This window comes from Diplotaxodon limnothrissa, linkage group LG22, assembly GCF_057381915.1.
Source record: "Diplotaxodon limnothrissa isolate DT_005_m linkage group LG22, D_limnothrissa_male_GT1.1, whole genome shotgun sequence".
NCBI lineage: Eukaryota > Metazoa > Chordata > Actinopteri > Cichliformes > Cichlidae > Diplotaxodon > Diplotaxodon limnothrissa.
Window position 1 is genome coordinate 23734565 of NC_140616.1, and position 72089 is coordinate 23806653.

At 40.5% G+C, this 72089-nt stretch overlaps 3 protein-coding genes across 3 annotated transcripts; 2 read left to right on the top strand and 1 right to left on the bottom strand.

Moving 5' to 3' along the window:
• Nucleotides 1-10391: 10391 nt before the first annotated feature.
• Nucleotides 10392-30824, top strand: angpt2b (angiopoietin 2b). Its single transcript, XM_085346047.1, has 9 exons — nucleotides 10392-10709; nucleotides 17041-17196; nucleotides 17878-17999; nucleotides 19923-20155; nucleotides 20398-20522; nucleotides 23605-23706; nucleotides 27199-27365; nucleotides 30270-30400; nucleotides 30664-30824. Exons 1-9 carry the CDS (start codon nucleotides 10392-10394, stop codon nucleotides 30822-30824), a joined length of 1515 nt encoding a protein of 504 aa, XP_085202173.1.
• A 9368-nt stretch (nucleotides 30825-40192) lies between these two features.
• Nucleotides 40193-47218, top strand: LOC146609968 (uncharacterized). The gene is made up of 10 exons (XM_085346156.1): nucleotides 40193-40216; nucleotides 41885-42201; nucleotides 43262-43474; nucleotides 43810-43945; nucleotides 44418-44956; nucleotides 45496-45812; nucleotides 45933-46114; nucleotides 46222-46394; nucleotides 46613-46827; nucleotides 46962-47218. Exons 1-10 carry the CDS (start codon nucleotides 40193-40195, stop codon nucleotides 47216-47218), a joined length of 2373 nt encoding a protein of 790 aa, XP_085202282.1.
• A 905-nt stretch (nucleotides 47219-48123) lies between these two features.
• Nucleotides 48124-49379, bottom strand: LOC146609969 (uncharacterized). Its single transcript, XM_085346157.1, has 2 exons — nucleotides 49057-49379; nucleotides 48124-48892 (listed from the first exon to the last, which is right to left on the bottom strand). The coding sequence occupies exons 1-2, from the start codon at nucleotides 49377-49379 to the stop codon at nucleotides 48124-48126; spliced, it is 1092 nt and encodes a 363-aa protein (XP_085202283.1).
• Between the last annotated feature and the right edge of the window lie 22710 nt (nucleotides 49380-72089).

Here is a 72089-nt window from a genome sequence, read left to right on the forward strand (position 1 = left end):
GAGCTGCAAAAAAAAAAAAAAAAAAAATCCAAAAGACCACATCATCTGCAAGGTCCTGAGACCACCCTCCACCCCTTGACTGTGTCAGATGTTATGTCCTTAAAAGTTATGAAAAGAATCATAGACAAAGGGCAGCCCTGATTGAGTCCAAATCCCACCTGGAATGAGTCTCACTTAGTGTCAGGAATGTTCTCACTGCTTTTGTGCAGGAACCGGGGAGCCTGCAGGCCTAATACCCCACACTCCCAAAGCACTCCCCACAGGACGCTCTAAGGAATGCAGTTGAATGTCTACTCCAGGTCCAGAAAAAACATATAGACTGGTTAGACAAACTTCCACTCAACCTTGAATATGCTGAGGAGGATAAGGAGCGAGTCCAGTGTTCAGCAACCAGGACAATCTGGATTGTTCTTCACTAATCTCCTCTCCTCCCCAGTACCCTGGAACAGAACTTCACAAGGAGGCCAAGAAGTCTGATCCACATGAGGTTTAAAGCCCCACAACATCCAAAGAATTATAGAACTCAGGGTAAACCTCACCCACCACAGGGGGCCCAGCTACCACCACCATTTTTTAAACTACATTGTTGACCAAAATTCAAATTCAGCTATCTACACTGAAAAGGTTTTGTAGTCTAGGATTATGCTTAATCCATGTCTGGGAAACTAAGCCTTAATGTTTTCTCAGTATCTGGATGCATTCACTGAGACTTGCTCATCTCACTTATCACAGGCTCAAGTCTTTTTCTTGACTTTCTAAAAGTTTATTTACAAGTGTCATGAACTGGCTTAAAATAGGGAGAGGCCATCACACATGGACATTTCAGTTTATATTCCATGTGAACTTGTGGAAATAGAAACTATTCAAAATGTGTTTATTATGTAGAGGTCTTTGCTTTTCTCCTTATTTTAACAGAAGTACCATCATTATATCTGTTACACTGTGTGACATGTTAACTCTGTAGTGATGCTATGTAGGGTGGAAAAAACATGGTGTACAGCTTTTGTCCTATGCATTCGCCCATGAATGAGGGAGTTCAAAGCTTCCTCTTATTTACAGTGAAATGTATTTGGGCAACATGAGAGTGTGAGACAGAGAGAGAAAAAGTGGACGTGTCAAGCTAAAAACATGAGAGTTGGAAACCCTGACATAAGGCAGCACTGCCAAGCTAAAACCATCTGGGCACGGTGCCACGACTAGCTTTATCTGAATTTACTCTCCTTTTCATCTTACACTTCTGAGTGAAAATTCTAATTTCTGATTAACATTTAACACAGATGTGAAGTTCATCATCTTTTCCAGCTTAGCGATGCTGTTTAAGAAGTTCTGCTAAAATGGGATTAGCTTAACAGGTAGCTTTAGGCTAACTAGCACATTAGCTTTTAATTAACTCTTAATCACATATCTTAACGTCACAGAGGTGTGGTCACACTCTGTTGGTATTTTTTTTTTTTTTTTGGCATATTTCACCCCTTCCCATCTATTATGTGTAAGATAAGCAAATAAAGCTGTAGCTCACTGTGACAAGCTAACACACATCTAAAGTCCTCTGAAAAGGAAGCTAATGAACTCCAATTAGCGAACCCGTTACCGCCTCCATAGCCAGACACTGAAAGCATTTACTCTGTATGCACATGCTCAGACATACACACATAGATATGTGCATACTCACACACAAAGCACCCCCCAGATTAAAAAGCATAAAGTTGAAAAGTGGACCCGGGTGCACAGTGTCAGGTAAAGGAAACAGACTACTGAGAGTGTGCAAGGTCAGAAGTCATACTGCATGTGTTCCACGTGAAATCTAATGTAAGTACAGGCACGCAAAGCCATATGTAGGGCATGCTGGACTGTTGACATGTTCTTGATACTCAACACACAACACAGTCAATCCTGAGAAAAGCAGCTGCTTTCAATATGTGTTTCATCTATAAACTGCTTTGCATTACCTAATCTCGCTGCAAAACAAGAGAGGTGCCTCCCAATCACACACACACACACACACACACACACACACACACACACACACACACACACACACTACCTCGCTCACACACTGCAGTTAGAAGCCTCTAGAGCAGGATCATGTGTGAAGCCACTGAAGGCTTGTCTAACCAGAGACAGTGAATGGAAACAGACCAGTTAAAGGTGACAGTAAACTTGATGAAAGAAATAATTTTTATTATTATTTAATATGTGCATTAGCTCATTCATTGCCATTGTCACATCCTTGCCAAGATTCACAAACCGATTCTGTAAAGATTTTTGCACAGGTCATCAATGGGCAGGAAGCAGCAGTGGTTAAAAACAGACCGCATCACGCTATTCATCTGCCCGTTTCTCGAAGTAATTGCGTGTTTTACAAGAGACAGCTTGCTACAAAAATGCTCTCTGGGCTGTGCATCAGGCATCGTTCTCATAACAGACTGCGTGTGTCACAGGTGAATCGAAATGCAATGTACATTAAGAAATTTATAAAAGGCAGAGCTGCAGGAGAGCCAAGTCGGGATGTTTTTGATTAGGAGAGAAGTGGTTCGCAAGCAAAGGATGGACAAGGAAGTTCAATGAGAGACATACGTGGATCTGGACATGCTTTGCCTAATGTTCCTGTTTTTACGAGCGCTGTTAAATTGTCTGTGTAGACTATTTGGCAGGTTTGAACACAGACTGAGCACCGCATTCTCACAACTCTTTACCTGTATGTGTTAAGATTTAGAGTTAAAGGGAGAAATTGCTCATTTGTCAACACCTTTTTTTTTAATCTCCATAAGCCATGATCAGTTACAGAAAACTGTTTGTCTTTCTTTCTTTTTTTTTCTTCTTTTTTTTAAAATTGCAGTATGGTTGAGTTTTATTGTCAATAATAGATTGTTTTTTGGGGTTTTTGGCAAGTGTAAGAATTTCCTCTTTGGAATAGCCTATTTGCTTTGATAGGCAAGTGAGCAGAGGTAAAAACTCTCGTATCGAGAAAGAGGAACACCGACCGCTCTATTTGTTTAGTCTCCATGGAAATGAAGGCATATCATTGTGTACACAATCAAAGGGTCCACGGGTGAATCACTCTCTATGGCATTTGGCTTTCTATTCAGTCTCCGGCTCTGAATGTGGAGCTGTGTTTTTGCTGGACCTAACAGTTTGTGATTATGTCATCTTCAAGCACCTTTACAACGAGGGATTTGAACCACAAACGAATGAATACATAAGGAGTTTTTAAAATTTTAGCCGCACAGCATATGTTAAATGAGCGCTGAGCAGAAAGACCTTTCTCACTCTTTGGCTTGTCAGATGTGGTTCATTTGAGTTCACATTACTTCCAGTTTAAATTAGCTGAGCTAAACTTTGTTTTCTCTTCAGAGCAGTTCCCCTGGGCTTGCTGTTGCCTGGTTGCCTTGTTCTCCCAGAAACAGCACGACGGGAGACAGCAAAGCTATGCTACCATCGTCATCACTGTTTAACTTGCTTTAAATACCTGCTTTAGGTGCTTTTTAAAATGTGTCACATTTAACAAACAAATCTGTGGACATCTCTGAGTGACAGCTGGTGTAGAGGATGGTGTTTTTGCAGTAAAAATTATTTTAGAAGAATATATATTTAAAGGGAATCTGGTGCAGTTCTGCTCTTGCTCTCTGGTCCTTCCATCCTGCCCAGATGGAAGGTTTAGATTGCTGTGTGGAGTGATGGGGCCCACAGCGCAAAGCTGTACCATGGGGCAGATAACTCCCCACTGCTCCACTAGAATAACAAAATGGAAGTGAATGGCCATAAGTTTTCAGCAAGTTGGGATTCGGTGAAATAATCTAAAATTAATTTACATTTTTTTTCCTTGTGAATGTAATTTAACCAAAAATAAATACATTTAAAAAATGGTCGCTTGACATTTCTGTCACTTTCACCCGGGGGACAGGACATGGTGATGAGTGGGGCAGATTAGGAAAAAACCCAGCAGCTAGACCCAGATCAGGGAGGAGGGGACGCTGAATGTGACCTTCAAATCCAGCAGGCGGATTGATTCAGGTCCTTTGGGGAGCAGTGGGAAATACCTCGGCCTGACAGGAGACACTGAACTAAGCAACCAGGGCTCCCTTGGGAGAGCACTCGACTATAGGATCCCATGAATTCCAGACTCTGGGAAATTTCTTTCCACACCAAAACTTTGTTTGATAAAACAGAAAATGTGAGAATGTGTGACATTTCAGTATGAACAATATCTAAAAAATATTGCTGTACGGTGACTGATCAAAGGAGATATGCACTTGTGCTGTGTATGTACTGTGATCGGATGAGGGACAAGGCTACATGACTTTTATGATTTAATTGAAATTCACTGTACTGCTATTTCTTTTAAATATTTCGTTTTGGCCTTTTGAGCATCATAAAGGGAAGTACCCGCCATTATATATGCAAAATTGAAGACATCTTTATGCCATTTGACAGACTTGTTCCTGTTTGACTCAGAAGTGGTGGTCCATTACGACCATTTAAACATTAATGGGACACTATTAAATTAATAAAATAATCTGATCGACTTCGCATTGCTTTGTTTAATAAACGTAAAAAAACATGCAGAAAAAACAACACTGCTCCTAAGCTCATTAATGAACTTAAAAGTTTGACAGTGAAAGTATTATTTCTTGTGTTTTATTTTGATAGTGTTTCCTATCCTCCTAGTGGAGCAAACCTGAGATTGGAGTTTGCATCAGCAGAATTGATGTCTGCAGGGAGAAAGATAGATATGGAGTATCCAAACAGTGGATGCATTCTGCATTATGACCACTTATAATTATTGCTCGTTAAGAGCATTTAAAATCTATGAATAATTTAAAAGACTTAAGCTAGCTTTTGGCTAAAGAGTTCCAAATTTAGCTTGCGTTGGCATTTGATTCAAATAGTCTTTTAGTTTCACAGCACCTACTATTTTATCATTCTATAAGAGGCAATGTTGTTTCTTCTGATTTCACTGGTTATATTTAAAAGTAGGAAGACATCTTTTCAGCCATTCTTTCCGATACATCCAAACAATCTAGATTTACGAAAAGCGTGACACTCCAGAGGGAAAAGTATGCAAATCTGATTTTGGAGCAAACCATTTCTTTAAGTCTTCCAATTGTATCTGATTTCACAGATAAAATTAAGTGTGATAATATTAGCGTTATAGAAATGGATGTAAGGTTGGATGTAGGTTTATAAGCAGTTATTTATTTTATGAAAGAACACTGGACCGCGTTCAAACTCCTCTCAACGCACAGCAACAGTCACTTTTCACTTCGACTCATATCCAGTTGCTTAACTGAAAGCAGACTCTGTTAAATGTTACATATTAAATATTTACTTTCATGCTGTCATTGAACACTGGAACCGGTCAGATGATACATGGAGTATTTGTCGACATTCAACAGACCTGAAGCAGCACGATTGTTTAAGCCATCTCCATAAATAATCATATTGATGTATTTCTCTTTGGCGTGACCCTCTTAGATTGCAGCCTGGTTCATTGCTGTTCATTCGGTCCCATCTCCTGCCAAAAAGATCTAATCCCGTCTTTCTCTTCGGCCTGTCTTTATATGAAAAAATACGTGCAATAAAATGTGGGCTCTTTTTTTATTCTCCAGAAAGAGGCCACAGGGGGGAACAAGGTTCTGAGTTCTCCCTCTGGATATTGTGGTATCATTGAGTTTGCACGAGATCACTACTCTGCTACGTCTTGTTACCCAGTACACTTGCTATATCACCTCATAGAAGATCGGTCTCACATGTAAAATGTTTAACACATAAAAACCAGTATCTGTGCCTCAGTGGGAAAACTGAGAACCAAAACAAAACTCTTGAATCCATGTTCTTTGATTTATGCAATTAAAGCAACAATTGACTGTTCTCCATAGCAAGAAGCAAAAACGACAGTAGTTGGAAATCATTTAATAAGACACGAGTCAGTCTGATGTATGTCTCACTGATGTCTACAGAGAACGAGGCCGCACTGAATCAAACAAAACCAAAGCAATAGTCTGAGGCTGAAGTAAATATTTTTTGTCTTGTTTTCTGAAGATTTCACACTGACTCAGCTCAGCATCACTCAGATGGGTATGAGCTGGTGTGCAGATCCGAGTCACTGGTATGCTGAGTGATGTGGCCGCACACTGAGCTTTAAAGCTGCTGGGTCATTAAACGTCCACACAACAGCAGCGGAGTGGAATGTGCGACATGTTAAGGGTCCAGAGTCTAAAACACTGGAAAATTATATATGAGATTGAGACGTTCATACTGTACACTGGCTGTCTTAATGCAATAGAAAAAAAAGACCCAAATCTGTGAATTAGGAAGTCAAGTATGAGTCTCTCACTCTTTGGGAGTATTGATCACAGGAAGCAAACTAGAAGCCTTCAAGTCGGATGTGTGACGGGCCAACTTCCTTTCCTCTTATCCTTTGAGAATGATGTTTTCAGCTTGTTTGAGTCAGTAGTGCTTGATCACTGTCACAGTAGAGTATTGGGAAGGAACAAAAAAAGGATGTGTTGAAAGTGAGCATGGTGCCCTGTGGTGTATTCACCCATTCAAGCTATGATTAAGTGGATCATATGTGCTGTAGTGTGGACTGAATCTTTCACAGTGCAGCAGGAGATAAGGCAGAGGGGGCATTTGTGACACATCAGAGAATAGCAGTAATATGAACGAAACATAATTGTGTAGATGGGGAAATGGAAATGGATGGAGAGGCAGGTTTGGTGAGAGAGGTCTGGCTGCGCTGTGGGGACACTTCCGGAACAGGCACTGCTGTGAGGACAGGAAATAACACACACAGATTTGTCCCTGCTTGCCATAATAGGAATGGACATGGCGGGCTTATGCATGTTTTACCAAAATATGACAAACTTAAACAACACAGCAGTGTGTATGTGCCTTGACACTTAAGGTATAAGCCTATGCATTTCTTTTGGTGAGATTTCCTGTCCTCGTAGTAAAAAAAACCTGAGGGTGGAGCTTGCCTCAGTAGCGTCCCTGGAGTGGAGTGTCTGCAGGCAGAAAGATAGATATGGAGTATTCAAACAGTGGAGGCAATATACATTATGACCACTTACCATTATTACTCGGTTGGAGCAATAAAAATCTATGAATAATTTAAGAGTTGTGAGTGCTTCTTCTAAAGCTTTTGAATGAAGAGACCTTTATGTTTATTTTAGCTTGTGTTGTCATTTGGTCAAAATTGTTATTAAATTTTAGATTATTATTGTGTTATTATATTATTGTTCTCCAAGATGCAGTACCTTTACTCCTTATTCCACTGCTGCAATGCATACAAGGGCTTTTTTCTTAGCATGGAGACTGTATAAAAACATATATAGCTACTGTCATAGCATCCATTGGTTACTGATACCATACACTGGTACTGTTGTAAAAGGCCCTGAGATAATCTTTTTGGCTAGTCTCATCTGATCTCATCAAATGTGTCCAGCCAGTTGTGGATCTGATTGCCAAATTAATACTATGTGATGGTGCCAGATTCTCAATCACTTGTATACCATATTTATTGTCGTATGTCTGTGAAGGTTCTCAGTCATCCAGGTCATTGTAGTCAAAGGAGCTTACAAAGAAAAGCGTCTGGAGTTCTTTAAGTTGCTTGAAGATGTTTCACCTCTCGGATGAGTATTTATTGTCCCTTTTCTTCTCATGGTTACCATAATTTACTAAATGCACATCAGGTAGTCTTTAGTAAGGTTTATAACTGAACCTTTAACGCATTAGCAAAGTGTTTACTCAGGCCGTTGGTCACAGTAGCAGAAGGATAACTTATTTCCAACAAACATCTATACAACCACATTAACCAGAGGAGTTTTCACTAGTGAGTATTGGAGTAGCCTTCAAAATATGTCAAGTCAAGTTGGCTTTATTGTCACTTCAACCATATACAGTAAGTACACAGTGAAGCGAAACAACGTTCCTCCAGGACCAAGGTGCTACATGCAACATAAATTTACAACATAAATTAACAGAAAACACTAAACTAGCTAACTAAGAGGCCTGGTTAGCTGGCTAGCAAAGACAAGACAGACTGACCTAACATAAATTACAACATAAATTAACTAATGATAAATGATAAATAAATAAATTAATGTCAATGCATCCATCCATCCATTTTCTCCTCCACTGACAGCACTTGCAGGCCAGCAAAGATGAGATCCTGAAATCACCAACGAGGAAGACTTTAGCCATTTGGATACCCCTAGAATTTATTTAAAAATTACGAACAGAATCTGTGACAAAAGTCAACCCTGGAAAATTTAGACACCCACTTGGATTGAGTTCAACTGATTGCCAGCAATGTGGACTAAGCTCTCACTCTGGTTGTATGGGATTTGTAACAAAGGGTCAGCTATCTCATTCCTCCTGAGCACCTCCAACAGGTACCACATGAGGGAAATGTTGGAATGCCTTCTCCAAGTCCACAAAGCACATGTAGACTGATTGGGGAAACTCCCACAAACCCTATATAGAGCTGATCCAATCTTCCGAAAGAATGAAACCGGCATTGTTCCTCCTGAATCTTAGGTTCAACCAATGGATGGGTTTTCCTCTCCAGTGCCTGGTTGTAGACCTTCACAGACAGGCTGATTCATCCACCTCAAGGGCTCTGCCACCAAGGAGCTCTTCAATTACCTAAGTGACCTCACCACTGGTGATAGGCGAATCATTGCCCAGATTCTTTCTTCCTTCACTCAAGATGGCTGCCTCTGCCTAAGCCTGGTTCTGCCAGAGGGTTTCTTCTGTTGAAAGGGAGTTTTTCCTTCCCACTCTTGCCAAAGTGCTTGTTCGTATGGGGTCATCTGATTGTGAAGGTTTTCTCTGTTCTCTCTGTATTATTGTAAGAGATTAACCTTACAGTATAAGTCTTGAGGCACTATACAGAGTGAGCAGAGCATCGCTTTTGCTTCAAGGTGGACCAAAAATCTTGTTCTGTGACCTCACTGAATTCTTCCCACACCCATGTTTTTGCTTCAACTACTTCCGGAGCCACACTTCTCTTGGGCTGCCGCTACCTTTCAGCTGTCTCAGGAGTCCCACAGGCTAAACAAGCCCGACAGAACTCCTTAGAGCGATGGATCCCTTCATCTCCCGTGTCCTCCATCTGGTTCAGGGATTACCACCATGGCAGGTAGCAACCACCTTGAAGCTCCAACTCCATGTCAATACCTCAACAATACAGGTGCAAAAGGACAATGAAGTCCACAGGTGGGACACCCTCCAGTACACCTGGAAGAGAAAATGTCCAAAATGTTCTCTTCTTCTTTTGATTATGCATGTTTACAGCAGAGCCATAGTAATAGGCTTGTTTCTGCTAGTTTCATTTAGATTGTAAATAATCTAAATGAAAGACTGAGCAAATATCAGTTTAGCCAACAACTGAAGGCAAAACAGGCATCGTACTGCAGGGTTTGAAAACACCAAACTAGTATTAATCAGTACTGCAACATAACAAACGTGATTCCTAATCAAAAGATAAGAATTTGACATAGTCAGTTTTTTTGTATCGTTTCAGGTAAACATGTTCTTTACCAAATAATAATTGACATGCCAGTAAAACGGTTTTAAATTAAAAAGACACAGGAAGTGGAGAGAAGGAAAGAGAGAATGAGAAGGAGCAAAAGGTTTTCAAAGAGAGTTCCTAGTTTTTGGCTCTTGTGGTGAGCTGTGTGTAATTTTTGCAGCTTCCTCTTCTAACCCCCCTGCAAACAGGAGTAGCGCAAGAGGGAGGGAGAAAGTAAAAGAGGGAAGGGTGGTTGACTGATTATGTGCTCAAGAGGTGTGTGTGGTGAGGTACACAGCTCTCTCTCTCTACTGCTTTAAGAGCTTTACCGCTTCAGCCAACATCCTGAAGCAGGCCTCTCTTCACTCCTCTCCCCTCTCTCATCCAGACCAATGTATGGACTCCAGGAGCTTGAGTAGACGGCAGTGAGGAAAGCAACTTTTCAAAAGAGAGATAAACGGTGGGAGGGAAGTCTGCTGTTGGCTTCCTGGGCTGAGCTGCATGTGCTGGCTGGCCGGGAGTTGGAGTTACAATAGGAAACAATTGCCTTTTTTCCTGTGTGTGTGTGTTTTTGTATCCACCCCTCACAAAGAACAGCTGGACTACGAACTGGACTGGAGAAAGACTTCTGGATGCAGCAGCAAAGTGGAGGATCAGCCAAAAGAGGACAAGTGAAAGTGATAAAACAGAGGCTGGAGCAGCAGGAGTTGGACTGAGAATACAGGAAGAAGACAGAGGCAGAGCATTCAGGGACAGAAAAATATAGAAAGGGCAAAAGGAGAAATTGAGCTCACTCCCTTGCCAGTTCTCCCAGGTGTGGTGGAACCTTCTTCCATCTCTCTTCTCCCATCCCTTTACCTCTCTTGACCCTGACATGGGCCGCCTGCTGGCCCTGACCTTCACCTACCTGGCCTATGTGCTGGCCATCGCGATTGCCTCAGAGCGCCAGCAGCACCGTGTGCAGCACGGCCCCTGCAGCTACACTTTCATCCTCCCTGAGGTGGAACACTGCCATCCCTTAAAGGACTTCCAGGTCACAAATATCCTGCAAAGGGACTCCCCACCTGAGGCCGAGCCCGATACAAGCCAAACCAAGGAGAGCAAGGCCCAAAAGGAGAGGCCTTCCTGGCAAGAGAGGAAGCTGCAGAGTCTGGAGAGTGCCATGGAGAATAACACTCAGTGGCTGCAGAAGGTAAGGTTTCTGAACTGTTGACTAAGGCGACCACTTCCTCCTGCCATACCGTGTTCTTCTTGTCTTTTTTTGCAATGTCGCTTTCAGCTCGCAGATCTTCAAACTAAATGCTGTAGAAGCACCGGATGTCCACAGAGTGCTCCATCCGATAACATCTGTTGACAAGCCCTCATTATTGATAAGTTCACTGCTTAGCTGGGATTTCCTGGATGCTTGCTGTATGGATATCTGGCTCCATGACAATACCTAGTGTATGAGTGTGTGTCTGAATTTAAGACCACTGGGATGTCAGAACTCCCTGTTGCATGCAAGTGGAAGAAGAATGGATAAAAAAAAAGTTTTATAATATCATGCCAAATATGTCTCACATGGTTAAACCTTCTAAATGAGTGTTTTCGCCCCCACGAGCAACAAGTATACAAAACTTCTACTCTTGACTCATGTTTTAGTGGATTTATGAGCCAAAGTCAACTCAAATGCTCTCTGTACCAAACCCAATGTACATAAAAACAGTATCATCCTTTCTCAGTAAGATGGTGTTGGACACATTTTGTCCTCATTGGATTGTTAGCCTTTGTAGCTCCGGTTGACTCAGATTATGACTGAGTAAAATGAAATGATGTAATGTAAAATGGCTTCACAGTGGAGTTTCCATTCCTAAGGTTATCTGGGCAGGGAATCAGTGTTGGGCCATTGTTTTGGACAGACTGACTGAGTGACTGACAGGTCACCCCTCTCCACCCATCTGTCTATTCTCGTCTCCATCTCCGCCAGTATATTTATGGTATGCGTTAATCCCCAGTTTGATTATAAGAATTTGTGTTGGGTGTTTAGACTGGCCGACTGAGTGCAAACACATATCTGAGGATATGAAAATGTGGTTTTGTGAATGCCAAAATGTTTCCTCCGTTGCTGTCACTTCACCCTTCCCACCATATACACTCATTTTTAATTCTTTCCTTTCCCTCCTGACAATTCTTTTCCATCCAACTTTGTCATTTCTATCCGCATCTCTGATGTGATGAATGTGTCTCATCGATCATGAGCTCTCAAAACCTTCTCCCATTCTGCTCACGTTCACCTGAAATGGAATCGAAACACACACATAAAAGCACACACTGATATACCCCTGTGTATTCGCTCTGCGTGATACTCCATCTATGAACTGGAGTCACGCCTTCCATAGGAAGCATCTCGTGGGGTCATATTATAAATATATACGTGTGTGTTTGAAATATGGAAAAAGGAAGAAAAAAACACTTTGTCCTCACGCATATCGTTTACAAAGCTCGAGCTGAACTGTAGAATTTAAATCTTCACATGCTGCTCTCATCTTGGACTCATCTTGGACTCTAACTTTCCACTTTCTCCACCAGAGATGTGATATAAGCGGCTATAAACAAAAAGCAGTAAAACAGTCCCACAACATGTACAGAAAAGCCTCTGCTGACACACATCGCGCTCCGTTGCCAACATCCTCCACATAACGTCTGGAATGAAACTAAACGATCCAACATTTCAACAAGTAACCCCCAGCAGACTAAACTGATGCATAAATGATCAAACTGTAGGTGGGATTTCAACAAAAACACAGCATTACTCTAGAGAGACCTTTCTTTTCAATTGCACAAGGGTACGCTGAACTTTGACCCCAGATGGCAAAGCTTTTTCAGCACCTTGTGAGGCTCATTAAGCCTATCTGCATTCTGCAGGTTTTGGAGGAACGTGGTGGTATGGATCTGGAAGAGCTTCAGGCACATGTATGAGTGTGTGTCGGTGTTTCTGTGAAACCTACGATCTCCCTCAAAGCTCCCCTGGGATGCTACGACCCTTACTGTGAGCTTTCTACCAAAACCCTATGAAAGAAAACACACACCCACGCATACAGATTTAGGAGCACACACACACACATACTAATCCACCATGTTCCACAGAGTAAACTCTGAGTGAAGTCCAACAGGACTGTATTAATGCTCCAGATTCCTCCTGGTGTTTCCAAGAAGAAACTGGTGTTTGTTTTCTTTTGGAACAACCCCCAACATAGTATGTTTCAGAGGCTGTGGTTATTATGCTAATGCAGAAATATTGCACAGATCAAGGTAGCTAGCTGACCACTGGTGACCTGATATTTTGGCTGCTCAATATTTCATTAAACCAAAGTATTTCTACCACATTACTTACATCACTCGATTGGGCTCCATTAACTTTCATAGACTTACACACATTTTTCCTTCGTAAGTGGTCTGATTCTGACTGCTGAATTATTAAATCTTAAGTGCTCATCTCAATTACAAAGACACAGTTTCACTTATGCTGCAGTTTTGTTTAGTTGAGTTTTTCTTTTTCTTTACCACAGTCTGTGGGTGTCTTGGCAGTCCTCACAGCAATAAATAAAGTGACACCGAGACAAGAATAAAATTCTGCCCTCATGCTACTGGCTGTGTTGGTGCTTTGAGCTAAATTGTAATGTCAGGACCCCAGCTGTCCGATTTATCCAGTAATAGATCCAGACATTGCAGTCAAAACTACAAAGGTTAGTGTTGTCATGGTGTTAAAGGACAATTCAGGGTATCTCCGAAGTTACTGGGATGCATTTTTGGACTTTCTAAAAATATACCTATCCCTAAAAAAATATTGCATTAGCTAACATCTGGTAGCATGCTTCTGTTCTTGGTACCAGACCCATCATTAGAAAAACATAAATACGAGCATAAGATGGAGAGATGAACATCACCCTGCAGCAGATAATAATGCAGATATCAGTGACAACAGATACACCACAGGTTAAGCGAAACACAGGATGAAGGGTGGAGCTGATGTAGAGGTGGGTTGCAAAGTGGCTTGGAGTTGTCCCGCAGCTGGAGATAAACAGATCTGCTGGGACCTCAGTTGAACTAATGCTGTTTAACATTGCTGCCAGTCCATCTATTAACTACTAAGATGTGAATAACATGATGAAAAATCAAAAAGTCTGGATTCATCAGGTGGGTGTGTCTGTTTTTTTCCTGACAAGCAGGAACTGCCAACCCCAGGTGAAAAACAAAATCAGCAGCCACATTGATTTATATTCTTTGTCGTTGCCCTGTTCAACCTACAGAACATGGTGTCAACCAGAGGCAAATCTTTTAACAGACTTTGCTGCTGTGAAAACAGGTCGCAGTGTGAAATGCATCTAGAGTTTTTTGTACACTGCACAGCTTAAACAGACTCTCTGTCTCTTCCATTGCATAGAGGTGGTGGCAGAAAAAATCTGTATGATTAAAGAGCAAGTCACAAAAGTTTCACACAGAAGTTTCTCTAGATTTCTGCTTTTGCACTGTCAAATCACTATTTCCATTCTCGCAGTCGTACCCATCCTGTTGCGCCTCCGTCTATCATGGTCATTTGCCAAAACAACGTGCACACATGTTTCCCCTCCCTTCTGCAATTGTAACCAAGAACAAGCGCGTCCATTTGCTCAGTAATTAAGATATCAGGGAAGTCCTATGATTTTCTCAGCACCGATCCCTTCTCTCTTTCGTATATACACAATAAAACGGAATTATGTTACATCCCAAAAGCAATTTATCTGGCTGCATAGTGCAGCGAGCGACAGCAACAGCGAGCGAGCATTTGGCAGAAGGGGGATGGAGTACATCAAGACTTCTGAATTGAGCTCTGGAAGAAAGGATGTAATAGGAACACTTTGGACAGGCAGGCCGATAGCAGCCCTGAATGCATAAGGCTGATTACGATGCAGGGATCTTTGGTTCTTCTTTGGAGTCTGCTTTAATCCGCTTGGTAATCTCTTCATAACCTTCATTATGAACGGATTTCCCCCCCCCGCAGTCTCAGTTGTCCTAAAATAGTAAAATATGAGGGAGGGATTTACAGAGAAAGATTGAAGGGAGACACTTTAAAAGAATGGGAAAGTTCAAGAGACAAAGAGAAAGATTACTAGCAAGCAAACAGTTTGAGTGCAGATTCATCTCTATTATCCCACTTAAGTTAGTATTTTTTAAACTTAATAGAAAGAATTATAATGACCCCATTCCTCCACATATTTTTTTAGGCGAAGAAACAAACAAGCAAACAAATAAACCACCAAACAAACAATTGTCTGGTTTGAATTTCCTTCGATTTTTGTGGATAGCCACTCATTAGCTGGATAATTTTGAGTGCTTTCTCCTCAGAGACTTAATTTTCCACTTGTGTGGTTTAATGAGTACAGTCTGATCTTTTCTCCCCAGAAAAATCATAAATATTAATGTTCTCGAGTTCGATATTCTACTCTGCTTTATTGCAAAAGGCACAGGCCATTGCCCGTTAAACGTCAAACAAAACTGTATCATTCACAGTAGAAAAAGTGAAATTGGACTTCCTGATGCCGTTTTCTCAAACAGACCACATTAATAAGAAAATCTATTTATTGGAACAAGATGGATGTCATCCTATTTTTACTCCCGGTGTAACATATGATGGGTTTTAGCCAATGCTTCTCTCTCGGTGCTTGTGATTGATTACAGAGTTTAGGTGACTATCCCTGAAGTCCTGCTCATGAATATCTTGATGTCAAACTCCCAGTATATGCTTTCGCTTCTCTTTCTGCATACCCACTGAAATGCCTATATATTCCATCATTTTATGAATGTTAGGTGATTGGCCTGAGGTAAACCTGTAGATGGATGGATAGATGAGTGGAAATACACTGCAAATGCCCCGGGGATACTAAATTCTGTGACTCCATCACAGTGTCTGAAAAGATTGAGGTAAAAAAAAAAGGGCACACGACTTCAAGGTTCAGTCTTTCATACTGCATCAATGTCCTAGTGAATACATAAAGCACATTGCCTGCTAAAATCAAGCAGCAATCCCTTGGGGCTGAAAAATGAATTGTCAAAAAACTGCAGTTCCCCTAGTGGCCATTTGAGGCCAGCTTCAAGTAAATCAGTAAGCCCTCATAGACCTTTGTGTTAAAATGCTCAACTTTAGCCACTAAAATAACCTTTTACAGCCTGGCAGTAAATACAGTGCTCATCTGAACACAGATCCTGCCCCAGGGCCGTACAGCTATCTATTTCCTTATGCGGTCGATCATTATCTCTCTACTATTAATAACACAAAGAAGTGAAAGATTTCTTCCAAATCTCTCAACAAAGTCATCCACTAGTGTCCTGCACTCCTCCTCCTGCTCATCACTTAATGACTTAGAGTTGTACTGAAAGTCTGAGGTGTACAAGATGAACAGGAATGGAGACAGCAGCAGAAGTGATCCTTCTTACTATTTAGATGGGAGTAAACCCTCTGCAGTATGTGGATGATTGTATTTAGATTTGTTCTGTATGTAACTGTGGAAGGCCAAGAGAAGTTATTCCATGCATTTTCAATAGGACCAAAACTAGTCTCTCCAGTACTTCTGTTGCATACAATATGAGAGCAACTGCTCGATAGTCTTTATGCTCTGATAGTGTTGACGTCTCTGGTGCAGGAACCAGACAGGATGTTTGCTATCTACTCCTTCTTCAAAATGGCGTCATAAATGGCGTTAGGATCACAGACACAAGGCAAGCACCAGGAGGAGGCCAGGAGTCTTAGTTAAGTAGGGGGAGGAAGGGGAAGAAGAGGAGAAAGGAAAAAAAAATCAGTAAAGGTAGTGAGTGTGTGTGGAGGGCTGTGAACTAAACCTGCAAATGAGGTAAAAAGGTTTACCTCATTTGCCCTCTCCAGGTTGCTCACTGGTTGTCTGTCTGTCACCTTAAAACCAGTGATTTGTTTTTCATTCTTCTCATTCTGCTCAACTTTAACCTCCAGCTTCCTCCTGTAGGAATCCTTGCATTTCCTCAGCTTCACTGTTAGGTCCCTCTGAACTCTCCTCAGTTCCTTCCCGTCCCCACGTTTAAAGTCTTTCTTATTATTATTCAGGAGCCTTTTCAGGCTACTAGTGATCTGAGGATTATTGTTCGCAACTGCATGGATTGGATTTTTGCAAGGCCTACATTAAGTGTTGTGACTGTTGATTGACCGATGTGCCATACACACAGCTTCCTATGCTATTTACTGACCACAGCTGCCAACAAAGGCAGCTGTAGCTGGTAGTCAACTACTGTCTGAGAGTCTTCACCTCTGTCGTTTCCAATCACTTTGCTCACAACTTAGCACTCGACTCCCTCTGGTCTAAATGTGGTGGTTCTGACTCCATAAAATTAAAATGCTAATACTGAGGCTTCACAATTTCCACAAACGAATGGGTGACTTCATGGTGGCCACCTCCATCCTTCATATGCAGTGCATGGATAAAATCTGATTATTACCAACACAGAATGAGAAAATTATCAGCCTGTTCTCCCCACAGCTGGAGAACTTCATCAACGAGAATGTGCGCTCCGGGGTGGAGGAAATAAAGAGAACTGCGGTACACACCCAGACAGCTGCCATGCTCGAGATGGGAACCAACCTCCTCAGCCAATCAGCAGAGCAGACTCGTAAACTGACAGATGTTGAGACCCAGGTAAGCCTATCAGCAAAGACCAGAGCGAACCTATTTGCAGCCAGTCCAAATGAAAAACTGTGGGGGCCACACCCATGCAAAAACAAATGATGTCACTTGGGAAACGCTCGGTGAACAGCTAATTAAATGTAAATCAGATGTAACCCGCTGAGAAGCCATGCCCAAAGGTGGCGGGAAATGCTCTAAAACAGCTGGTATTTGGTCCTGCAGGCTCTTGATTGACACAGTGAGTCGAGCTTTGCGTCTGACAACAAGCCAATTAAAACACAAAGCTTGGTAGCACAACACAGATGTGTCTTCAATTATGCCACAGATTTTGTTATTACAGACCAGGCTGTTTTTGGTCCCGTTGCTTTCTTTCTCTCTTATCAAAGCTTATATAAAATTTGCAACCTGTGCAAATAATCCGAGCAGCTTTGTTCAAGTTTTTGTTTTAACCGCGACTTCAAAACATGTCACAGGTGCACATGAGATCATCCTTGCTTAAGTTTTGATTATAAGATCAAAGAAGGCAATTTCACGAGCTTTGTGATGGACAGTTTATCCCCAAGGGTCCTTTTTATGAATTCCCGGCGAGCGCCCTTTATTTTTCCACTCCACATCTCTCACCGTTCTCATTCAATCTTCTTTAATGTGTGATAGATTTTTTTTCTTGCTTATTGTTTTTTTATCAATCTATAGGTGTTAAACCAGACAAGCCGCCTGGAGATTCAGCTACTTGAGTACTCACTCTTCACTAACCGGCTGGAGAAACATATACTTCTGCAGACTCAAGAGATCTCTCGCCTCAGTGATAAAAACAGGTGAGAACACATACACACACACACTTCTCAAAAGACATTAGAGCACATTTTAGAGCACTTGAAAATGCTTCATCAGTAAAACCCTCCCTAAAACTCTACGTGCGATAATGAGTTTTTCTTTGATTTTTTTAAAAATCTGTCTGTAAGACTTGGTTCGTGCTATTTTCCTCATCGGTTTTTCCTTTGCTAATGAAATAAGATGAAACATAAAAAAGCAAATACTCCTTTGAAAAAGAATGCTTTCTCAGGAAAAGGCCACTTCATGGGTATTTTGAAAGGGAGACTATAAAAGCCCCGCAGAGATTAATGCACTGTATATGCACATGCATAAACTGGCCCTTCCCATACTGCAACTGCAAAGAAATATGTTGAATGAGCTCATCAATTGTGAACTAGAGGGCAATTAGACATAATGCGCATTGTATAAGCGTGTGTGTTTGTGTGTGTTTGCTAGTAAATGGGCAGTGCAGTTAGGAGGGGTTTCCCTTTCTTCTCTCTAGGAACACAGGGTCAAGTAAAGGCCAGGAGGTTAAGGGCTGGGCTCTGGGTGGATTGAAAGGGAGCCAGTTTTCTTTCTTTCTTTCTATCCGCTTGTTTATCATTCCATCCATCTCTACCAAGTGTGACCAACAGAGAACACAGTCCTCCAGCGTTCTAGCACCTGTTACACATCTGGCCCCGCTCGACCCCCCGTTCTGCCCTTCGGCCCTCATCTTTCAAGACGGTGACGCAGATCGGACGTGTAGATAAATGAATCTGTCTTGACAAGGGTAAACTCCATGACAGGGTGCATGAAATTAGAAATGTAATAGCAGATTTGCGGAGAGGCAGCTGTGGAATGAAAGGGAAATAAGGGCTCCACTAGTTGGATGAGGCTACTGCTGCTGAGCATTAAGGGCATGGGGCCAGTTTTTGAACTGCTGCCAAGCTAAGAAGGGGCAGAGAGGCATGTTTGCTTTCATAGGCATTATATGTGAACTAGTATTGGCAGGAAGTACAGCACACTGCAGCAAGACTAGTACCAGTGTATATTTTAGAATAATAATAGTAAATAGCAGAATATCATAACCAGAACAGTATAATTGCCCAGGTCGCACAAGAAATGTTCCGTCAACTTACACAATCATTGAAACATTGCTGTGCTGCCTTTATGCCATGCTTTGCACTGTGATTGAAGCAAAGCGCCCATAATGGAGAACAATTTCTCATCGAGTGTTTTCCCACAAAGCAAAAAAATAAAATGGAAGTGAGTGAAAAGAAAAAAAAAAGTGGTTTCGATTGATCCAGCTTTCTTTCCCGGCCACATACTGAGCTGCTGCCTAAAGTGGGAGATTGAAGATCCATCTGCGTGTTCACGGAGCTCAGAAGTAGCTTGTTCAATCTAGGTGGCTGGATTGTTTCAATAAATAACTGCTGCAGACTCATTAGTCAAAGCCATAAAGATCAAGCTGCAGGGATTTATGGTGCTCGTTTGGACGTGGGGGTGTGCCACTTGTGTGGCGCGCGCGCGCACACACACACGCACACACACACACACGCAATCAGGTTGTTACCTCATTGCTATGATCGAGCAGCTTAGCATGCAGGCCATCTGCGAGTGCTGCTGTGGTACAGGTGTTTATATGATGTTAGCCCAATGAGACTGTGGAGCTGATGTCTATTAGTCATCCTTGTATAAATGTGCAAGTTTGTGCAGTCTCCACTGTGAAAGGTAAATGCTGAATGGATGGATTCTGCACCCCCCCCCCCCCCCCCCCCCACACACACACACACACACGCTTTTAATCTTCATCCTCCAAACAATATGCATTTAACAATGGTGTTAGTGCTGCTTCAGATGTATTTTTCATTAATTTTTTCCTCTCTTTTCAAGAATGCTCTATAAAGTAGAAAAATTCACTTTCTCTTTCTTTGCTTTGACAGTTTTCTGGAACAAAGGCTCTTAACCTTGGAGGGTCGGTATGGGAGGGAGCTAAAAGGTCTGCAGAGCGAGAAGCAGCAGCTTCAAGAGCTTCTCGAGAGGCAGAGCCAACTGGTCAGTCAGCTTCAGCACGAACTGGGCAGCTCTTCTCTTAACAGCACCTTACTACAGAGACAGCAGGCCATGCTCACAGATACTGTGCAGCAGCTGCTCGCTGTGGCCAATCACTGCAATGGTAAGCCTTAGTAAGTTTACTGTGCAAATGGCACTATAAATATCAATTTCTAAACAAATATAGCCAAAGGCAGCTTGTAATTAACATCTGAGACATGCTATATATGTACATGCTTACACTGCAGACACAAAAGGCTTAAAGCAGAGTGTAAAGCTTCGAGAGAACTCACATATGGGGTTGGGATTTGTGTGCAAAACCCGTAAGGTTGCCATCTGTAAACACATGTTTGCATGTTTCTTCAGAAATCTCCAATATGCCCAAGGAGGAGCCGCTTAGTTTCAGGGACTGTGCAGAGATCCTGCGATCTGGAGTGAAAGAAAGTGGAATATATAGCATACGCCTCCACAACTCCACACAGACTGTCAAGGTAGTAAGACTTTAAAGGCCACTGGCCTTTTCTTGCAAATATCACCTAACCGACTCTGACATGAAACTTTCTTTTGGTCTGTGTGTCTCACACAATTTAACACTAGAGTTATTTTAACTTGGATTAATTTTATAGTTTTTTTCCCCAACCCAGAGTCATTATTTTGAGCTGCAATAAATACAGGGAGAAAAAACAAAACTAGTCTGATGTCATGGTAATATACTAGGGATTTGGTGTAGAGGTGATGGAGATGTCATGTTGTGTTACAGAGAGCTAAAATAATAAGCAACAGGAGCATTATGCCCTGCAGGCTTTATGGTGAGCGAGAGTGCACTGCAGAATGCAAAGTCAGAAAAGCCTAAGAGGTACCTCTACTGATCTCAAGTAACTAGCCCTTGGTAAGTCAACCATGACATCCACCAGCAGGCTATTCATATTCTGAGTCACATCTAGCATTCTGGGGATCTTAACTCTCAAAGCCTTACAGGGCAAAAAAGACAGGCTGAAGCAGTGTTGTTTTATTCATTATTTTCAGTCTAGTTAGCTGTTGGCACCAACTCCTACTGCCTCTGCCCCCCTCCCCCACCCCCTGTTCTTCCTCTTTATTTCCTGTGGGCAAGGCAGCCAGGTGTTAGGCACTGGTGCCATGTGTTTCCTGCCAACTGGGGCCAGTGTACATTTCCACTGATACAAGTTAGTACTCGTGAAATCATTGCTGCTTTCAATCTACGCCATCTAATTCAAGTTGCAATGTGGCTGGCAAGCTGGGTGGCTGCATAAAAGTGGGGCACATACAAATTGCCCTATTTTCAAAGCCGAAAGCCAGCTTTCTCTACAGACAAAAGGAATACAAGAATACATGTTTAATGCATAAACTGGATATATGAGGCAGATTTAGCGGGCCATCCATTAGGCTCTGTGAATGATGATAATGATTACAAAACCACATAGTTAAGGGTCTGTTTTTTTCTTCTTTTCTTCCTTTTTTGTGTCTCTTTTCTGTATGTTTTTGAGAACTCCATTCGTAGAAAGTCCCTTTATCACATTGACCATAAAGTCATTATTTTTTTTTTCTTGAAAATCCTAATGACCCTTGAGCTTCCAGTGCTTTATTGTAATGGATTTGGCCCTGGCATGCCTTTCTTGGCCAATAACAAGTCTATTTGGAGTATTAAATATAAATCTGGTCTAAATCAGAGTAACAACCACATTTGGGAAATGACTTAAATTGAGAATTCTATTTCAAGACCCTGTTTTTGTATTCGGTGTGATGCCTTTAAGGTCAGAACATTGGCCTAATGTGCCAGAGTATAATCACACAACACTGCTGGTCTGCTGTGTATTTCAGGGTAAATGAAATTCTCGGAACCATCTGAACACTTTAATTTCTTACTAAAAAAAATTAACCTGCATTGTGGATGCTTATATGCCGTGACCAGTTCTCCCTCAACTGATCTGCCCCTCCCTGAGCCTGGTTCTTTGGGAGCTTTCTTCCTGTTAACGGGGAGTTTTTTTTTCCTTCCCACGGTTACCAAGTGCTTGCTCAAAGAGAGTTCCCTGATTGCTGAGGCTTTCTGAGTTGTTATGATATACAGCACATTGTGGCCACTCTTGTTGTAATTTGGTGCTATATAAATAAAACTGAATTGAGGTTTGGTTGGTTGAAGACATTCAAGCAACTATTGGTTGTATCCACATTCCAGAGTGTAAGATTGTTTCTGAAACACAACTGTCGCTGACAACATTTATAATTTGAGGAGACAACATTTTATAGATATTCAAACATAGTGCCAAAGAACACTAGTCCAACACTGCTTTGAGGTATGGTGAGTACAAGCGTTCAATTAAAATGAATCACTGAAGTATCTAATCTTACCACCCATGGGAGAAATTCATTTAGCACACCTGAAGGAGGCTGGAAGAGGTCCAATTAAATACCTCAGATATCTAAAGTAAGTCCCTGGACAAGTTTAGATTTCAAGATCTGTCACGAGACAAACAAGTAAAATGAATTCATATTAGTTTGTCCAAAAATCCATGGAAAAACCTGCGGCCAAGCAAGAAAGAAAGCAGACTGTGTAACCAGAAACGCAGAAGCCTCGTCCTCAGCTGCTACACAAGGGATAAGAGAACATGGTGAGGTGAAGTTTTTTCTTTCCCACCTGGGTTGTATCATTGTGACAACCTTAGACGCAGAGTTCCCGAGGTTTCCGAGGCATGCTTTAAATAACAGAAAGGCTGCGGTGTGTTTTATTTCTTCATGTCAATTCTTCACTTAGTGTAGACAGCTTTGGTTCCTTAAGAAGTGACATTTTCAGATTAATCCCTCTTTAAGGATACATAGACTCAGGAAAGATTAGACGTCAGTCTCAGATGGTTTAAAATGGGAAACATAGGGAATACTCAATGTCTGACATATGTTCATCATTTGTATCATTTGTATGATACTTCATAGACTATTGAGATGTTTTAGAACATTTTTTTTCATTTTTGAATATAAAATAAATACTTTTTGTATGTCATTAAATTAAATACTTATTTGCAAAGTAAATCTGCTGCAGGACTTCCTGCATTTTAGACTCTTTTAGTTGATTGTTTCGAATTTACAGCATCAGACTTCTTTCTTTTCATTCAGTCTTAATGCCATTTGAAAAAAAACATCTCCAATGGATCTGCTCTGCACCAACTTAATGCCAACCAACAATCAGTGACAAGCTGGTTAACAAAGCCAAGCAGTTAGCTGATAAAAAGGCAGAGAGCCCTCACAGCAGCTGGTGGGGAATACAGGATCGGCATTCACCAGGTGGCTTGAAGCAGGAGTCCAAATGAATGTTTTGCCTCTTCTGAATAGAGAACAATCACTGTGGCAAATGCTCTATGTTCTGTATCAGCTGCAGTTGCTCTGATGCTTCTTTAGTTGGATAAAAACGTATTGATGCACGCACAAACTTGAAGGGGACTTAATGTGGTGGTTCTTGGACTACCAAGAACAGGTCTTCTTTAAAGACAGCTTCAGATGTACTTCTTGTAGACACTCACCCCTAATGAATAATAGCTTGTTTTAGCTGTTTTCTATTTACAGGTGTTTTGTGATATGAAGACCAGAGGCGGGGGTTGGACGGTGATTCAGCACAGAAGAAACGGTTCCGTCGACTTCCATCGTGGGTGGAGGGATTACAAAACGGTGGGTTCCCCAGCCAGATGGCAGGGCCACTTTTAAGCTCAGGTCTTATGGTATCAGTATTGCAGGACTGGACAGGAGGTTTCAATAACTTTCCACGGGTGCTTTGACACAGAGAGGTGAGGGAAAGCAGCTCGCCTGTGATCCCGGGTGACCTGCGCTTGTTGTATTTGGCCGCCCTTATGTTCTCCACAGCCCCCCCATGTTATTGCACCTGCTCTCACTCCCTGTCCCAGCCATACTCCCACACATCCACATAAACAAAAATGCACAAACACACACACACTCACGTGTCACGCAGCACTATTATTTGCATCCATCCTCAGATTCCCCTAAGCCTTCCTGTGCAGGGATATGAGTGCGTTGATGAAAGAAACCGAATTTCCAAATGCAAAGACCACCCTAAAACAAACTGGATACAATACAATTGCGCTTGAGAGACTGTGAAGTTGCTCCAGCGCTTTGGCTGGGAATCGAGCATGTTTTAGCACCTTTGGCTTTCATTTTGCTTGGAATTTAAATAATGCTCTTTTTTTCTGATTCCATTTACAAAGTGTTGCACAACAAAAAAAAAAAGCCAGTGCTTGTAAAGCTTTTACAGACAAAACAAATTTGGGATTTTTGACTGAATGGAAGAGCAATTTTTCTTTCACCTATGCCAAGAAATCAATTGTCATTGCTCGGTTTGGAAATTAAATGCATAGCGGAGTGTGACTGCAAACAGAGAGAGTGGGAGAAAGAGGGGAACAAAAAACGCCTTAAAAACTATTGAAGGACAATATTTTTACAAGTGGATGATAAATATTTGGCTCCAGCTGTGGCGTGGGAGGACAGGGGCCCCTGTAGATGCCAGATAACGTATGAACCATAATGCTTCACTTGCCCTGGTCCACACACAGTATTCTCAAAGAGGTTGTCTCAGAGTTCATCGAATTTTGCACCCAGACGTGCTGGAAAGATAATAAATGTTCCACAGCTCTTTATTTGAAAAAAAAAAAAAAAAAAAAAAAACACAGCAAAAAGCAAGTTTGACAGGGAAACAAGGTAACTTATATTTAAGACATAAACATTTTTTTTTAAAGCCAGTCGTGTAGCATAACCCAGTCAGTTATGTAGCACCACAAAAGTGAGACCGATGTGTCACGAAAGGACGGGATGTGCCAAGCGCTGACCCTGGGAATTCAATGGACCTGGCCGAGTTGCACCGAGCTGTTTCCACCTCCTCGAAACAGTCCTCGGTGTGTGTGTGTGTTTGTTTGGGGTTTTTTTGCAAAGAGCACACGAGGGGGGCAGCAAGTCAGACACAGGAACTGCATTGAACATTGAACAGTGGTCAATAAAAAAGAAATTACCTGTGCAGACCAAATGCCTCACTTCTGAAGTGCTCCCATTTTGGGCTGAAGCCCAACAGGAGATGGCTCAGAATCGCATGGCAGATGTAGCACGACAGACCCACGCCCGGTGTTTTCTCATGGTGACACACAGATGGTATCTGACAAAACTGGGCTTTTCTGCAAGCCATTTCATTCCCCCATATTTAGCAGTTTGTGCTCAGTTACAGACTATTATTTGTATTATTTCTTCTTAGCACTATCGCTCACTATTTCCTTACTTTTGTTTAATCCTCTTTACTCCTTATGGAATATAGGACTTAGACAGTTTGTCTCCACATCACATCCTGTGCTCTCTGAAAGTTATTTTGGCGATTGGGTCAGCAGCTTTCAGTTTATCCATGAAAGATTGCCTCCATATCTGCTTGGGGCATCCTCTTCTTTGCTTTCCTTGGGCTTAATTGTGCCACTGAGGATTTAAGGAAAAGGCAATTGCTATTTAGAAAAGTGAAATAACTGACTATAGTTTATACAGTACAGTGAATACTAAAATTACTGTAACCATCAGATTTAAAAGTAACGTTTGTAATGAGCAATGTCGCCTTGATGTTTCTGGAGGTCACTTGATTTTGGTAGTACTACCCGAATCTTCACTGGACAAACTGGCCGTGTTAGACTGCCTATGAAGCTCTTAAGGTGCACCTCTGTATCCTCACAGGTCTTCTAGCCCATGCCAAAGGACTTTAATGAGTACGCTGTGAGTTTCCTCTGTTTTAATTTTTCAGGAAACTCTGCTAAGGATAGTGAGTTCCAGCACAAACAGATATTTGGTGGTTTTAAGGGACACAGGGTTCTCTAGAAACTCTATTTGTTTGCTTTGACTGACTCTTAGCTGCACGTTAGTGGCCATGCAGAGAAGACCTGCAGCTGTTTCTGGTTGTGGTAGGTGTTTCTCTTCACCTTTAACAATGATTATGTCAGTAGTTATGTCAGTGGCTATTAAGCTAACTATTTATTTGTTAGGATTTTTTCCCACTGTGTGTTTAAGCTGAGTCAGTTTTCTGGCCTGTTTTCTTGATTCAATATGTGTTTATATCAGTTTGGGTCAGTGTAGACAGAGTTTGTTTGTATTTTTTGGATTGTTTTTTTTTTGTTTAAGCGGTTAATGTGCTGTCTTACTTTATGATCAAGCCTAGATCTGTTTATTTTAACTTCGTTTATGGGCACAGACATCATTATTTGACTTTTTGTATGATGGTTTTCTTGTTCTTCGTGCCTGACCGGCTGGGTCTCTCACATTACACCAGTAAAATAATGAGAGAAGAAATGGCTGCTAAGCCTATAAATGCACAGAGATCTCAGTGTGAGGTAGCTGATATCAGTCTGCATTATTTATGAATTCCAGCTATTATTCACTTTTTGCCATTGCTAACTGTTGCACAACTTCTACATTGTACAGTGCTGGGAAATGAAGTGCAGTTAGCTAATGCTAAATTGTTAATGCTATAGAGAGTAGGGCTGATTCTTATATATCGCTTTCCAACTGTCCTCGAGCACTTAAAGCACTTTATACCTGTCTCATTCACACACACAGACACACACACGCTCACCTGTGCCTTAGTTCTTTTTATCTATATTGACACACTCCCATAATGAACACATCAGGAGAAAGTCAGGGTTTAGTATCAAGTATCATTTAGCATGTAGACTGCGAAGCAGCCAGGGATCGAACTACCAACCAGTGTTATATTTTAGGCAGTGGAGTGTGTTTGTGTGTGAAGGTTTTGTATAATTTATTGCTGTTTATCAATAATACTAAAAATATTGTTATTGTCCAGGTCTAAAGTTCAAACAAACAGCCTACAAACTCACAAAGCCAACTGTTATTTTAATTTGTATTTTACATTTGCTTGTGGAGATTTTGTGCTTTGGGATTTTGAAGTAAATTAACATGTCAGCTGACCGGTCTTTAGCTTTGGGAGTTGAGTATTTCACTTCCTTTATTCAGTCTTAGCCCATCAGAATGATATGTTTCACTTCTTAAATTGAGGTCCATTTTCATATTAACTCTGAACATACTTGGCAGGCTGCTGATAAAAGCATCCCCCCCTTGTTAGGATATTTTCCTTTTTCTATTGTGTCTTTTTCTTTGTGTCTAATCCAGGGTTTTGGAGAGTCGTCTGGGGAACACTGGCTGGGGAATGATATCATCCACGAGCTGACCAGCTCCCAGGATTACAGTCTGCATGTCCAGCTAAGAGACAGAGAGGGGAATGAAGCCTATTCGCATTATGACCACTTCTACATAGACGGAGAGGACAAAAACTACAGGTAACCAAAAAGCATGAACTGTAACTTGTGTTTCTTTAGCTTGCAGCAATGCTTTTCTTGTCTTATTGAATGACTTGGTAATTAGTACATGATTGGGCAAGACTTGACAACATGCCCACTTAAAACACCCACACTCTGATCGAAAATTTAATTATTTCTTTTTCCCACTTTTGAATCGGCTCTTAATGAAGGTGTTTTATTTCAGAAGTCAGTGTAAGTGCTATATTAAGAGCTGTCTGTTGTGAACACTATAATGGCGGTACAGTGACACCTCTTCAGCTGTCACCTTTGATGCGGGCGCGGGACTCTCGGATTAGAAGCCGTTATCAACGGTTAAAATTTGTCTCTATGTTTTCATTTTTCTGGGTTTTTTTTTTTTAAATCTGCGACCGCTGAAGTGGAGGCAGCAATTGGACTGTTTCTAAAAGAATGTCATTCAAAATGATGAGCCAAGTGGAGGGCAAGCGGGCACTTTTAGTTTGCCTCTATTTTTCTTTTCCCATCAATGCACCTGCTGTTTCCCCCTGAAAATCCCCAAAGGGAGCCACATCCACTAGAGTATAACAGGAACACTAAGCAATACCTGCTCGCAGCCAGAAACTGACAACTCACACAAAGCCCTTTGGTAACCCAGCAATCACTAACAAGATTATGTGTGTGTGTGGGGGAGTCGGGGTGGGGTGAGGTGTGAGAATGCCGAAGCCATGTAGCTTCTAAAACAGACAGAAATGTAATATGAGGTTAGATTAGATAGAAATTCACAGGAATTTGCCCTTGTTTGGGGAACGTTTATGGAGATTGATGCTCTGAGAGATGACAAATCATAATCACATGTGGAGGTATGCTTCCAAGACGCCTAATAGGGCAGCAAAATTGCATTTGCCTGAGTTTCATCCCCATAATTAGCGTGATGAAACGCAGCCTTTCAACATTTAGCTGTAGGCTACACTGTGTGAGTTGAAGCACCTGAGTGCATATAACCACGTTCTGTCTAACCAGTTCAATGTGCATCAGATTCAGCTAGCACCCCGAAGAAGCTGGGTTGTTTTTTTTATTGCAACTCCCCAGCTGGAACTGTGGTGCTATGCAGCTCGTCAGCCAGAGCAGTTCTCATCCTCGGTGCATTCGGTGCACTCCCCAGAGCTGCATCAAGGTCTTCACCTAAAACTCAGTAACAAGATTCATACATTAATCATCGATATGACAGACCACCTTTCCCTTCGAGGAAGCCAAGAATAGCTGCACTTATAGCAGGGAAAGTAGTCGACATTCTTTTAGCGTAACTGTATCTCTGTCATTAAGCCATACAATAACAATATAAAAGACAGTCACCTTGAAAAGGGTTAGCCTGTGGTCTGTGGTATTGGTATAATAGCTGAGGGAAAAGAGAAAAAATAAAACACATCTGGAAGTCATGGCTAATGCAAATGTTTTTCGGGGGTGCTGGAGGAGCTGACACCTTCTGTAGGCCACTCTTTCCAGTAGCATATTCTGTAAGCTTGCTGTTGCCATTCTGACTAATTTGATTGGTCCTAATTTGCATCACATCATTGAATTAGCATGAAAAAACCCATCCTCATGCATGGCTGAACCTTTCCCCACATCTTGACTGGTCGTGACAGACGGCTTAACCTGGTTCTGCTCACGGATCAGTTGGGTTCTCTCTGTATTGTTGCACCACTATACCTCACAATATAAAATTTAAGATGAGTATTGTTGGGGAACAAAAAAAAAGTAATTAAATTTGATTGAAATTCTGTTAATGAACTCTGTGCTGTTCTAGCTTTTTTCCTGCCCCCCAGCACCAGCACCATTATCTCCTTCACCCCCCCTTCGTCTCACGATGTGTTGTCCTGCCCTGCGGTGAACTTACAAATTCAAGAGGAGGATTCTTCACTTAGTCCTCACAGACAGCGTGCCCCAGGCTACATGGGAGGAGGAGAGGGGGGTCACATAACTCAGGGGAGAGTGTGGCACTAACTAGACAAAATGACAGGGCAGAGGAGATGCCAAACAGCGAGACTGACCTTGTCTGCTCTCTTTAAAGCAGTCGTGATGTGCGCGCACACACACACTCTCACACACAGATGCGGAATCAGACGCAGAAACGCACACACACCCAATTGCCGGGCTGGTGTATGAAAATAATTGAGCGAATCAATTTAAGTTGGATAGAGATTTCTTACAGGCGCCGCTGCTTCACAAAGCACAGCATGGAAGAAAAATAATGAGAACTTCTTTAGGTTACTTTTTATACTGATGTTGAGACAACAATGGGGTAACAATAGGAATGCTGGAGTCGTACTGTACATATGATAAAAAGGATATGATATTATATTGTGGTATATAACTTTACATATTTCTATTCATCTGTTTCTTTTTGTTTTATCTTTGTAAAATAATAAATTGACAAATTTTATTTGAATTTAATGATGAGCTCGACAGGCTTTCATCCAAAAATACACCCCTCTTACAGAGTTTCTTAATAAGAAGAAGGAACGGTGAAAGAGAGGAACATCGGATTGTGCCCTCTTTAGGAAGCGGTTTACTAAAACCAAATTGTAAAGTCAGATATTGCCAGAAGCTGTGAAGAATCAAAGTTCGACAAAGGAAAAGTGAACAGTAAGAAGCCAATTCGTCAACCTCATCCTGTTGGTATCCTGTGGTATTATTGAAATACAGACAAACTGGGTTAGTAAACACAACTGTGCCGTGTTCAGTTTAGCAGAACACGATTGGATTACTTTAGAGATACTGAGCTTCAGCCAGTTTGGGGGCAGTTTCCACTCACTGTCATTTGCAGCATCCAACAAGTTGCCCAACATGGCTTTAAATAATGAATAGGAGCGCCTGCAGCTGAGCTTTTTTGCTGAATTTCTATATTCATTTTTTTTTCCTCTCTAGCCTTCATGCCGAGGGCTTCAGCGGCACAGCTGGACGAACCAGCAGCCTCTCCCACGCTGGAAGCCAGTTCAGCACCAAGGACAGAGACAATGACCGCTGCACCTGCAAGTGTGCGCAGCTCGCGTCAGGAGGTAACGTTGCATCAGTCACCTGCTGTCGCTCAACCCACATCATCTCAATCTGTCTCTCCTCATAACCCGTCTTGTAAAGAAAAAAAAAAAAACGATATCCACTCCCTTGTAAATGTCCTGAAGTGCATTTCATTTCCCTTCTGCGCCAGTATAAAGTTACTGCTGACTTACAGCTGTACATTTGGGTGTTACATTTCATGAGCTTGCATTCAATTAATTCTGACTTTTACCTTGAACTTTTTGCCACACTTCCTCTTCTGCAGGATGGTGGTTTGACGCTTGTGGTCCGTCCAACCTGAACGGCATATATTACCCTGCCTCCTCCAGCGTGGTTCGCTACAATAGTATTAAGTGGTACTACTGGAAGGGTCCAAATGTGATCGCTACCATGACAACCATGATGGTTCGCCCAGCTAATTTCTGATGATGTTGGCATGTACTTGCCACCGGATTGTGAAGTGAATGTCATCACCGTTAAACAGAAATATACAATATCCAAGAAAATGTGTATTTTTGGGAAGACACTCAAAGAAGGCTTTCGGTGATTTCAGCTTGTGGACATTTTGGAGGGGTGCTTTAGCAATCGCCTGGGGACATATATTCAGACTCACCGCAAATGACTGTGAATTCCTGAGTGAGGAAATCCACGAACCGGAACTATTCACAAAGGTACTCGGGCTATATTTTAATAAGGATTGTTCAGCTGTGAGAGGAAGGAGACAGAGTATGAGCTTGGCTACAGACAAAAGAAAAAAAAGAAGAAATAACACATCACTTTATGCAGTTTAAAAACCAGTTATGCAACCCCTAATAAATGATGAAACTTTAGAAATGTTATAACAAAACTTACTTTTAAGGATGGATAGAAAGTGAGTACATCAGAGAGACAGCTCAGGTTGAGCAGTTTAGAGATAAAGTTAAAAGAGGCGAGGCTGAAATAGTTTGGACAGAGGAGGAGGGACGGTGGATATATCAAACAAGGATGTGGAAGAGGGAGCTGCAAGGCGGGAGGAAAACAGGAAGACCACAGAGGATGTTCGTGGGCACAGAAAAGGAGCATTGGTGTGCTAGGCATAGGGTGAGATGGAGGTAGATGATCTGCTGTGGCTAAAAGATGAAGCGATGAAAACTTTTGTTGTGTATTTGATGTAAGATAATTTGGTGACACTTTATAACAGCCATCATTAATAAAGGATAAATTAATTTTTGTTTATTTTGTACTTTTTTTTTTTTACTGCTTAACAATAGAATAATAATGAATCTTATTTACTAATTGATTAATAAGTGGTGTGTAAATCAATCAATCTATGAACATTATCTGCACGGCTATTGTAAAGTTTATAAAATGTGTTACACTTGGTTAAGAAGCACTGTGGAATCTATAACAATAACTTGGATGACTAATATAAACTGGTCTTTATATTACTTAGTCTCTTGTCTCCTGTTATCACTGTTTGATATGAGTATCTCTCAGCCTGTCATTACAATGTAAATATTGCTGTTTCCTATGATACCATACATAACGCAATATTTAACTTGCAACATGATTATCTTATTACAACACGAGATAGATAGATAGATAGATAGATAGATAGATAGATAGATAGATAGATAATAAAAAGGAGATCAGAGAAACCAAGAACCCCCCCCCCCCCCCCCAAAAAAAAAAAAAAATGTCTTGAATGCTTCTGTATTTCATTTCACACTGACTGCTTTGTCAACTTGGATTTGGTGTTTGTGATATCTGTAATGTGCGCAGAGCGAAAGATAACCTATTCTTTAAAGTTTTACCATTGTTCATAAAACAACGCCATAAAGAACAGCAATAATATCAGCCTCTGCCCTTTGCGGTATCTTCAGGCTTTGCCTGCTTCTTTCAACAACCATATTTCATAATGTTTATTTGTGAGAGATTTAGCTGATAAATGTAAATCATACTCTTTCACCGCTGTGATTTGCTTTGAAAAATGAAACATTTGAAATAACATCTATAAACATAGCTGTAAATTACATTTGGACTTTGCCCAAATAGTAAAAACATATACAATTTTACACAGTTCCTACAACCCACAGTGCAAAGCTCTCGTCTCCATCTTGCTACATAAAAGTTGAACAGTCCGATAACGCTGAGCCCTGCAGTGCTCATTAAAAAGTGAATGGATGGAGACAGCAGCCAGTTAACTGGCAGATGACACATGTGGATGATAACTGGCAATCTATAATCTTATGTCACATAAACAAGCTTTCTTTTACTGTATAATGAGTTTAAATAACATGGAAACAATGTCAGTGGAACATTGAAGTAGTGGACACACATTACCGGGTCAAATGGTTGCCATCTATTTATTACAAAAATGTATGACAAAAATAGACTATAGTAATAGTCACTCACCCATTCAAATCATTAAATTCAGGTGTTCCAATTTTGAAAGAATGTGTCCCTCTCAGGAGCTCAGCTAATTCCTGTGTGGTACCATCATAGGATGTGTAACAAGTCCAGTCATTAAATTTCCTCACTACTAAATATTCCACAATACACTGTTGGTGGAAGTGATTGGGAACGACAGCAACTCAGGTATGAAGTAGTATTCCAAATAAAATCATAGAGTGGGGTCAGTGGATGCAGAGGTGCTTGGTGCTCAGAGGTCACCAACTTTATGCACAGTCAAGTGCTAGAGCTCAAGAACAGCACGTAGAGAGATTCATGGAATGGGTTTCCATGGCTGAGCAGCTGCAATGCCTTACATCACGAAGCGCAATACCATGATGGACGCAGAGGAGTAAAGCACGCTGACACTGGTTAAGTCTGGGTTTGGTGGTTGTTTGATTGCCAAGTGTAAAGTTTGGTGGAGGGTTTTTGTTTTTTACAGGAGTTGGACTCAGCCCTTTAGTTCTAGTGAAAGGAACTCTTAACACTTCATCATACCAAGACACTTTGGACAATTTCATGTTGCCATCTTTGTGGGAACAGTTCACAAAGATGGGAACATGAAATGGATACAACATGACTGCGCACCATGACTGCAAATACCATAAAGACATGAATGATGGAGTTTGGTGTGGAAGAACTTGGCTGTCCTGCACAGAGTCCTGACCTCAACCTGACAGAACACCTTTGGGATGAATTAAAGCACACACTATAAGCCAGGCCTTTTCATCCAACATCAGTGTGTGACCTCACAAATGTGTTTTTGGAAGAATGGTCAAAAATTCCCATTAACACTCCTAAAACTGGTGAAAAGCCTGCCTAGTAGAGCTGCAGTTATTATAGATGCAAAGGGTGGGGCAGCATTATATTAAACCCTCCGGGTTAAGAATCCAATGTCACTCAAGTTCATAAATTTACCCTTCATTTCTAAGATACTCGAAAAAGTGGTTGCAGCTCAACTTCATTTATACCTGGTTAATAATAATATCTACGAGAGATTTCAATCTGGTTTTCGCTCATGTCACAGTACAGAAACTGCTTTACTTAAAGTCACTAACGATCTTCTAATCGGAGCTGACTCTGGTCTTCTCACCATTCTCGTCCTTTTAGATCTGAGTTCAGCCTTCGACACCATTTCTCACTCTGTACTTCTAAGCAGACTTTCCTCTCTCGGCATCTCTGACACGCCCCTCGCCTGATTTCAATCATATCGCCTCGACCGTTCCCAGTTTATTCAACTAAGATCATTCCGCTCTCGTCTCTTCCCCGTCACCTCTGGTGTACCTCAAGGCTCAGTTTTAGGCCCTCTTCTCTTCATAATATACATCCTCCCTCTAGGTACCATTTTCCGCAAATTTGATCTTCAGTTTCACTGTTTTGCTGATGACACCCAGTTATATCTCTCTTGCAAACCTAAGTCCTCCCTCCCACCTCCCTCCCTTTCAGAGTGTCTATCCGAGTTAAAATCCTGGTTTACCTCTAATTTTAAAACTAAGATCCTCCTTATTGGCGCCAAATCCAACCTTTTGAAGGCGAACCATTTCTCACTCACCATCGATAACTCCACAGTTTTCCCTTCTCCGCAGGTTAAGAGCCTTGGTGTCATCCTAGACGGTTCACTTTCCTATAAATCTCACATCAATAATCTCACCCGTTCTGCCTACTTCCATCTACGTAACATTAACAGATTGCTTCCTTCTCTTTCCACCCAGTGTACGTCCATTCTTGTCCACAGTCTTGTTACCTCCCGTATTGACTACTGCAATTCTCTTCTGCATGGTCTCCCCCAAAAATCCCTCCATAAGCTTCAACTGGTTCAGAACACTGCTGCTCACATTATCACCAGAACCCCTCTTACCAGCACATCACCCCTGTTCTTCAGGAACTTCACTGGCTCCCTGTGAAATTCCGGATAATATTCAGACTTATTCTGCTCACCTTCAAGGCCATTCATAACCTCGCTCCTCCTTACCTTTCTGACCTGTTAACCACTACCTGTTCTGCCCGTTCACTTCGATCTTCTTCTCCAGCTTGCTGTACCTTCCTTCCGCCTCACCACCATGGGAAGCAGAGCTTTCAGCTGCTCTGCTCCCAGGCTGTGGAACTCTCTGCCCCCAGAAATAAGAAACATTGGTTCTCTCCCCCAGTTTAAATCACTATTCACTGTAAATCCACTGTTTGTTAATTTTATATTCTGCTTTCGTTTTATTGTTCTTATTCTGCTATTGTTTTACTAAGTGTTTTATCCTATTGTAAAGTGTCCTTGGGTGACTTGAAAGGTGCTCATGAATACAATTTATTATTATTATTATTATTATTATTATTATTATTATTATTATTATTATTATTATATATTTTTGAAGGCAGATGAGCCAGTACTTTTGGTAATACAGTGTACAGTATATCCAAAATCAGGAAAATTCCTAAAAATGACCCCACAAGTTGTTTATGCAAGATCTTATAACTATCTATATTATGCTTTAAAAAGGCTTTAACCATTTTCTTCCAGCCATGTGAATGGATGTACCGTGCGCTCCTCATCTTTGGAATGACCCATGTCCCCCATGTAAGATTAAAAACATAAACATGTTTAACATTTTAAAATGGCCTAATTTAACCTCAATTAAGAACAGATACTAACAAAATAGTTTTTGTGCCTAAATCTAACAAACAAGCATGTGAAGACAAACTTGAAAGATGGCAGCCTCCTGATTTACTACTCTATTAAGAAAATCTACTACACTGGCACTGTGCCTGATATCTTAAAAGTGTGTGTATAAATATATGCTACAACACTATAACCTGTGGAGAAACTAGACACATCATTACTAGTGGATCCGGGGCCAGCAGCCATGGATGAAAGGCTGTATATGATCCACATATGATATATGATCCACCTGATCCACAAAACAGACTTTACAAGCAGGAAACTACTCCCGCCCCCCCGCGTGCACATACACACACTCACACCCTGCTTGCATGCAGTGACCCTCTTGCTAAACAAGTTTATTACGACCTCCAAGAGCTGGACAGGCGATAGATCACAGCAGGGGAGGCCAGAGGTGAATCCATCAAAGCGACTTTAATAAAGACCACTTGATTTGGCCTGCTGGCTCAACAGCTAAAATGGTTGTGTTCAGGTCCAGTGAAGCCTACCATAGTCTAGGTCACAGTGTGTCTGCTTGCCTTGTTCCCAGATTATTAAAGTGGTTATTTATTGGCAGAGAGAAAAGAACACAGTAACTTTAGAAATGTATTATTATATTATCAACATTTGTGCCAGTGTGTTAATGATATATGTTAGCTCACAGAAAGGGGATTTCCCAACAAAAGGAAGAAAAGTGCCATCTCCAAAACAGAATGTGTAAAATGCTCTTTTATAGGTTGAGATTGCACTTGTATCTCTATTAGCCTCTCATACACAATGCAAATAGTTCTACAATCTAATACTTAATCTCTTCTCAGGCAGATTAATCACTGCAAATCTACACTGTTTGCACAAGCATTGCTTAGCCCAACACATCTCAGTATTAAATTCTTGTTTTCAGAGGCACTAACATCCCATGAAATGGTAATGCAGCGGTGCTTAGAAAATGTGCAAGACACATTTAAGATTTCCCATTTTAAATGTTTCTGGCATCATTTCTGTAAATGACTTGAATATCTAACAAAATAAAAAATGTTCACTGTGTAAAAGGCCTGTGATCTTTTAACCCAAACTGCTAGCTCCACAGATAATAGCTATAAGCTAGCTAGAAATGTCTATGTGGCAGTTTAGCGCAATTTACTTCACTTGCTTTTTTATGCTAGTGTTTTGTGCTATGCTAGTTCAGTCCTTACTTTCTATCCTGGTTTAGCAGTGAATCAATGAATCAGCTAACAACAAGAATAAAGTTTGCCCGCTTTTTGGCAAACACACCTATAAAAGGTGGATGTAACCACTGTTAACTCAACCAATCGCATTTGCCATGTTGCCATGCTGTTTATAGGCGTTAGAAGTGAACCTATTTGAATGAAACAACACAGCTTGGTTACTCAGCAAACCATATCACTCTCAGACTTCTTGGCAGTTTGGAAATATATTTTGTTTAATCTATAAAGGCAAACAGATAAATGGGAACTCTTTAAAATAGAGAGATTGCTGTGGGTCTTTGTGATTTTGCAGTTAAATCATTTGTGTTTCTACCAATAATCTATCTATTAGCACAAAACATGTTTTGTATGTAATGGCAACCTTGACCACGTTCAACTGTGATAACACACTGACTCCATCATGTTGCCATTTCATTGCCATCCTGACACAACAAAGTAGCTTTGATGAAGTTGTGAAGCATCCATTTCAAAGGCAATGAGATCGCAAGTTCATGGTTGTAATGATTTTGGTCGTGCCGCAGTCTTCAAGCACTGCCTTCCCCAGTGTGACTGTAGCATAAAGTGGACAGATAGCAGAGTAGTATAGATCTTTCCACTGATACCACTGAATCCAAGTATTGTTTTAAAATGCTGCAATATCGATTTAAAGTCATGCTTGGTAAGTAGAAGAATGAATAAAAAATGGACTGAGAATACTCAAACTTGACAACAACAATACAATGTGAATATTCAGTAGCAGTTGTTTTGCTGGCTTTGTTTGCCTACTGCATCAGCAGTATTGTTTCTGATGATTGCTCGTGTCAATAAGCCAACTTAGTCCAACAAAACTGAAAGCAACACAGATAAAGAGTGATACATGAGCAGATGGGTGAAAGGGCAGAGGAAAGGGTGGGCAAGCACTCCCATATATGCTGCCCTGATGTGTATATTAACCTGTGTGAACAAAGCGTAGCCTGGGCAGTTTGTATTCTGTTGGTGCTTTAAAACTCGCCTCAGGATTTATCATCCAACCCAGCTAGACAGCTCGATGCAGAGAAGTAGGAAATGTACACACTGCAAGAGAGAGAAAAGAAAAAAAATGGTGAGGCAGAGCCAATTGCTTGGAAGCCCTCATCTCTCTCTTCTACTCCATTGTCTTTGATTCATAAGGGGGGGATATGATGGTTGGCCAGGGCAAGGGCTAGGTATGGCATTTTGGCAGGAGGTGGAAAGAAGGAGGGCTAAGGACCAATCTGTAACAGTCGTCGTTGCGTTGTGGTTTACTGTGTCAGCATGCTGCCCATTTAGCAGTGGTCATCGAAAAAGCAATACCATCCGTATATTACCTTGTCGCGTGCGATACATCAGCTCCTATGTCTTTTGGGTTTTTCTTTATAGAAAGAGAAAAGGGAAAACAGCAGCTGTCATGTCACGTTTGAAAGGGGAAAGAAGGAAGAAGGGAAAAATTGCCTTCTCGGGCCACTTGGAGGCACTAGTGGCACAAAGAAACCTTATTATTGTTCTCTTTTATACTTGGTGGAGTGTCAAGTGATGTGGATCTGGCCTGCCACTCGTGCACTCTGTCTTTCCCTCCACCACAGGTCTGGATTATATAAGTGTGCATTCATTAACACATCTTCTGCCATGTGCTCCCTTCCCAGCAGATGGTTAACTGAAGGCTACAGAGGACATTAGGGAGGAGATTGGGTACTACCTCAGGAAAATCACTTTAGAAACCCTTGCACGAAAGAGGGCTTTAACTCAACTGGTGACATTGAAAAGGGTGAAAATACGTGTTTGATAAAAGCTATGTTAACTTTTATGCTACTTGAAAAAAATTAATAAATACAAACCTTTGGTGTCAAGAAACTGAGATGTTGTTCAGGGTATAAAAATCATAGCTGAGTGCCACATAATGATGTAGAATATAGCTGAATTTTTTATTGTTGTTGTTATTATTTGCTGTTGTCAAAATCCAATCATCAATAAAATACCTCCAGTGGAACTGTCTGGTGTTTCTCTTCTATCAGCTTGCAAATACCTCTCTCAAAAAAAGAGAAGAAGAAAAGACTCCCTCCATTCATACCTCACTATTATGCAAACAGCTTGTCTTCTCATACTGCCTGATGTGTAAATAAGACATAAGGCAAGCAGACAGAGTTGATAGGCTCCATTGCTGTTCGGCTAAATATTGGAATGGGCAAGACTTGAGATTTGAATATGGTATGATCGTTACAGAAGCGATGGTTCCACTATCTGACAATCAGCCTTCACAACGGGATATTTACGCATTACCGAGTTTTCTGGGGACAGAAGCAAAAAGAAGCAAAAAAACAACCAACCAAACAAAAAAAAACAAAAACCACATCACGACAGCGGAGGCAATCCCTGGGACAGAAATGCATCATAGATGAAAGAAAGAGTGGTAAGATGTGTTCATAAATGTAAACTCACTTTATGCAGCAGTGTACCAAAGAATGTCATGGAACACGCACAAGCAAATGGGTTACACTGTAGATTCTTCATCTGTGACTTTAAAAGAAAATACTACAAGGGCCAGTTATTGAACACAACCAATCATATCACTTAGATCACACTAAGCATCACTTGAATTTTACAGAGTTTACTGCTGACCAAGTTCAGCCGTTAATCATCACCATCTATGCATTTTTCAGATGGATGCTTCCTGCAGCATAATGTGCCATCAGATGCATTAATGTGGCCGCGGAATATTGGTGTGATGCTATCAAATCAGCATGGGCCAAGATCTCTGTGGAAGGGTTCCAGCGTCTAGTCGAGTTAGTGCATGAAGGAACGGAAGGTTGTCTAAGTGGAAAAAAGCAGTGGTGTCTCTCCAAAGGAAAGTTCTGGAAATATTCTTATATCATGTCATATTGTTGTCCAATTCTATAAAAAGGATGAATTGAATTGGTTTATTATTATGTGTTCTCTATTTTGGTTATAGTCTGTGAGTTCTGACATTTGAAGCCTTTGATTTATAGCTTTCAGGGTTTTCTTTGCTTTGGTGTGCATCGTGTGCCTCTACACTCAGTCTGAGTTTTTGTTCCTTTTGTATCCTGGTTTGTGTCATTTGTCTTGATTAGTTTCAACTGGTTCTTGTTCCCCGACCGTTTCCCTTCCCCTGATTGCCCTCTGGGTTTTTGTGTGTATATTTCCAGTTTCCATTTGTTCTTTGTCAGAAGTCTATTTGCCCACCTTGCCTCATTTTTCTCTTTGTTGAAGTATTTAGATCCCACTGTTTGCTTTATGTTTTAGGCTTTCATATACTTTGTTGGACCATTTCAACAAACAAAAGGCTGGTTTGAATTTATGCACATCTGTTTGTGAGTCCTGCATTTGAGTCTTAACTGCACCCAATTTGACACATTTAAACTTTGAACATTTTCACACACCAGATTTTTTCTTTTAATTTATTGAAGAATTTTATAAACTCATGTTACAAATTGCTTCAGAAAAGAAAAACAACTAAGTGACATAAAGGATATTCCACTATGTACTATGCTAAAGGAGATAAAGTAAGCACTGAAGCTTTGCTTAGTATTCAGAGAATTCAGTCAGCTCTTAGTATGCCTTCTTAACGTATCACCTCTTTCAGAGACGTACACCCCTAAGAAAAACTATTCAACTGCAGCCCTGGTAATATGTTACAAACCTCAATAGTGTTGACTGAAAAACAATCAATGCAATGTTTCTATGTTACTATTTTTCTAAAGCATCAGATAAGCAAAATCTGGAAGTGCTGGAAATCTTAACCATGTAATGACATATAATTAGTTACATTAATCCTAATTGTCAGTTATTAAATGGAATATGCAAGAAAAATCATCACTGAAATAAAGAAGACATTATGTTATATACTTTGTATGTTATGATTTGATTTAATAATATCAATTATGGCTGCTGCCGCTGCCAATGGGTGGCCACTTTGTACTGGTAGGTATGTGTGACATACTTTGGATGAAAGTCAATGACTCAGCTTATGAGTTGCATGCAAGAGCCACAGTCATCATTAGGGCAGAGAGGGCAAAACATCATACAGTAGTTAGTGTGGGTTACAGCCCATTACAGACAGTGGGAACTGCAATTACATGCTTTGACACTCATGAAAATAAAGGAGGGACAGCATGAAGAGGTATGTGCCTATTATTTTATGGATGTAGCAAAACAGCTAAACAGTGAAAGCAAAGTAAGTACACATAGTGTCCAGCACACCATACAGGAGCCATCAATGTAGCAGTGTGACAGCAGTGATTATTCCCTGAATAATTGCAATTGCGCAATAAATTTCTGCACAACGTGATGCGATCAATCACAATTACAGTTTTAATTTCTTGACAGCCATACTAATAGCACATGATGGCGCAGACTGACATGTGTGTCTACTATGAGGGGCCGTACAAGCCAAAATTTATTCTTTCACTCTCACACACATACATTCTTCTTCCACACACATATATTTTCACTCTCACACACATATATTTTCACTCTCACACACATACATTCTTCTTCCACACACATATATTTTCACTCTCACACACATATATTTTCACTCTCACACACATATATTTTCACTCTCACACACATATATTTTCACTCTCACATACATATATTTTCACTCTCACACACATATATTTTCACTCTCACACACATACATTCTTCTTTCACACACATATATTTTCACTCTCACACACATACATTCTTCTTCCACACACATATATTTTCACTCTCACACACATATATTTTCACTCTCACATACATATATTTTCACTCTCACACACATACATTCTTCTTTCACACACATATACTTTCACTCTCACGTAGTTTTATTTTAATTTTTATATTTAGATATTTTTATTCTCATGTTTACACATATTTAACACACACATTGCAATATTATGCTCTCTTATACATGTATTTTAATCTACATATTTACACATTTGCACTCTAACATACATGCATTTTCATTTATGCATTCCTACATTTTGCTCTCATTTACATGCATTCAAAATGCATTTAATCTTACAAATAATATATGTATGTAAGAAGAGAATGCATACATATCTGAAGAAAATATATCTATGCAAGAGAATAATGTATGTGAATGAAAGAGTATAGTGGAAACGGAAGGCTGGGTGTCTGTACCGCTGTGATTGGCTGAGAAGCACGCGCGGGTCACTTTCTAGTGTCTGACAGCATGGAGGGGGGGAGAAGAAACTCGAGTTCTTCAGCAAGCTGTCGGGTTGTTAAGAAATATTTTATCATCTCCTGAAACGGTCACATCGTTGTCCTCGTCACTTGATCGAGATGGGACGGGCTCAACTGCACCCAGTGTTACCCACAGCACGGTGGAAAGTGAGATGAGGGAACTTTTTAGACCAGCTAACACCCGGGTATCTTCAACGAGTCAAGTAGCTACACGGAGTTCGACTGGAGTGGGGCAGTCTTTGCGATATCAGACCCAAAAACACTTTGGCAACTGGAACTGCAGATCAAGGAAAAGGTAAGAACAAAACAGTTTGCCACTTAACTATACAACTGCGAAATACAAAATACGAAATGTGCTTTGCTGATTTAGCAACGCACTTTTTTACCCTTATAAATTTTTAGCCCTAGCTAATTTATTCAGCAGCATCCACATTAAAAACAGTAAAGACCGTGGCATTTATTTCAATATTAGTGGCTGTTTGTACTTGTGACCCGAGTGTAAGTTGATGCTTACTTTAAGATTACTTTATTAAATCTTCTTTATTAATGTGGGAGGTGGTAGCTACATTAGCCTGCTAAATAAAAGGTTGGGTTAATTTTCTTGTTGTTTTTGTTTAGTTTTGTATTTATTTATTTATTTATTTTTTGGGGTAGAATTTTAATCTTGCTAGAAGACATCAATCCAACTCTGTGTTGTGAGTGGATCAATATCTGTACCACTGTAGAGGTAGATAAACATGGATGCCAAGTCATGCCTTCAGTCCAGTTTCTACAGTGTATGAAATAAGAAAAAAAGAAATATGATCGGTGTCTTTTTTGTTCTTTAGTCAAAGTAAAAAGTAATAGCAAATGTTTCTTTGTATGCCTCTTTGTAGAGCAGTAAAAAAAATCCTTATGCATTGTACTATATATTTATTTATTTATTTATTTATTTATTTATTTAATTCAAGCGTCAGTGAATTAAAATGGTCAAACCCCAAAACATTTTCTATTTTACGTACATTTTCCTTTTTTTTTTCAAAGGCAATTTATAGGCATGCTATTACTTTATGCATTTTTTTTCTTTCAAATTATGTTTCTGTTATTTGTGTTTGCTATTATACTCAACTCTTACATGCACAAGCAACTTTAAACATATTCAAGTGGGCTAAATGGCTAGCTGCGATACTGTTTTTTTTTATATAAACTGTGTAACATTTTATTTTATTCATAAAAGCTTAGCAACAGTTTAACGTGTAAGCTGGTCACTACCAAGTGACATTAGCAACTTTCTTAAGGAACTGATAGTGTCTAAGTATAGGTAAATAAAACAAAAGATACATAAATCTGAATATAGTTTCTGTTTTGTTTTATAGGGCCAAGACACATTATCATGATACTTTCAACAAAGATGTCATCCTTCTTCCACGGCCATCAAGCAGTGTTGTTGTCAAGCATCGCACAAAACAACATTTACATGAACAAGGGCATATATTGAATGGATTTGAATTCCAAAAATCCTGGGACCAGAAAACTGTCTCTGAACAAATAAGGGACGCCTTTGGAGATAAACTTTCTATTGATGTAAGGTAGGTTGTGCTAGCAGTCGAAACCTAATGCGACACAGCTTTTGTCAGTAGTCTTTTCAATATCTAGGCATTTCAAAGCTTTACATAACGATTTAAGTCAGAGAACAGGTAGACATGAATCAGTAAACTAAAATAAAAGAACCAAATCAGTTATCCTTTCTTGAACACTCCATTTTTGGCATACTTTTTTGACATTTGTATAAAGTTTACATTTGTTACTACTGGTTTCAGTCTGATTCAAAGAGGAAAACAAGATTAGCTCTAAAAAAGTTATTGGAACATTTTTGCTGTTTTGGATTTTAAACATTTTACAACTTACTGTAACTGTTTTCCAGCCTGGAGTTTCTGATGGCTTGTGGCAACAGACTGATTGCGCCCAAACTGCGAGCAGGACAGGAGCTGGATGCAAATCTCATACATAAAATTTATAAATCGAAAGCCCTATACATCAGACCATCAAAACCAATTTTGGTACATTATTTGACTTTTGAATGAATCTACATAGCACTGTACAGTAATAATATGAAGACCAGAAATTGGTGCATAAACAACCTTTGAACTTTCTCATGTCTGTTCTTTTTAAACTTGCCTTTCACCTTTTGTAGTTGGATAGAATAGTACCAAGTTAATGTTCCTTTTTTAAAATGTTAATCCTAAGCTCTGGTATTGACTAAATTTACAGCTGCTCTGTTGGACTGTTTGTGAATTATAGAACGTAAGACTACTGCTGTTCAGGAGATGTGTTACAATTTTGTCTGCCTAGTATGTAAAAGTAATTGTGAGAAAGATCTATTAACTCTTGAAATTTCTCACCCTATGGTAGCTGGGATAGGCTCCAACCACCCCACCTCTGATAAGAATAAGCAGAAGAGGTTGGATATATGGTATTTAATGTTCAAATTCAATATATGTGAATTATTATAATTATTATTTTATTTCTAAGGATGATATTACAAGCTACAGCAGTGAGGAAAACTGTGAAGAAAACCCTGTTTCATCAAGGCAGCTGCGCTCATCATCTTCAGACAGTTTTGCCAGTTCAACAGCTGCCTTCCAACCAATCTCTGCTCCGACGCAATCTCCTGCCTCATCAGTTTGTAATGGAACATTATTAACGGAAACTCCTGCCTTGACCCATGAAAGTAGTATCTCACACAAGTACAGCAGCGCTTCAACAAACATTTCCTTCAGCCAGTTACCAGTGTCTTCATTGGAAATCTACCCTTCCACTAGTCAGCCTTCTACCTCATCATCTGCATCTTTAAGTGATCCAGTTCTGGTCCTGACGTGCCGAAATACCTCAAGCTCACCCTACCAGACCAGGAATCCAGAGAATCATTGTTCAGCATTACCCTCTACATCAACACACAGTCAATCTGTAAACTACGATAACTACCTTTCAATCATGACTCCACTATCTGACATGTCTTCTGATGATGAGGAACTTAACCAGGCTATACTAGCAAGCCTGCAGAGCGAAAGGTTAGTTTCAAATACAAATGTTTTACAGTAGCCAATTAAACACACCATATTTGTTGCAATCCAATACTGTAACCAGTGTTGTGAAGGAATGTAATCCATCCTCAGATATTTATATGCATATATGATATTTATATTTGCTGTTAACAAAACAGTTTTTTGAATAATGTCTACAGAGTCAAATGATAATGCTGTATTGCTGGCAAATTTTATTTTATTTGAAATAGGCAGCGAATTTTTAACAGCCTATCTGACAATGAAATGAAATTTACTTATTGTGCATTGAAACTATTTTTCTTTGCTCTAGTGCTTTCTAGTTCTCCAAAACATATAAACAATATAAAAAGCCACTGAGCAATATACTCCTTTGTACATTTCGCTTATGATTATGATAATTTCCTTTGGTGATTAATAAAGTATGCTGATTCTGATTTTGACAAAACTTTGTATGTCCTTGTAGCCCTTGTATGTGAATGTTTTTACTGATGTTCTTTTCAATATTTTTTTCTTTTTTTTTTCTTTTCTTTTTTCTAATCCTACAGGACTTCAAGTTGTTTGGTATCAGCAAAAGATATTTTGGAGGAACTTTCTGCAAAAGTAAACCAACAGAAGAAATGCAAGTTCAACATTAATAGATCAACAGTCCTGGATGGAGCAATTAGAGGTTTTAAACGAGCGACATATGATCCATGCCACACAATTTCTGTCAGGTTTTCTGACGATATGGGAGTACCTGAAGAGGCTGTTGACTTGGGTGGACCAAGAAGAGAATTTCTAAGACTTCTGATCGAAGCTTTGCCCCTGTCTCCAATGTTTGAGGGTGAAGAAGGCAAAATGAACTTGGCGCTTGATAGTGCTGGTATGTATTGATTTTAGGCTGATATCCCTGGAGTAATGCAATAAAAAAATCATTTTTATGAAGTTCTTGTCAAGCGCTTTCATGCATCTATTGACATGTAATGTTTTTCATTATTTCTAGCCATGAGGGAGGACAGGTACTTCATTGCAGGCAGAGCCATTGCAGTAAGCCTTGTACATGGTGGTCCACCAGCAGGCTTTCTGTCCCCAACACTCTTCTCTTGCCTTGTTGATGGCCCAGATTTGGCTAAACCAGTTTTAGAAGATGTTGCCGATAGTGACCTGCGTGAAAAAATTAAAAGGGTAAAACTGATTTGTCAGTTGTTGGATAATGTTTTAGTATTGTGTGCATTTCGTTCTACTCCATGTATTAATTGGGGCCCATTAATTTTTTATTTTTTTATTTGAAGGTTAAAGAGTGTAAATCCTTTGAAGATCTGATAGTAGCAACTGAGCCACTTCAGGAATACTTAGCCAATGCTGGCTGCCTGAGGCCGCTACGGAGGCTGGAAGACAAGTATCTGCTTATACATGACATTATCATGTTCCAAGTAATACACAGAGTCCGTGGTCCATTTGAAAGGTATGTATGTATGTATTTATTGTTGTCCAATAAGTAACTCAATGTGTGACAGCATCACATGAAAAATGCAGATTTGGGATATACACTTTTGATGATGTGAATAATCTGAAGTAAAAATTATTGTATATATAAATTCATATGTTTTAGATTATACTTCTTGGATCCATTCATTTTTGATGTGATTTGTGATTTTAAAGGTAATTCTGATTATCATTTAGATTTCAGGATGGACTACGGACACTTGAGGTGCTGGACAAAATCCAAGATCACCCAGAGAGTTTTCGCACCCTTCTATGCTGGTCACCTTCAGTGCTTACAGCTGACCTTCTTGACAGCCTCTTTACCATCCGCCTTTCTCCGGCTGGGAGCAATAAAAGGCAGGCTGAAGCAGTTGTCATTAGTTTCTGGAGAGACTACCTAGCAGATGCAGAAGGTAAATTTAGCGTTTTAAGCATTGTGTTCAATTTATAATGCAGTGCATCTTTTCATTGAATCAGTTAAAAGTAGAAATGCTTGCTGTGTTTTTTGTCTTTAATGCCATTTTTGACAGTATTGCTTTTCCTTTAGATCAAGACGGAACACAGAAGCTGGGGACAATTTTTGCCTTCGCCACTGGAGCCAACACTGTTCCACCAATTGGCTTCTCTCCACAACCGTCCATTGAATTTCTTCACCAAGAGCCAGATGCACAAACCATGTCTAAACTACCCATTGCAAACACGTGCATCAATTGTTTAAAGTTACCACTTCATACCTCTTACAAAGACTTTCAGGAGAATATGGACTTTGCATTAGGTAATACACATGGTTTTGGAATAGCTTAATTCCTGGTCAGGTTAGTATGCTAATCTGAGTTTTGCACTCAGTTAAATTAATGAGTGTCAACCATTAAGTAATTCTAAGAGAGGGGGGGGGGGGGGGGGGGGGGGGGGTGTTTTGAATATCATTGCATTTTCTTTCCCAGAAATCAAACAAATGTTCAAAATGTTCCACCTAAAACACCAATTAACACGCTTGAGACCAAGCTGAATTTACTTTATGTTGCCATATTTCATATGTCACCCACCTATTTTGTGATTGGAGGCTCTGTTTTTGCATTGACCTTTTAACAAATGTTCATTTGCTTCAAGTCTTTTTGCTTGTCAGGGTACCATTCTACAAGTATACAATAGTTATATATACTAACATAATTCAATAATAATTTTTTCATTGCATTAATTTATGTGCATTGTGATTATTTTTGTTTTCTAGGTTTGTACTTGTTTGTTGCTTTTATTCTCTGGTGTTCTTCAATATTGTTTATCTGACACTTCTATTCTATTTGATCAGTGATCCATGTTTGATGTATTGACTGTATGACTGTATTAATGTTAATGTTATCAGTTTGAGTCATCTTGTTCCAAGACAATACATCTGGTGATTGTGATGACCAAAAACCTCAATAAAATGTGGTTGCACAAATTTATTTTTTCTTTTAACAAGGTGTTTTAAAACAAAACATGGTTGTAAAATCTCAACACACTCACATAATACAACTCATAAATTCTTTAAAATTGTATACAAACCGTAAACATGCATGTAAAGGTTGATAGTAGCATTCTTGAAATTTAAAGCTGTGACTAAACTTCTAATAATACTGAACTAACAACAGTCTTGGCACTGTATTCTTTTTAAGCTGCACAACCACAATTACAGTAAATGAAATTTCTCCAGAGGCCTTGTTGATATTTTAGGATTGTCTCTCAAGAAAACGAACAAGGTTGCAAAATAAATCTATACCGTTATTGCCATCATCTTCAAATGGATCAAAGGTCTGTTGAAGTGTAACCATCATGGTGTCACTGATGGAAATGTTAATTGATGGAACAACGACATTATTGTTTGTCTCCAGCTCTGGCAGTGGTCTGCATTCATCAATACCAAAGTCATTTTCACAAATACCATTCATATTTGGGTTATGTATTCCTGCATTGTTGATAATGCCCCTTTGCCACAGCTGAAGAGGGGTTTGCCCTCCTTGTGTTGAAAGTCCATGGTTATTCCACTGGTTCTGAAATTCTGTGGCAGCTCTTTGAATACGTGGCAAATATATATAATGAAGACAAAATAAATGGACCTCATTAAGTGAATCTAATACACCATGCTCCTCCATAAAATTGAAAAGATTAACAAAATGATATGAGACCACTCGATTTAATTCTGCCCATAATCGCTCAATTCTTTGATTATGCACAGACCTGCCAGTGATAACACTATGCCTGTTCAGTCCTTGCCTGTAAAGCATGAAATGGGCAACACCAGTGTTTTCTAGTCCATGATCACATCTCACGCTGGATGGCATTCCAAAGTTCTGAACACCAACCATGAACAGTGACAAAACACTTGATGCCCTGTTGTTATCTAAACACGCAAGGTAGATGATGGTTCTACTGAAACCATCCACACAGCCATGGAACACCATCCTCCATCTCACAAGTTTGTGGTTTCCATCTATATGCCTATAGAAAAATGAAATAAGTAGAAGTTATGTATGGGGAAACTATGACATGGTCAAGGATATGCACACGTTTGAGTAAATAAAACAATGAGTTATTTTGCTTTAGATAATCCATTTCGCTATAGACTTAGAATCAGGACTGTTTTTCTGTTAGAATTTTCTCACCATAACTGATTGGGGAAAGGAACACTGTACAGTCGTCGACGTATTGCATTGCGTCTTCTGAGGGAACGTCCAAAGGGCTCAATTTCTTGTAGACTTTGTCTTACACGCCACCTTTGGATTCGTAACCCACGTGATCTCAAGCTGCCATGCACATATCGTTCACCTGCATTTGTGGTATACTGAAGGATTTCCCTAACAACCCTGTTCAGGTTTTCATCGGATAATGTTGCATAAGTCAGTGGCTCAATGCCAAGGTCCTGTCTGTGCCTGTACAGAGTACGGGAGCTAACCCCTAAGCATGTTGCAATGCTTTGCCAGTTCATTCCAAGAGATACTAAATGAGATATTTGCTCTCTTGAAATGCTGTATCGCGGTCGACCTTGAGAGCAAGTCATGAGAGGTGGAGGTAGCAAGACAAGTCTGTTCTCAGATGTAGTTCCTTGTCTGGTTTCATAAGCAGTCAGTAAAAAAATTAGCCATCCATTTAAGGACTGTAATGTATTCACTGCTTCTCTATTTCTTGCATCGTCAACAAATCTTGAGATGGACAAAATTCCAGATAAGGTTTGAATGTGATCACCAAGTTCTCTATGGAGCCTCTGACGAACAAAAGAATCTGTAGCTTCTCTTTGAATTTGTTCCAAACATTCTAATACATTATTTAAAAAAGTTCTAATGTCATTTTCATTACTACTTACTCGACAAATTAACTGCAATACTAGCAAAGAAAGCAGGACAACTTTGAACAGCTTCATTGCTTGGTTCTTCTGGTTTAGGTCTGGGTATGTCAAGTAAGTTCTCCAAGTGTATTACATTTCCTGGTTTAAGAATAACTTCCTGCTTAAAGGATTAACTTCCTGTGTTAGGAAATGCAGATGTGAATGTCAGAGTGTATGTATGCAAGGGTAAAGGATAAACACTGGGATTGTATGTGTATATGAGTATAGGAGTACAAATATATATGTGTTGAAAGGTAAAGGGTATGTATATATATGTATGACTAGAAAGGGCTGCACCTGCAAGGAGAATAAATATATGTCAACATAAAATATGTAGCATTAAGAAAAATAGAATACATGTGTGTGAAAGGAAGATTAATGGATTTATGTGAGAGTGAATATACATGGATATGAATTAAGAATAAAGGTGTGCGAGATGACAATATATGTATGTGAGAGTGAAAATATATGTATGTGAGAGTGACAATACATGTGCATGAAAGAAGAATATATGTATGTGAGAGTGAAAGTATATGTGTGTGAAAGAAGAATATATGTATGTGAGAGTGACAATACATGTGCATGAAAGAAGAATATATGTATGTGAGAGTGAAAATATATGTGTGTGAAAGAAGAATATATGTATGTGAGAGTGAAAATATATGTGTGTGAAAGAAGAATATATGTATGTGAGAGTCAAAGTATGAATTTTGGCTTGTACGGCCCCTCATAGTCTACAATGAAAATAGATACTGTACTATTTTTAAGTATTCCGATCTATATGCATACACACCATACTGCCATTATGCTGTAGTATAATACTGGTCAGAGCAAAAAATGTGCAATTACAGACTGAAAAAAAGATACAAAGCATATAAAACAGGAATGCTTAAACAGGACAATTAACAAATGCCAGCATGCTGCACTTTTTTTACTGCAAGATTTGCAGTTACAGAGTTGCATATGTTAGCATAGAAATTTCTGCATCCATTGTAACCTAGTCTTGCAGTTAACATGTCTACAAAGATACTGTATTTCACAACCAGCGCATGCAGATTATTCTCTGAGGTTGCATTTTTAATTTTATGAAAATGGCAGCCTGTCTCTTGGGCAGTGTGTGTCTGGCCAGGTCCTCTAGGATAGTCAGAAGGAGGGATGCTGTTTTCTGGAGCACACAACCATGACAGTGAGCAGTCACCATGAAAAAAATAACAAAATCCCCAAAAAGTAGTTTTCAAAAGTATATAAAGTTCCCTGTAGTGAAATACAGCAGACTATATAACCTTATAGACAACAATAGGGCATTTCTGGTTTTATTTGATAATGCTATACCAGCAAAAACAAGGTTTATGGTTAAACAGTTAACATTTAATCTACTTGTGGCTGACAACTGTAAGGGTAGATTAGCTTAAGCTGGTGCCAGACTGGATGAGCCAGAGCAATGCTCTTTTCTGCTGTGATCAGTTATTGGTTAATAGGCCAGATGTGGGCTTGGCTAAGTTGCCAAGTCTGAAGGTTTTTCAAGTACTTTAAGTTTAAAACACAAACAAACGCTGAACTATATTTTTCAACCCCAGACTGAAATGATGAAACTCTTTCAAAACGTGATCTTGTAATGAACACATTACATTTACATTACAAGGGCCGATTCCACTGAAGGTGGACATGCAAGCTGAAGGCTCAGCTTCTCATTCTACTTTGAAATAAATAGAATTATTAAAATAATTAAAATTCTGTATTGGGGTGATATGGTTCTGTAAGGTCTATAAGATAAGACGCAGTCTGAAAATTCAAGACCTATATGTAATGAGATGGATTTTGGCCAGTGAAGAGGAGACAGTATGAGATATATATACTCTGTCTTTCTAGTTCCTATCAGTTATGTCATAATAGCATTTTGGATCAACTGAAGGTTTTTTTTTTTCTTGTTTTTTTTTTTTTGCACAAACAGTAGTTGAAATATGCCGTGTTTTTGCTCTCTCTTAGCTGATTATGATATGTTTTCCTTCAGCAACCACCATAGTACATAATGCATTTTAACTGGGAAGAGTAAGAAAACAGAACTCAGCTGACAGCAATCTAGCTGTGAGACTACACACACTGTAACGTTTAAGGTAGTACTTTAAAAAAAACAACATTTTTCTTAGCAAGCTACATAATTACGCCAATATAAATGTAACAGAAAGTGGTAAAATAATGGAAAATGAAAGGCTGACATTGTATAAGCCTTTATTAATGAAAAGACAGAACAGTTTTGTAATCTGCACCATGTCACAGTCAATGCTCATCCACTGTCATGCTGCTGTTTTACTGAGTCTTGTAGGCTGATCAGGAAGTGTACAAAAAACAGCACTGAAAAAAATGATTAAATGCATTAAGGCTACACACATTTTTTTTTTAAATTCCTGCCTTTTAATTATTATGACAAGATAAGAAATTAAAAACAAACAAACAAGAAAAACACAGACAGCAGGCTTGGCTGCAATGAGAAGTTCCAATAATGCCATGTATTCAAATCCAATAAACAGTAATTTCATTCAAAAGCAGAGCTACGGTACCAGCAGTCTGAGGCCTGGGACAAAATGCACTGATGCCTAAATAAAAAATAAATGTGACAATGAGTGAGACTGATTCATTATTTAGATGAAATCACGTAAGGTTCATCCTGCCTGGTGTTTCGTTCTCATGCATACTTGCAGCTTAAGTCCAACCTGTGGCATCCTGCAACTTTTAAACTGGCAAGTCATCTTGATTGAAAGTAACATCTCCTACCATAGCTGGACTGGCCATCGGGCATACCGGGCATTTGCCTGGTGGGCCGCTGGCGATTTTTTGTTTTTATGGGCCGATGGATTTTTTTAATTTTTTTTTTTAGGAAGGGTATATATAATGAAAGGTGTTGGATTGGCCAATTGGTCATGATCGACTATGGGCTGGACCAATTACAGCCGAGGAGGCCGTAATTGCTAAACAAGGGGGAGGGTGCCTCCCCCTTGTTTAGCAATCACGTGATTTTCGCGCATTGCATGCCGGGAACTCTTGGCAAAACAATCCAAGTACCGCATCAAATGCAAGAATTTGCAGCACCGCAAAACGTTCATTCTCCGGTTCCAATACCTTCTTGTTTTTTCTTTGCCGCACAAAAAAGGAATGTACAAAACAAAAGGAGAACAATGCCGGTCAAAGACAGACTCGACGAAAAGACAAAGAAAAGATACGAGGAAAAATCAGAGTGAAAGGGTTAGACCCTTACGAGCACACAGAGTGGACAAAAGACGTTAGCGTGCTGCCCAATTTTCACCACGCTCATATTTATAATTACACGGTTCTTGGAGTGAGTGCACACACTCATGAAGTTTAGTAACTTCAGGTCACTGCAACAAGCCCAGGTACAGTTTACCGACGGATGGGTACAGGACCTTGAAATGCACCGTGTAGAACGAAAGACCATCGTACGAACAAAGGTAAGTTTACCAGTCTCACAAATCGTCGTCATAAATACACATTCGTTAACAGTTTATTAATATAACCTTTGAGCTCAACGGTAATTAATTAGTAGTGGAAATAATTTCTGGTTCGCGTTACAGAAATGTAGCAGTGACAATAATATTGTATGTTGTAATCGCACTGGACAATTAGTGATACAAAACAACTGTTTTATCCTGTGAATAAAAGTATATGTTTTTGTCAATGTACCATGGTAATAACAGAAGCGAAACGCAATATTGTGTCAGGACAATTCACTATTTATGCACAATAAACAAAGGAGCATAGCGCGACAATTTCTGTTCAGCGCCAGACTTGCTTGTAACCTATTTCACCAATTATGTTAAGAAAAATGACGCATTAACTACTACAAAACTCTGACCTTTGTGGGAATGCTTGGAGCAGACTAACCTGTGAGCTGGAGTGTTCTGAGACGTTATATTTGGTATATCCAGACCATCCGTCAGCTTTTACTTCGGAAACATGGCTTAAAAAATTTCTCTTCAACGACATAATCCAATAAAAAAAACAAAAAACGATCTCTTTACCCGTCGGCTTCCCGTGGCTGCCATGCGACCGGCTATTGCAGTTAATAATACAACAGCTTCTTGCCATTTTTTGGGTTTCTTTTTATCGCTGTGTAACTGAGTTCAATTGAAAGCCTGCATGCGCTAGTACCTCTTGCCACAAATTCCCAGAATCCTTTGTGGTTTTACCCCTGAATGACGTCACATTTTCAATCTTTATCTTACTTGTACACCGTAGAGCATGTGACAAATTCTGTGTCATTTTTCCAAAGGAGCCTTTGGAATCCCTCTCCCCACAGAGCATATCACGAAACAGGTAAAACACATCTCATTTTCGCTGTGAAGCCACATGCACATGTGCTCCCCATCCCTATTTTCCTCATTTATACCTTTGTTGCTTCATCCTTTCCCTCTCTCCATGCCCCTCTGTTTTCTCTTTCAGTGCCGCATAGTCAGAAACACACTTTCATACACATGAACACCATGAATCACAATACACACTCGTGACTTTTGGCAGTGTTTTGTAAATGGCTTTGATCAATAATTGATCAAGGGAAACTCCTAACTTTTTAAAGAATGCACTGAGCATGTGAAGGCAACCGCTTCTCCTAAGACTCACGCAAAGACGAGCACCGTGCAGAGCTCCACAGAAGTGCCCATCTCACACATGTTCCACACTAACATAACACAGGATCGTTGCATGTTGGGCATTACCTGTATCTCCGGGACCTGCCAAGCCATATAGATTCAAGCACAGACAATGGGCAAAGGTAACATGTCACCCACTGAGATCTTAAATGTCTCTGGAGCTGAGATCTAAAATGTCATGGCCTGTGGGTTCAACTGCTTTCGGAAAGTCAATTTTGCTTGAGGAATCCATCCAGATTCAGTGGCTTGTCTGTGCCACCGCCACTTGACAGCTCTATTTTCTGGCCCATGAAAAGGACATGTCAGGTTGTCTCGCGCAGTCATTGTTTTTGTCTGTTGTGTGTGCACGGATGCAGAAGTGACGCATAAGGAAGATGACAAAAAGTGGAAAAAAAAAATCCTTGTTTACTCTTTCATCTGCCATCTCGTCAGGGCAGCTTAGCGCAGAAAGGACTTAATCGCACAGTGGATGTCATCTCGCTTTTAAATATTTGCCAGCACCCCTCCAATGACTACACAAAGTGCTACGCAGAGGGATGAGATTTGCGGCTACCGGCTAGGATAGGTTGTGCGTTTGCCGATGCAGTGCTTACTCTTTTCTGTAGTGCCTTCAGTGCAATTCCAGTGTGAATTCATTCACATTCTCGTGTATTTTTTTCCCTTGTTTTTGCTAACACTGCCCTGCAGAATGGATTCCTTTCCATTCATCTGCCCTCTCTCTACATACCCAGCCTCAGGGACCCTGAGAAGGAGGAGGGAGGTTTAAAAAAAACAAAACATGGGAATGTAGAATACCAGCCACCGTGGTCTAGGAGCCATTTACTCCATCTGCAGGCTACACGGTGCGTTTGAGGGAGTGTTTCATCAGGGCTGTGGGGGTAGCGTGGGGGTTGCTTTTGTGTTTACTCTCTCCGCTTGCGCAGGTACCAGGTGTGCTATTGGAGACTGAGCAAGAGACAATACTTGTCAGTGAGAGAGGGAGCAGCCTAGTGAGACCGAGATAAAGGGAGAGAAAGAGGGGCGAGAGTTGGCAGAGGCAAGTGAATGAAAAATTCATACGGTTGCAGGTCCCAAAAGCCCTTCTGTCTTTGCCAGGAGTCCTCAGCTTCAAACTGCTGGGCAGGGGTGGCTTTGCTGTGCCAATTAGATGGTAGGCACACAGACACACTCACACACAACACACACACACGAAACACAGGAGAGAATAGTCTCAGATGCGGTGTTATCTAGGAATCACAAGTGGGCCGAGCAAGAGTCAGCAGCACGACATCATCCCTCTGCGACAACAGGTTGTTCAGGACAGCATCCTCATGATTTCCCCCCCCTGAAAAAACCTTTTGTAGTGGCAATCAACCCGCATTCTTTCTCACACTGCGAGTGAAGTGGGATGCAACCTCAGAGTTTTGTCTCCTACAACAATTTGTACGTGTTGAAGTTGAACTTTATGTCGTATTTACGTCAGCCTTTTGAATATCCACCGCACTGGAAAAAAAAAATGTAGGAAATAAAAAGCCTAATGCAAATTAGGCTAAATTAGAGGCTTACTGCTGAGCAAAGTCCCAGTGCAGGCATACTAAATAAATCAGAAGATAGGGATCTTTGTAATTATAAAGACAACATCTAGATGCAGACCCGTGACACAGCCTTGAGCTGACAAACAGGAGTGAGAAAAAAAAAGTGTAAGAAGACAGAAAGGAAAGGAAGAAAAAAAAAACGGCGCGAGAGTAAGGAGTCTGATCTGCTCACTGCTGCAGTGTTGCCATAGTCACCGCTGCATCCCTTGGATGCCGGGGCAGCGAGGGAGAGTCAGCGGAGGTAGAGAAAAGGAAGGAAGGGGGAAGAACTTTCACAGCTCTACCTCTCTCGGTCTCTCTCCCTGTGTGAAAGTGGGTCAACACACACACACTCACATACACATCCAGGCATACACACACACACGTACACACAGAATACCCTCATGTTCCAAACTGCTCAGTTTCACTTGTCTGTGGGTTGGCATCAAGGACCTGGTGAGGTGAGGTACTGAAGAAAAGAAGCAAAGAAAGAACAATGTGTGTTGACATGGATTCTACAACACCTGGGAGAAGGACACTGACAGAAGATCAGGGCTGACCAGCATACTTACTTAGCATTACTTAGTTTTGGATGTGCAATCCATTTTCAGAAAGAAATTTCTATCAGTATTTCTCTCATAAAATGAAAAAGATAAACCCTGTGAAGGTATTTTCTGTTCTTAAGCTATTTTTCTGTCTTTTTTTAAGCTTCCTTTGGCAGTTTTACAGATTTGGCTATGTGAGGTGAATGTTTTGAAGAATTGCTCTTCTTCACCCATTTGTTTTATACTAGATTTTAAGAGACAGCATTTCAAGCAAATCTTGATTTTACTGCACGTATTGGACAACTCAAAGAACCTATAGCGGTTCCAAAAATTAAGAGTAAACCTAAGAATATTTTCAAACTTTAATCTGAAAATAATTGAATGTAAATCCGATGCCTTTAATGCAGAATAAATGCAGACACTGGATTTGATAGGAACATAGTACTGAAGGAGTGTCCACACAAGGCAGTTCTCTAATGTATTTACTACCCTGTCATCTTCCAATCAGTAGTATTGTTCAATCTCATTGGGAGTCATTCCAGTCACTCGCCTCGAGGCTGAGAAAAGTTCAACTCGGAACACGCTCGCTTCACCTGTCATTGCTTGAAGTCGTCACATGTCATTGACTTTCTGTGGACTCCAGTTGCCACATCACTGCAAATTGCTTTCTGTGTGGATGGCCCTCAAGAGTTTATTAATTTTCTGCTACACTTCTGTCCAAAGGAAATTTGCTTATAACAACTGAGTATAGCACAACTTCAAGTAGGCTTCAGCTCAGCAAGCAAGCCTGGTTCAGCCCACATCAGCTGATGATAAAGTTTCTGCCCTTTCGAGACTCCAACTTGGAAATCTCATATGGGGTGCACTACTCAAGCAGTTTCAGCCTTCATACAGCCTCCTTGCAGCCCAACTTCTCATTAAAAGGCTATACCTGCTTTTTTTGTCTTAAGCCACTTGGCTGCGGACATGGACACGGACAGCTGGAAACCTGAGGCTGAGAAGTTATTCCTGTTATATTTCTTTCAAGTCATTATACATTACCGCAGACGGTCACATAGCGTAACCTTTAAGGGTTACTCCAAGTTTGTTTGAAAATTTGGTATCAATTAGGTATCAAAACCCTTTGTATTCACAAAGAATACCGAAAATGTTACATCACTAAGAATGAGGAGATCTATCTGTAAGAATTACAGGATGCCTTTTTCTCATGTGGAGCAGAATCAGGTCCCGGAGATCTCCAAGGGTCATTTACCAACACAGTAAGACATACGGCGCAAAAACACCTACCTACTCTCATGAGCGTGCACACAGACAGACACACACACACATACACACACACACGAATTCAAAGCTATTTGCCAACATGACACAACCACTAGAGTGATGACAACAGACCTAAATGTCAGCAAAGATCATATTTTACCAGAGGAACTGTGTGGGTACTCAGTGCACGAGTGTGTGCGTGTGTGTTCTACCCTGGTGCCCACGTCCCTCTCTGTGTGACACGATGACCATGTGACAGGATCAAAGAAGCACTGAGCTGACTCATAGTCTCTACAGGGGAACTGTGATGATCAGGAGGACCTTTGGGAGAGCAACAGAAGCTTTACCCAAATCATCTTCTGCTCATTCCCTGACTCATCTCCCGTACCACTCACCAACCTGACCTCATAAATCTGCAGACCCGGTCCACATGGAGTGATACTGCTGGCGGACATGAATGAGCAAAAGTTATTAAAGACTATGAGTCTGCTGGGACAGGTGTGTGATTTCAACTCATATAAAGACAAAAACTCTTTTGTTTTTTGTTTTTTCTGGACATAGTACTTTTATATTTTTTCCATCACCCTGCAGTCTTGTTACACCTTTATGACCTCACTCTCTTCCATATCTTCTTCACCCACACAGAACCTTTGACTTCCCTTTCTGCATGCCTCCCTGACCCCTTCCTCACTGTGGTCTCCACAGTGGAGGCTTAGAGCCTCGAGCATTTCCGGCAGGCACCAAGACAGCAGCTGTGCATGACACATGTTCACCAAACGCTCTTTTCTGTGCTTCATTTCATCCTCCTCACCCTCCATTTCACCCCTCTCCTTCCAGCCCACCCTTCTCATTTGCTCTCCACTATTCCATTTGGAACAGGTGATACCCCCAGTGGGCTACTTTTACATCCTTCACTTGATGGCCTTGGTGCTTTTCACCTCCAGCTCTCTCAAGCCCCACTGAAACCCCATTCCGAGTGACAACCAGAGACATCTGTCCCAACAGCCGGCAGCAACTCTAAGAAAGGTCCAGACTCGGTGAATGACAGTGAAAAAAAGCCAAGGGGCAGCTGCTGAGGATGATTTTCTGTAGAAGTCAACTTCTCGGATGTTATCCATCAAATCTGTTTGCCAGTGCTTCATAGTAAATTTAAAAAGTACATTTAGCATTTAGTCTGTACTTGGAAGCCCCTTGCTAAACAGGAACCGTTAAATAATAGATTACATAATTTGATTTGTGATTTTAAATCATCTTTTTCATTATTTAAACTCTGCATTCTATAGAGAACCCTGCAGGATACATTATTTAGGACTAATGTTCTTTGACAAATACATTTACAAAGGCATCAGTTTCTGGATGGATAATAGTCAGCGGTACATGTTTACAATTTAGAATATGTGATAATTACAGTATATCTGCACTTTGAAAAAGGGGCTCAGGATAGTACAGGATTTTAAGATGAATGGTAGGAGCATCCAGCTCTGAGTTTTCCTTTTACCCTCTTCTAGCTTTTCTCTCACCACTTTTTACAACATAGTAAAGTTCCACTTTCTTTCCCGACCTTGACAATAAACAGATGAACAGAACCTGTGGGATCCACAGAAGATGCCAAACAAGCAAAACAAGAAAGAGGCCGGGTCCGACCTCTTCGAAAAAAGTGAGCTCTCACAGGACAGAGTGGAAAAAAAAGAAGACATTTAGATGAGAGGCCAAAGTGCTGAGTTACCAGATAAGGCTAGCAAGCTTGCACCTAGAGTACACACAATTTCACTAACAGGCTGTGCTACTTGCCAGCAGGGGTTAAAGCGGGATTTGGCAGATGGGGGAACCCTAAGATTGGGTGTAGCTGTGCAGCATGTGGAATAGAATCACTTGGAAAGAAATCACATCATAATTTGCATTGTTAGCTCCAGTAGATTTTACTTTGCGCATCGCCTGTGATCAGCTGACCTGTGAGGCTGCTGCTCTGAGATTCCCTGTTCTTTGTGGATTTAGCCAACTGGAAATCCAAGAAGATACAAGCGGATGTTTTGTGAGCGGTAGTGGCTGATTTCCAACCCCTTGATAGTATAAAGCAATTATAAAATGTAAAATTCAGCCTGTGAATCTAATCAGCATCATCACTTTAAATTTAAATTGATTCCTGCTACCCTTAATCCAGTCTCACAGCACAGTACTGCAAACTAACCAGTTTAGCCTGCACTAAACTGTAGTAAACCAGGTTTTTATGCTGCCGTTAAATAATGCAAAAAACTTTATCAACACTATATGCATAGAGCCAACATTTTAGATCCCAGTCATACGTACGTACATATATACATACATACATACACACATACAAAATAAATTAGGATGTTTTCCAGGTTATCAAACGATCTTTGCTGGGTAGGCTTTTCTTTTGAAAATAATCTCTCATCCTCCTCTCTTGCTCTCTTTTTCTTACATCTTTCTATATCTCAAATGTTTCTCTCTCCCTGGAAAAGATAGGAACAATGTGTGCCAAATTGCACTAGAAACCATAATGTTTGCTGGTATTATAAAAGTGGCCTGTTCAGGATGCCTGAGAATATAAGTAACATGCACCATGTCACCATTACAGGGGCTCAAAAGTATTATGTATTAACTCAGTTCATATATATTCGTTTATATATAGCAAAATCACCGGCCTCAAGCTGGTTTATATTCTATATATATACAGTGGGGCAAAAAAGTATTTAGTCAGCCACCGATTGTGCAAGTTCCCCCACTTAAAATGATGACAGAGGTCAGTAATTTGCACCAGAGGTACACTTCAACTGTGAGAGACAGAATGTGAAAAAAAAATCCATGAATTCACATGGTAGGATATGTAAAGAATTTATTCGTAAATTAGGGTGGAAAATAAGTATTTGGTCACCTCAAACAAGGAAAATCTCTGGCTCTCACAGACCTGTAACGTCTTCTGTAAGAAGCTTTTCTGTCCCCCACTCGTTACCTGTATGAATGGCACCTGTTTGAACTCATCATCTGTATAAAAGACACCTGTCCACAGCCTCAAACAGTCAGACTCCAAACTCCGCCATGGCCAAGACCAAAGAGCTTTCGAAGGACACCAGGAAAAGTATTGTAGACCTGCACCAGACTGGGAAGAGTGAATCTACAATAGGCAAGCAGCTTGGTGTGAAAAAATCAACTGTGGGAGCAATCATCAGAAAATGGAAGACATACAAGACCACTGATAATCTCCCTCGATCTGGGGCTCCACGCAAGATCTCATCCCGTGGGGTCAAAATGATCATGAGAACGGTGAGCAAAGATCCCAGAACCACACGGGGGGACCTGGTGAATGACCTGCAGAGAGCTGGGACCAAAGTAACAAAGGTCACCATCAGTAACACACTACAACGGCAGGGAATCAAATCCAGCAGTGCCAGACGTGTTCCGCTGCTGAAGCCAGTGCATGTCCAGGCCCGTCTGAAGTTTGCCAGAGAGCACATGGATGATACAGCAGAGGATTGGGAGAATGTCATGTGGTCAGATGAAACCAAAGTAGAACTTTTTGGTATAAACTCAACTCGTCGTGTTTGGAGGAAGAAGAATACTGAGTTGCGTCCCAAGAACACCATACCTACTGTGACGCATGGGGGTGGAAACATCATGCTATGGGGCTGTTTTTCTGCCAAGGGGACAGAACGACTGATCCGTGTTAAGGACAGAATGAATGGGGCCATGTATCGTGAGATTTTGAGCCAAAACCTCCTTCCATCAGTGAGAACTTTGAAGATGAAACGAGGCTGGGTCTTCCAACATGACAATGATCCAAAACACACCGCCCGGGCAACAAAGGAATGGCTCCGTAAGAAGCATTTGAAAGTCCTGGAGTGGCCTAGCCAGTCTCCAGACCTCAACCCCATAGAAAATCTGTGGCGGGAGTTGAAAGTCCGTGTTGCTCGGCGACAGCCCCAAAACATCACTGCTCTCGAGAAGATCTGCATGGAGGAATGGGCCAAAATACCAGCTACTGTGTGTGCAAACCTGGTAAAGACCTATAGTAAACGTTTGACCTCTGTTATTGCCAACAAAGGTTATGTTACAAAGTATTGAGTTGTATTTTTGTTATTGACCAAATACTTATTTTCCACCCTGATTTACGAATAAATTCTTTACAAATCCTACCATGTGGATTCATGGATTTTTTTTTTCACATTCTGTCTCTCACAGTTGAAGTGTACCTCTGGTGCAAATTACTGACCTCTGTCATCATTTTAGGTGGGGGAACTTGCACAATCGGTGGCTGACTAAATACTTTTTTGCCCCACTGTATAATGCCACAATCTTAAAGTGTAAACCCCAACAAGCACATGTGAGTGAGTACTTGGTGACAGTGGGAAGGAAAAACGAAAAACTCCCTTTTAACAGGAAGAAACCTCTGGAGCAGCAGGCTCAGGAAGGGGCAGCCATCTCTCACAGTGGTTGGGCCTACCAGACTTAATTACTCATTTAGTGAAGGTGCTGGAACGTTGGTGTCGATTGTTCTCGCCAACTTTAACTCCTGCATGGCATGTAGTTCTGTTAATGCTTGAAAAGGAGCCAACACTTCAAACAAAACACGCCACTTAATGAGTTCTCATGAAGGTTGAGCCTAAAGAACAAAAACCTTGTTTTTCCTTAGCAGTCTATAAATATGTTTATTACAAAGCTGAAGTGTGATGTTTTAACATGGGTTTCTATTGGGATTTGCTTTTGGAGCCAGCCTCAAATGGCCATGAGTGGAACTGCAGTCAGTGTATTTTTATTATTATATAACTGTTATAACAGTTTTACTTACACTAAAAAATATTTCCTTGTCAATCAAAATGCTAGCACTTTCCATAAGAAATAACTGCTTATGCAAGCTAATTTAGCTGAGTGTGAATTTTTAGGGGATGTTTAAACAAGAATATTATCTGTACAACTACAAATACATACAAGCTCAGTACATACTAACCACTACTTAGGATTGATACCGTTCAACGTACTGTAACACTTAGACCAGTAAAAGAAAAGTTCATTCTAATGCAGTATCAAGGAGTTTCATCAGCCTAAGGTGCGCAGCAATGAAATCCATCAGGTCCAAATCTACAGTCAATATCTCTCAACGCTGGGCCCTGACTCCAGCAGTTTGTTCCATTACCATTCCAGCGGGTTTATCTAGAATATGCCTTTTCCAGCTCATTATGCCCACTTTAGGCTTCCATAAGGTCATTAATCCCAATCACTGTGTTCATTTTCACACATGCCAAACCATTATTCCACACTTGGCATATCTTTTTGCACTTCTGTAATGCAAGCACTCACATACACACATAGATACACACACGTATCCACACTGTTCTTCTACTTAGTCATTCTGTTTGTGTCACACTCTCTCTGTGATTGCCTAAAAATACATAAAATACTGTGAGGGGGGAATCATAAGACGATAATGATCAGAGAATCCCGCCAAATATAGGCTTATGGTCTTGAAATTTATCTGTGATGACACATTTCAGCACTTTTCAATACTATGGGTTAGATTTGTGGAGCAGCTTGCCCTCATCCAGAATACTTGTCATGCTGGAGAGCTGTGCCCCCGTGTCTTATAGAGATTACTGCATGTTTAGAGAGTGTGATTTTTTAAAATATCTGCTAAGGTGCCCCAAAAAGCACCCACGGGAAAGAATCAGAAAACAAACACAGATACGTGTCTGCATATCATTCACTATTTATTCACTTGTCCATTTATCTATTATGAAAATGGGATGCTATATTAACAGAAGAGGTTGATGCCACTACGATTGCTGTATTTTCAAGAGAACTGGATTTATTAACATTCTTTAAGAACACATTCTGGTGAAGGCATGCATGACTGTGAGTTTCTGGTAGGAGTCTTTACTAATATAATGACATATAGAAGCTCTGTATTTGTAAATATAGGCCAATAATCAATGCACGGAGACACTGAAGCAGTGTGAGCAGCATTTGGGTATTTGTTGCTGTGTTTCAGGGATGCTAATGAGCAGAACATCAAGGAGAAGATCAGAACACCCAATCAGAGAAAGAAGATAAAGAGGGAGGATGATCAATGAGCGTGATTTAATTTGGAACTCTATTAGAGTTGTGCCAAAGTTCTAGGAGCATTCATCTTGGCTCTTCAGGGCGGGGGTGTTGCAGACCTTACAGTATGTTGGGGTGTTTCTATAGATAGAAGATGTACCTCATAGCACAGTAAAAATGCAGTCCCAGGGAACAAAGGAACCTATCAACTATTTGTTTTACAGTTGCATGAAAACCCTGTAGCAGACTTCATTCTCTTTGACACACACAAACACACACAAAGCTTAGTATTCGTGCTCAGCTTCGTGGCTGTGAGGGACTAGCCCTGCGGTGGCTGGAGAAGAGAAGCATAATAGAAAAACTCATTTGAAAGGAACTCAGGAGCCCAGGACCACATTAAGCTCAGCCGCCGGCCTAAATGAAAGATCATGTCGAAGTCGTCACTTGGTGTGTACGTGTGTGTGAGTGTGTGTTTGCGCGTGGCAAAAATGAGAAAGACAGAGAATAAAAGCACTATAAATATGATATAAAAAGATGGGGGAGGTGGGATGCAAAAATTGAATAAAGAATGCTGAGGGTGCACAAAAGGCTAACATATTGAATCCAGTCCTTCCCACCCGACTCTTGAAGCTAGCTCAAAACTCTGGGGCTTTTTCTGTGTTGTATATGGCAGATTGTATGGGCTCGAAATTCTGACAGACAAACTGTGTTACTGCTGTTTACTTCGCAGTATTTGACAGCTGTTGATTTTTCTGAATCAAAGTGTTATTTATTCAGCTCTGAATAGAAAAACATATCTGGCAGGAGTGTTAAACAGCGATTTACGTTAACTTACTTTTGCACTTTATTTCAGCAGCAGAAGTTCTGAAACTGCTTATGTAAACTGAAATGATGCCACGCACGCAAGCTGAAGTCTTTATGCATCATAGTATCTCAGATCGTGATCCCGCTTTTTTTTTTTTTTTTTTTTTGCTAGACAATCCCCTGTGTGAACGTCTGCGTCTTCCAAAGCCCTCAGTCAGGCGAACACTGCCTCTAATTCCACAGAGGGTGCTAACCTCCTTTTCCCGTCCTGCTCTCTGTCTGTGACTTGAATTTCCTGCAGGCACTCAGATGAGTTTAGCCCATTTTCTTTCACTTTGTCGAGGTCAGACAGGAGAAACACCTGTGGGATCCACCCTTTAAAAAAAAGGAAAAAGACCTTTTATACTTTCTTATTCTTCCTTTACTTTGTCCCTCCGTTCCACCTTTATTTAGCCAAGGTCAAGAAGATTTTTTAATTTTTTTTCTAGCATAACCTTTCCAGTTCTTTGGTCTTGTGTGTGTCAAGCCAAATTGCCATGCAGAAATTGAAAGCAGGGACAACCCCCAAAGGTCTAATGCTACATTTATGCCCCTTCTTACATCCTCACGTTGCACTGTCTCTCAGAGCAGGGGGGTCTCTGAATAAAACATAATCTGTCACTCACTCTGGATTTACTTTAAAGTGAACTGTATAAAGTAAAATTCGCAAGACACATCAGCTTGCAGAGTGACTGACCCTCCCGGTGGCTTTTAAAATATATTCAATCACAGCAGAGTGTAACAGTGGAGCAGAGGGATGCATTAACAGATTACACACCTCAGGCTGCCTTTGCTCCTCATTTGATAGGGCATATTTTAGAAAAGAAAGGATGCCATAAGCTGAACCTACCTGCATTATATCCTATAGACTTAGGTATAATAAGCTGATTACAACTGTTTTGAACTAATATTACTAATATTTCATTGCTCTACAAATTGATAGAAAAGTTAATTGTTGCTATTATAATTGTTCACCTAATGGACTAATAACATATTATAGACAGTTTTCAAACTGTGTGATAAATATTGTGTATTTGGTGAAACAGTTGTCGTCTGCTTGTTTGTTCCTTTCAATGAAAATACAGTGCCAAATCAGTTAAACAAAAGGTGATACAGATTTTATTAGCAGTAATGATTCAAGTTAAATTTAACCACAGTAACAGCTACGGTCATTGATTACTTCACTGTAATTAGTGGGTGCAGTGACACACGCACATACGCTGTGTCAACATCAAAGTGTATAGGAAATCCTTATAGGGTGAAAAAGGGTTGTGTAAACAGCTATCACCGATAAGCAGGTCCTGGTTCTACAAATTGTGTTTTAAAACAGTTTTTTATATGACCGTTAGATTTTTTTTTCTGTACTAAGTTTGCTCTTAACCTTTAAAAAGCATAGACTGTATATAAATGATGGCTGTGGCCATTATAGATGCTGTGGTTGTGGCCATCATTTATATACAATGATGTCCAAAACTGATGTAATGTCCAAAAATTCTGAAGGACTTTTGGATATCATCATCTGGGTTTATTTATTAAATTTTTTTTAATCTTAACTAAGGCAAAAGGAAGTGATGTTACCTATCAGTTGTATAGTAAACACCCTAAAGTGTGATCTACTTTGCCATTTATTCGAAATTATTTATTTTAAATTTAAAAAATGGCAAAGTAGGTTCTTCCAAATTGTACAAAATTACCGCAGTACTGTAATAAACAAGACCTGGACCTAGTAATTTGACCAAAAACCAAAACATATTCACCATGGCTATAAATCAAGTGAGTAACAGTGTCATTTCCTCTCAGTACTGAGATGTGTAATGAATAATAAAATAATAATAATTTTACTCTGTTGGAGAGAAAAGAAAGCAGAGTGCTGAAAGTTTGCTTTTGAAAGCACAAAAGTGGATATTATTTTTTTCATTATTAAGCAAAAACTATATGGTAGTATCGCTAGTATATATTTTAATTATGAAACGGAGTAACATGATTCTTTTCTCCTTCCTCTCTTTACAGTGGCATCTCAAACTACAATAAGACCCCACAACACCTAACCCACATGACACGGAATGAGCTTAAACAATCAATTCCTGTAGCGTGTTTGTATTGAGTTTTAATCAAGATTTCTACTTTGTTCTGTCTTCTCTCACGGTTGCCTGGCTTGCAGATTTCACAGGTCAAGGAACCATTCAGAAAGCTTTAATTAGCTTTCTCAAGCTAATGAGTTCCCAGGCATCATATAAATTGTTCTGTCAAACTCTTACTTTGAGTCAGTTTTTGCCCGCCCGGATTGTTTGGATGTGAGCTCAACAAAATGAAAGACTTTTAATCATGTTCAAATTCATTACCCCCTAAATGAGTAATATTTCATTCTTCTCAGTCATTTGGTGACTTATTTCGTAGTTAAAGCCCCCCCACCCCCCACCCATGACAGACACTACCGACCTGTTCAGTGTGACTTCCATCATCATTATGTTGGAAAGATCCATCCCTGGAACATTCTGAAGGGAAATTCAACTAATAAGTCAAGGCTGATGGACTGAGAGCAGCAAAAGGAAGCAGCAGAGGGGAGAGGGAAAAAAAAAAAGTTATTTCAGACTTGGAGTAAATTCCAGTATTCAGTCCCTTTTATAAAGACAGAAGGAAAGTGAAGAAGCTCAGACAAAAATATGAGCTTTGGTTTAAACATGAAATATAACAGTCTGACCCCATTCCCATTTCCACAGATGTAATTCAGCACGGCATAAATCGGAATGCCTATAGCCTAAACCGATAACTTGCCGGACCCGAAGCATCTTTTTTAGAACCAGTTTCAAGGGAATTGAATTTCAATGGCGTGAGCGGTAAATGAGGAAGAGATTTATGTAGCTGTGCGTGGGAAAGGGGTATAACAAGGCAAGGCAGTGGCAGCAGCTTTACACTTTGTCACATCCACAAAGAAGGCATTAGGGCTTTGACCCACTTCAAGCAGGGACAGAATAATACTTCTGGTCTCTAATGCTAGTGTAACCCATGGTTATTTTATTGCCAATTGTATTCTGTTTTTATTCTAATTTGAAGTGTTACTGTTTGTTAAATGCTGAGTTTTCCCATGTACCGTGAATGCACCATAGCGCGTGCGTGGTGACTTTCTTTCACTGCATCCGCCTGCACGGAGCTAGATGCGCAAAGCTGTGTGGATATTCAGTCCTGTAACGTGTTGCGCTACGGAATTAATGTTTTCTATGAAGAATATCCTGGTGAGTCTCACAGTTGCAGTTTCAGTTGTGATTCATAGTCCAGTTTCTGAGCATAAAACCAGTCAGGATACTATGCTTGTCGGAAATGTGATGTTTGTCTTAGAACCTGCTAACGATTGCTTAGCTGTGTTAGCCTGTGGAAAGTATGCTAGCGTACCCACATGTGCTCCCTGGGCTAATGCGCTTACATGTGAAGTTTTAGCTAACACACCACAGAGACACTTTTCATGCTTCATGATTTGCAGTGAAATGTATTTTTGTTGTTGATAAATTGTTATTGGCCAATAAGAACTGTATAGATGTGTGATGTGTGGGGAACAAAAGGGATAACACTAGAGAAACACATGTTTTATTTTACAAGTGAGTGATTGCACTGCACGTTGTGTGCAGGCTGGTTTTTTTTATGTAGTAGAAATCTGCTGCAAGGACCGAGCGGTGCCATCTAAGGACTGGATGCCACTGGAGGTGCCTAGAAAGGACGTTCTCAATCTGAAGGCCACCTGTTTCCTTGGAGGGTGGTAGGATACAACGATTTGCAATTTTTTTTTGGATTAACGTTTTTTCTGAGATCTCAGGACACTTTATGTTGTTACTTTTTTCTTTTTTTTTGGGTCAGATCTGATTCCACTTAACATCAAAAAGCAAACCTGTGACTAAAGACAATTAACACTTACTAAGAACACTGAATACTAAGTGCACTGAACTGAAAAGGACAGCCTACCTAATATATTTATGGACACTTTAAGTGATATGTTGTACATTGTTGACATTTACATGTTTGAAATGGTCTAAATGTTTTGTTCATGTCTATGTTTTGGAGCATTTAAATGTTGAATACACTCAAATCACTTTTCTCCCTTTAAGTTGTTGTCAGTGTCTCATTCTGAGTGGAGGGATATTCCTTCTTTAAGTTGAGTTACCACTGCCAGTCTCCTTACGATCCTAACTGAACCCAACAAGAGTAGATTCCCAAATATAGTTTTTTTTCTTGACTTTGTATGACAGATTACTGTGGATTTGACTGATTTTGGACTACTCAGTTAAAAAGGGTGACAACTAGTGGCGAGCCAGCCAGGAGATTGGCATAGTGGTTTTACCTCCAACTCATATGACACACTGAGTGATACTTTTATTTTCGAAAATGGCACTTGACCTTTGTGAACGCTTTAGAGTTGATAGCCAGAAAACCCTGCTTATTACAGGTATTGAAAGACATCGTAGTGAACATGATATAACTAATGTTTTTGAAGTCAATGGTAAGATCTCTAACATTGTCAGGGTCCCTGATGAGCCACATCAGCCCGAAGGCAGAACACTTATAGTGTATGAGTCTGAACAGGCTATCTTAAAGATAGACCCTTCCACCTTAGGGGAAGTTGTCAGCCCTGTAGACCCTACAGTGAAATGGGTTTCCAAAACCATCAGAGATATCACCCAAGAAGAAATGGGCAAGGAAGTGGCCCGTAGATACCTGAAGGAACTTGAGTTTATGGGGGGCAGTGGGAGGGCAGGCTTCCTCAGTATTTTCCAAGGCGAGTTGCAGGCCAGCCCTACCCCCCAGACTGAGACACAGTCACCCGTTGACCATAACGTTAATACGACAGCTGACATCATTCCCAATACTGATTCAAGTGAACCCGTAGAACCCACAAGTGCTTTCAGCCCACATACTGACACTTTTGCTGGTCCAGTACATGTAGACGAGAGCATCTACAACCCTTCGCATATTCAGAAAGTAGTGGTTGAACATGTTATTCGTAATGAGCCAAGTCACGCACCCCTTGCTCATGCTAAGATACGTACCTTCTCAGGCCGACTTCCACGGCCCAACGGTGAAGTCGACTATGAGACATGGCGTACCCAAGTCGATCTTCTACTCAGTGACCCTTTTCTGACTGATGCCCTCAAAGTGAGGAAGATACTTGAGAGCTTACTTAGCCCTGCATCTGAAATTGTAAAGCCTCTGGGGGTCACTGCGACACCAAGCACTTATGTCACTCAGCTTGATTCAGCCTTTGGAGTTGTTGAGGACGGTGAAGAGCTTTACACTGCCTTTCTTGGCTCGAATCAAAACAGCGGAGAAAACCCATCTGCCTTCTTGAACCGTCTTCACAGCCTTCTCACACGAGTCATTTCTAGAGGGGGAGCCCCTCCTACAAATGTAAATGAACTGCTTCTTAAGCAATTCATTAGAGGTTGCTGGGACCAAAGCTTGATAGTAAGTCTCCAGCTTGAAGCAAAAAAGAGCTTTCCACCCTCATTTTCGGAGCTTCTCCTCATGTTAAGGACTGAGGAAGAGCGTCGTTTCGCCAAGTTGGACCGCATGAAGAAACATTTGGGTGCAACAAAAGCTGCTGCACATGCACACTCGGTTTTTAGTATGCCCACCCTTGGCCAAGCGCCACTTGCGACTCCTACTCCAACCGACAGTGAAGCTGTGAAACTCGAACAAAAAGTCAATGAACTCACAAAGCAAGTTGAACAGTTAACTTTAACTCAAAGGCCAAGGAGCACCACCCCAAGTACTGAACCTCTTGTAAGCACTAAATCCAAATCTGTGAACCCAAAACGGAATGAAACTGCCAAGCTTGAAAGTCAAATAGCCGAGTTGACCAAACAAGTCCAAATGCTTGTCCAAAGCCAAAGACATTTAACCAAACCTGAGAAATATGAGCCCAAAAATTCTCTAGCTGTCAACACCAGAAACTCACAGACATTTGCTAAAGTTCCTGGCACACCTAGGGCATGGTTTTGCTTTAAGTGTGGGGAAGACAATCATATTGCAGTAAGCTGCACAAATGACGCTAATCCTACACTTGTCCGAGAAAAGCATGCAGAGTTGAGAAAGAAACAGGCTGATTTTGCTGCACGACAGGCCACAGCCCCGTTTGCTTTAAACTAGTGGCAGCTCCTGTCGTGGGACACCCAGGAGCTGAAACCCTTGATTCCCCCAGTCCCGAGACATTAGCTTGTGGTCCTGAAGTGCAAATCACAGAACCCATTCATCCCATAGACAGCCTAGATCCTAACTTCCTCTTCCCTCAAGGTCTCATAGGCCCACGCTGTGCAGCCTCAGTACTTGTTGACGGGGTACCCTGTGAATCCATAATGGACTCAGGCTCACAGGTTACGACCATTTCTGAGTCTTTTCACAAGATGCACCTTTCCCACCTTCCCATCCAGCCAATACATGCTCTTCTTGAAATTGAAGGAGCAGGAGGGCAAAACGTGCCATACTTGGGATATGTTCAGACTTGCATTACATTTCCCGAAAATATTGCAGGCAAAGAGCAACAATTAGCTGTTTTGGCCCTTGTTGTTCCTGAGTGTCACTTTAACAGTAGAATTCCGCTGTTGATAGGGACAAATGTGCTTTTACGGGTTTATGGACAGTTAGTACATCAAGATGGTCCCAAGTTCATTCGTAAGCTACACTCTAAGCAGTTTGCAACGATCCTTCAACATGTTGCCCAAGTACAAAGAAATGATACTCATTCCTGCCCTGTCATGTTGCATAGCAAAGGGGCAGTGACAATCCCTGCAAGACACAAACAATGCCTAATGGGAAATGTGAGGTTAAGAAAGAACAACCAGAACACAAGTTTTGTCCTTGAGCCGCATGAGCAATACAAGTTACCAGGTGGATTGCTTCTTGAATCGGCTTTAGTAGACATTCCTTTTAATTCCAGCAGTAAAGTACCTGTCATTGTACACAATGTTAGTGAACATGCTGTTACGTTGCAGTCAAATAGCATTGTCGCTCAAGCTTGTGCAGCCCAACACGTTTCCCCACTAGCATCAAGTCAAACTCGGAATCCTCCAAGTCAAAATGAACCAGACAGCGACAACCTCACATTCAACCTTGATGATTCTCCCATCCCAGAGCAATGGAAAGAGCGAATTCTGGGAAAACTGAGATCCATCCCTGAAGTTTTTGCTCTCAATGACATGTCCCATGGCCACACCACAGCTGTGAAGCACCAAATCAAATTGAACAATGAAACACCTTTCAAAGAGCGGCCAAGGCCCATACACCCAAGTGACAGAGAAGCTGTCAAACAACATTTAAGAGAATTACTGGATGCAGGCATCATTCGAGAGTCACAAAGTCCTTTCGCCTCACCAATTGTTTTGGTAAGGAAAAAGAATGGCTCGATAAGGC

Bases quoted from the DNA above. Each gene is read 5' to 3' on its own strand.
- angpt2b (XM_085346047.1), top strand. From the start codon at position 10,392: ATGGGCCGCCTGCTGGCCCTGACCTTCACCTACCTGGCCTATGTGCTG. The intron at 20,523-23,604 runs GTAGTAAGACTT...TTCTATTTACAG, and splicing joins ACTCCACACAGACTGTCAAG to GTGTTTTGTGATATGAAGAC. The intron at 30,401-30,663 runs GTAACGTTGCAT...CCTCTTCTGCAG, and splicing joins TGCGCAGCTCGCGTCAGGAG to GATGGTGGTTTGACGCTTGT.
- LOC146609968 (XM_085346156.1), top strand. From the start codon at position 40,193: ATGTACTATGCTAAAGGAGATAAA. The intron at 46,395-46,612 runs GTATGTATGTAT...ATTATCATTTAG, and splicing joins GTCCGTGGTCCATTTGAAAG to ATTTCAGGATGGACTACGGA. The intron at 46,828-46,961 runs GTAAATTTAGCG...CTTTTCCTTTAG, and splicing joins CTACCTAGCAGATGCAGAAG to ATCAAGACGGAACACAGAAG.
- LOC146609969 (XM_085346157.1), bottom strand. From the start codon at position 49,379: ATGAACTGGCAAAGCATTGCAACATGCTTAGGGGTTAGCTCCCGTACT. The intron at 48,893-49,056 runs GTGAGAAAATTC...ATTTTTCTATAG, and splicing joins CCTTTCCCCAATCAGTTATG to GCATATAGATGGAAACCACA.